This window comes from Carassius gibelio, chromosome B22 (genome assembly GCF_023724105.1).
Source record: "Carassius gibelio isolate Cgi1373 ecotype wild population from Czech Republic chromosome B22, carGib1.2-hapl.c, whole genome shotgun sequence".
In the NCBI taxonomy this organism is placed as follows: Eukaryota; Metazoa; Chordata; class Actinopteri; order Cypriniformes; family Cyprinidae; genus Carassius; species Carassius gibelio.
The window spans coordinates 33,465,201-33,537,289 of record NC_068417.1 but is presented as its reverse complement, the minus strand read 5'-3'; the positions used below and the strand labels follow the sequence as shown (position 1 = coordinate 33,537,289).

Sequence of the window (72,089 nt, the reverse complement as noted above, 5' to 3'; positions counted from 1 at the left end):
AGCGCATTTAGTCAAAAATGGACCAATGTATTAAAGGCTACCCAATCCGACATTGATTTCCAGATGGAATCAAATGAGTCATTGTAAAGAAACAAACGACAATTGGTAGCTAATGAAGGGCTGGATGAAACAGCCTTTAATCAAGCATATGTTACTCCTATAATTTGAACATTAAACCATGCTCTACATATACAGTCAGATGACTGTTTAATTGCACACGTGCACATGCCCAGAGGAAGAATATTAAAGGTGGAATGATTAATTGCTCTAGCTAACGCATTTAAGCGTTATCTTTATATTTCACATCTGGCTGGGTATTAAAATCTTATCGACAGCCAGGTGTAAACACCATCAAATCCCCACAGATATCCACAGGCCTAGACGCATTGGAGTTCAGCGTAGAGTAATTGTTGCTTGGCATTCGGAAATGTCAAAAGGATCGCATTTACAAATTCGGTCAGGTACCGAGAGATTGCATTTTTATCAACATACAAATGAACAGCCTGTGATATTTTCATGCAACGTTCAGCTTCAGCCTAGAATACTAAACCAGACGTGCTGGGGAGTTTCTGCTTAATCAATGAAGCCGCTCTGTCATGAATGATAAGATAAAAGAGACGAATCGCAATAGAATGCAAGAGTCCAAGAGATGAATGATAGATTTGCAGATAACCGCCACCTGAATGCTACTTAGCACGATGCGAAAAACTATTGTTTATTGTTATGAATACATATTTTATCTGGTGGTGAAAACATATTTTTGAAAACACATTTACAGAGCAGCTGCTAAAAAAAAAAAAAAAAAAACGAAGCCATGATTTTCAAAGCACAATTTAAAAACAATCAAACAAAACTACTTCTGAAAATATTTCAGTATTTTGAAACTTAAATAAATCACAAACAAAATTATTAAAATATATACATAAGAATTAAATTAAAATTTTAAATAAATGCTTGAAATATTATGTTAAATAAATGATTACACAAATAAAGAAGCATTTTATAAATAGAGCAGTAGCTTGAAGCTGAACAGAAGTTGTCTCGACATTTATTGTTTATTCTGGTGAAGTCGTTTTAAAAAGTACAAGTTTGAAGCACAGCATGTTTACATTTACAGAATATTTTGAAATAAAATAATTACAAATGAAATGCAGTTGAATTACGTAAACTGTAATAATTTATAAAATAATTCAAATAAATAAATCAACTTTTTGTCAGTGTTTAAAACACTGCAGTTTTAATTTAAATCTTCATATTTATAAACAGTTTAATAAAAGAAAATAAAACTAGCCTTGTATCGTGACACAGCCTGACATGGTCCTGAGGTCAAGCTGTTCTACAAGTCAGATTTACTGTTGCACAAGTACTTTGATTTTGTTGGGAAAGTGTGGCAACAATTATTCTACAATCAGAATCTAATTAAAGTTGATAACACTTAATGCACAAACACAGTCTGACATATGAACATTTCAATTGGACTGAGAGCGTTTCTGCTTTAAACTAATTATCTTGGTGTGGGTTATACTTAAAGAGCATTTCTCTTTGCCATATCCCCTCATTACAAGCCCAGGTGGGCGTCATAAACAAAGTGAATTGGATAATTGTGCAACCCTCGGGCCGAGATGACATAAAAGTGAATTGTGCACACACTGCGCTGTATACATAAGCTTTATAACCCTTCAACCAGTGAGCCACAACATTTTTGAGGTTGCAGCCACTTAGCATCTTTCACTCCACAAACGACTTGTTGATAGCAGTTAAACAGACCCAAATACAAAAATCTGATATTGTCACTTTTATTGACTGTAAATACCTGGTCCACACTGTTGAAGACCACACAAAATAAAATGATCCATTCTGAAGCCATATACCTTCATTGTCAAGTTTTTTCTCCAGTCCAGGCCTCACTGTACTCAAGTTATTCCTGTGGAACAAGGAGGTTGAGGAAAAAGTGCAATTCGACTGCCGCCAGATGTCAAGACACAAAAAACGGAGTCTGTCAAAGAAGCAGAAGGACTGGCAGCTCCCTGATGCCCACCGCTACGGCAATCACGCTCTCCTCAGACAGATCCTCCCAAACCAGCTGCAGGAAACACAAACACACAGAGAAATCTACCTTTCCTTGCATGGATGGTCCCGTCGGAAAAAACCTTCCCTTCAAATTAGCTGGCTGGGCGAGGGAATGAGGAGTGACTGACGACCCTTCACGCGGGCCGAAGAGAGGTAATGACTTTGAGTCTTCCAGAGGAACGTGTGAGTGTGAGAAAGAGCTTATAGGTGCGAGAGAAGGAATGTGTGAGTGAGAACCTGAGAAAGGATGAGAAAGTGTGGAAAGAAGAGGAAGGGAGATGACAATGGCTGTCAGCACTGAATACGTGTCAAGGCTCTTATGGCTCTTTCACCCCGCAATATCTGCCAACTTCCTGTCATAAACATGTATGAATCTTTCAGCCTTTCATATGCATCTTGTTTTAAGCCTCATAAAGCATTTAAAGAATTATGTTTAAAACAAGAATAACAAACTGCAAATGTGATCAGAAACATAAACAAGAATTGATAGATTTTTTTTTTTTTATTTCTTTCCCAAAATATAATACTGTTTAAGCATTTTATTTACAGTGTACTTTTTTTTTTTTTTTTGCACTGCTAATAAAAATGGTTGTCAGATATTATAAGAATGACACATTTGCCATGTGCCATTTGGGGTAAAAACACTAAAATGGAAAATAACAATAATAATTTGATTTATAAAATTAATTTATCTTGATTTTAGGATGTTTAGGTTTTTCATCAGGACAATGATGTTTTTATTTTTTTTTATTTCAATTTTTTTATATATATTGGGTTACATACACTGTGCACTGAAAATAAAAATTTGACCAAATTGTTAAAAAATTTTACTTTTAAATTATACAGCTGGCTTTTTTGCAACCAACCAAAAAAAAACTTGCCATTGCAAAAAGTAATTATAAAAAATAAATAAATAAATGCAATATGAAAAATATAAGTCAGTTGCTAAACCATATCCATTTATAATAATAATAATAATAATAATAATAATAATAATAATAATAATAATAATAATAAATGATAGTTGCTGATTTACACCTGGTTAAAAAAATAATTAATAATAATAATAATAATAATAATAATTATTATTATTATTATTATTATTATTATTATTATTATTATTTATAAAAAGGAAAATAAGACTTTATTTGTATGTCTTTCTAATGAAAAATAGTTGCTAAATTGTTTTCAAATGCTGCTTGTTTACATGGCTTATGAAACAGGTAAAAAAATATGTTCTAAATTCAGAAACATACAAGATATTTTAATATTTTCTTTAAGTTTTTATTTATTTATTTTTTCAGGAGAAACAAAAAAAAACATTTTTATTTAGAATTTACTTTTTTTATGTTTTTTTTTTTTTAATTAATGAAGAATGTTGTTAAAATTGTTTCAAACTTTATGAAGTGGTGGACTTGTGTGGCAAAACTACATTTCCCACAATTCTCAGTGGCAGCTTGAAATTGCTAAAATAAACAGATTACATTTTAATTACACAACATAATGCATGCTAAAAAGCTATCAGGTAGAAAAACTGATGAAATTGTGAAAGGAATATAACTTTTCCCAATGCATTCAGCCAACATTACTGGAATGCACATACATTTCGGAACATCCCATAAGAACTGGATTGCAGCAACATGCAGCAGAATGATTTTATTGTGTTCTGCAGTCCATGTGTCCAATTAAATCAGCGTTTGTTTGATAGTGAAACCACTTGTGATTGCAGTCCCATAATCCATCTGGCAGACCATCCCACAACACACCGCAAATCAGATACACGTGCATCGATCACTGACAAACAAACATCCCATCATGCCTTACCTGAAGAAAAAAAAGAAAAACATTACAGAAATAGCTCCCAAATGATTATACTGCAAATCACTCTGTAATGGCTCATGTTTTCATCAGCGAAAGAGCAAAATTAGCTAGGCTTGGAGGATTTCATTAGAAAAACAAAATGTCAAGCCATCCATTATCAGTGGTAATTCAAGCACGTATCATTCAGAAGGCTTGCTACAAGAATGGGGAAAATGTAAGATTTCAGGCACCCCATTTCACATGAATTGAATCAATAGCTCGGATAATAAAGTCGTAAAAGATGATGTGAAATTAGAGTTTTTCTTTTATTGTACTGTAGAGAGGATGTGGAAGTTGATCATTCTTGTATGGCGACAAGAATGAGAGAAAACAATTCATCACTGCTGACAATTAGATATTTAATCATACGTAACGCTACAAACAACTTGCAGATGCGCACAGCATTTACAATTATACGCATTTCGAGAAATTTATTTTTGACAGTCAGATAAAGTGTGTTCAATTTCTAATTGACCATGTGGAGTATGGGGCCATTTGTATGCTGAAGAAATTAATGTAATGTTAATGTATAAACTGAGTGAATCTCAAGAAATAAGTCAAGAAAATATCTGTCTATTTCACTAGTTTGACTAGTTTTGATTTTCACTAACTTAACATGCTATTCTACAAAAAAAAAACACATTAGGAAAAAAAAAAGTTTGCAATGGAACGTATATATTCTCATTTTTGTTGCATTACAATTTTCTATAATTCAATATTGATGAAAGTAAAGAACATTTTCCCTCAGATTCTCAGTACTGCTGTGTGTGTGTGTATATGTGTGTGTGTGTATATGTGTGTACATATGTACATACATATGTACATAAATATATTCATATTGACATCTTGACTAATGATTAATGTTAATTTTAATGTTAAACACAAGTTCAGTTTGGAGTGCTACAAGGTTCAGTACTAGGACCTTTGCTTGTTGCCCTGTTTATGCTTTCTTTGGTAGACTTTATCAGTAAACTTTCAGTTAGCTTTTTATATAAATATATTTATTTTATATATATTTAAGGACAACAGCCAGCTTACTATAGTGTGTGCTTTCATGCCACTGGATTTGCCAATTTAAATTCACTTTTGTGTGATCATATGCTTAGCGTGTTTATTTTGCCAACAGCACACATTTAGTGGATGATGAGCAACATCAGATGTTAACATATACGGTTACGCTGATTATTTCTGTCATTTTCTTTCATTCCACTTTGTCATATCCCACTTATGCTAATTTCTGTCTCAATCGCCACTACACGAAATCCCCCAAAACTCTATATTTATACTAAAGAGCTCATTAGATAGGAAATGACATTTAGAGGGCTTTATGAGAGAGTGACAAGAGGACGCAAGGATTTATGTGACCTGGTAATGAAAAAGATTGCTGAAGTGTCATCCAGTCCGCTACAGCAATGATCCAATAATATGCGTCAAGCAGTCCCAGCAAGAAAGCTGGCATTAACAGCAATGATCACAATTAAAGGGACATTGTGCATGTATCAGGCCTTCATTCATTCTCCCCACCACTGGCAAGATTTACGTTATTGTTTCAACCAGCAAGAGAGGTTTTCTATGAAATCCACATTAAAGACGGAAGCTGGATTTGCTAAACTATTTTGATTAGTGGGACAATGACAGAAAATCGATTGACTAAATACTAATTGACTAATGACTAATAATTTCTTAAAGCAATTGCTTTTAACTTGACCATGTGTCTCAGAAGATTAAGGCCAATTGCTGATAAATTGTACAGCCAATTTCCGTAATAATAATAATAATAATAATAATAATAATAATAATAATAATAATAATAATAATAATAATAATAATAATAAACTAGGTCGAATGACACATTTATTTGAATGACAATTGATTTATAAAATAACCATTTATTAATTTTATATATATCTATCTATCTATATATATATATATATATATATATATATATATATATATATATATATATATATTCTGATTCATTAATTAATTGCCAAAATAAAAGTATTAGAATGTTTTAAAAATATTCTTAAAAAAACATAAATAAACACATTTATGAATTTAGATATATTTATTTTCATTTTCTTTTGTTTTAAATCACAATTCACAATTCAAAACTTTTTTTTCCATTGAAAAAAAATAAACATCAAATGGGTTTGGAGCAACTTGAGGGTCAAGTGGTAAATAATGAGGAAAACTATCCCTTTAATGTTATAATAATCCCATTACAGTATCTGAATAAAATTTCTTGGATACAAGCAGATTTCAATCACTCGCCATGCATACATGGACATACACGCTAGTAACAAAACGGGGCACTTTGCCCCAAACCTCAATTTGCTTCTCAAGATTAAAAAATGAAGGCTAGCATGAAGCAAATGTGCATCTGTGGTCACATAACAATCCCTTATGGCTAACTAATGGGCCTGAAATAACGGCTTCCACTCAACAAGTACAAAGTAATGAGTTCTAGCTAGCTGGCCAACAAGAGAGGATGGGAGGGAGGGAGCTCGAGAGAGGCCAAATCTCATCATGCATAATAGATTGTGCCAACAGCCTGCGTGGAGCTCTTGAGGCCCAGTGCTTCATCATTCCTGGAACGGCGCAACGAGAGGGGACACCTGGGTTACTGAGGACGAATCTGAATGTGCTCGCAAGAGCGGGAGTGGAGAAGAACATACTCATCTGATGTCCTCTGCTCTTTTATCTTCAAGTCCATCCAAGCTGACCATCTTTTTTCTGGTATAACAACATCTGATCTGCGTTAAAAATAGTGTTCTTAAAGGGATAGTTCACTGCAAAACAAGGTTTTGTTAGAGTTTACTCTCCTTACCTACCTTATGAAACACAAAAGGAGTTAGTTAGTAGAATGCCAGAGCTTCTGTTTTCCATACAGTACACTGACACCATATGTGAACAATTCTTTAGGTCACGGTGTCAAGTTGCATGAAATGCATGATCAAAAAAAAAAAAAAAAAAAAAGTTCTGTTACTCCCAAACCTCATTTGTGGGTAAATTTATAGCATGCAACAATCAATCAAAGGTGTCTTCGCCTGGAAAATAGAGGTGTGAAGTCAGAAACATCCTACATCCAATATTTTCTACTTTAATACGCGATGTAGCTTTTTTTAGCACTATTCAGAATTCAGAATTATTTCTGGGTGTATCACCATATGGAGTATTTTTCGCAAGTATTTTATGAATTGGCGACTTTGTATGAATTTGTATGATTTGATTCTAAGAAAGGAATGAAAATGTATCCAAAAACTTCACCCTCAATGGACTGTAAAAAGATGGTACAAAAATGTAAATGAGATTGTCAACAATTTGCCAAAACGTAAAATACTTTTGCCAAATTGCCACGAGAGAACTTTAAGTTAAATGAGTCAAAAAGTGAATAAATGTGCGTACAATTTGAAACCTTTAGGATGCTTATTAGAGAATATGTTTATAAATTGTGTTATTCTCCTCACACAAAGCTATATTATGGCTTTAGAATATGGTGGCCAAATGATTAGAGCTACTTTTATGGTGGTTTTTGGAGATTGGCAGCATTTATGTTTTTAGAAAATATAATTTAAGACATTCTCTAATAAGTCCCTCTACAGAATACATGGCCTCATACAAAAATAAAAAAAATAAAAGTCAGGTGTCCTCCGGCTTTGTAAGGCTGTTGTTTTAAGATTTGTAATCTGAGATATGGCATCAATGGAGGTTTCTCCTCAGATGCTGAGAAATTGCTTGTCATTCTTAATTCTCAAAACAAAAAGAAAGAAAAGGGGGTTAGTTCACCCAAAAATGAAAAAAAAAAAAACATCTGTCATTAATAACTCACCCTCATGTCGTTCTAAGCCTGTAAGACATTAATTCATCTTCGGAACACAAATTAAGATATGTTTGATGAATTCAGAGAGCTCTCAGACCCTCCATAGACAGCAATGTAATTACCACAATCAAGGTCCAGAAACATAGCAGGAGATCGGTATAAAATAATCCATGTGACATACCGTAATTTTATGAAGCTACAATAATATTTTTGTATGCAAAGAAATCAGACACAGAATAGAATATGTGTGTGTTCGGTGAATACTCTCCAAAATGGTACCAGGTTGATGCAGAGGAGACAAATTGTTCAATAAAGCCATTATTTTTGTTTTCTTTGCATACAAAAATATTCTCATAGCTTCGTAAAATTACGGTTTAACCCTTGATGTCATATGGATTCTTTTACTGATCTCTTTGCTGTTTTTAGACCTACATTGCTGTCTATCAAGGGTATGAGAGCTCTCAGAAATCATATAAAATATCTTATGGTCTTATGGGTTTAGAACGACATGAAGGTGAGTAATTAATGACAAAATGTTCATTTTTTTCGGTGAACTATGCCTTTAAGTAACAGTGGGAAAGAAAAGTTTAAAGCATTTCCCACTGATTAAAGAAGGCAGTCATCTTTCAGAATTCACATATCAAAGAGATAAATGGAAGAGCCTGTTAACTCTACTGGCGTTCCCCGCTCATATGGTGAAGTCCCGAACAGAGAATGTGTTCTGCAAGCAAACAGCCTTGACTTGAAGCAGCTCATGTGGGTTTAAATCACACGTCTGCTCTAAATTGACAACAGACTTGGGTAATTTCTGTCTACGTGGTCCTTGAGATAAGCTCTCCATCACAGTGCATGTCTGATTAGAATTTGCATAGATTTACTTCATGAATATTTCTAACTCATAATGATTTGTCCCTTTAGGTCTAGCAGTACTGTTTTTTTTTACCAGTGAATATAAAAAATGAAATGGGCAAAAAATTCAAAATTGCGTTTATGCAAGCTGACAACTAATAACAATACTGTAGTATACATTAATGCTAATGAGACAGTTTCATATTCAGAATAATAATTATGATATTTACATGACAATATTAAAGTAGTTCACAGAATATCATGGTATTACCATGATACTAGTACAAAAACAGTAACATTACAGTTTGTTCAAAAACATGACGATATCATAGGAGTTTCAATGGTACTTCACAAAGTTCATTATGGTACTCCAAAAAGACTTGGGGATAACATTTACTTCTATATATATTATTGAAATAAATGATTTTGCATGGTACATCAACAAATACCATGACATTACCACAACCCTTAACAAAATACTGCAGTGGCAATACATATGACAATTCAAATATATAAGGATATCATAAAAGTTAGAAAAAAAAAAATGTTTACTAACTGATTAAAACATCCATATACTATATTTTTAAAATGGAACTTCATGTAAAAAAAAAAAAAAAAAAAAAAAAAAATTACTGTATGTTCAAAATGCATGGTATTGTCATGCACTTTTGGTATTTATTATGGTAATTGATTTTGAATGGTACATAAAAAATATATAATGATAGTACCATGGTACTTAAAAAAATGTAGTATGTCTTGGTTATGTATGGTAATCCTTGTTCCATGAAGGAGGGAATGGAGATGTCATGTAGGATGACCAACGAATTGGGATCTCGCTTAGATAGACCAACCTACTTTGAGTGCAATCTAAATGAGCCAATGTACATTGATATATGATTATTGCATCCAGCTGCCTCTGACCAAAGAGTGAGTATAAGTAGACAGAAGGTGCAGTGCATATTCAGGTTTTTGCTGAGGAGCCCTCAGTGGTGGTATAGGAGCTGTGGCAATGGGGAGTGACGTCTCCGTTCCCTCGTTCAGGATATACCATACGCAACTGAGACATTTCCTTTTAGTCGGTCACTTTCAACGTCATTTCGGATGACCAACAAATTGGGATCCCTACCAACAGGCCACAGATACTGCCCCTTCCAGTGTCCTATGAAGTGAAGTGACATACAGCCAAGTATGGTGACCCATACTCAGAATTTGTGCTCTGCTTTTAACCCATCCAAAGTGCACATACACCGTGAACAAACACCCGGAGCAGTGGGCAGCGATTTATGCTGCTGCCCCTGGGGAGCAGTTGGGGGTTCTGTGCCTTGCTCAAGGGCACCTTAGTCATGGTATTGAGGGTAGGGAGAGCACTGTGGGAGCCTCCTGCACCCCTACTATGGCACTACCCTCTGAGTAAAACTGGGATAACACTGGGAAAACATACCCATTCAATTAGTGCCTGGTACTGAATGCTCCGCCACATCTGGCTGCAGAGGCGATGGAGGAGCTAATCAGGGTCTACTTTATGGACCCAACCTGAAGCTGGTTCCTCTCAGTGCTTCTACTTGTTTGAGGTGAAAACACAGGAGGATCCACACGAAATGCTATAGAACCTAACGAACATGACAGGGGTCATCCAGCCCACAGCTCCACAGTGAGGTGCCACAAGCCAGTGCCCAGGATGATGCAACACTCCTAGTAGAGTGACCTCGCAACCTGAGTGGGCAGGGCACACCCTGTGACTGAAAAGCCACGGTGATGACATCCACTATCCAGTGGGCCATCCTCAGCTTAGAGATGGCATTCCCCTTATGCTGGCCTCTGTGACAGATAAAGAGCTGGTCTGAAGACCGTAAGCCTTGTGTCCAGTCTACATAGCATCTCAATGCTCAAATGGGACAGAGCAAAGCTAGGGCTGGGTCTGCCTCCTCCGGGGCCAGCGCTTGCTGGCTCACCATCTTATCCCTGAAGGGAGTAGTGGGAACCATGGGTACATAATAAGGCCTCAGAATTACCTGAGAGTTAGCCCGAACTCCAGGCATGAATCATTGACCAAAAATGCTTGCAGGTCCCCTACCCTCTTGATGGAGGCCAATGCAAGCAGGAGCAGTATTTTCATTGACAGAAACTTCAGCTAGACTGTCTGCAAAGGCTCAAATGTGACCTGCTGTAGTGCTCTGAGCACTAGAGTCAGGTCCCAAGAGGGTATAGAGGGGGCCGTGGATGATTTAGCCTTCTTGCCCACCTAAGGAATCTGATCTGTTCTATTCGCCGCGGGAGTGTTACTTGTTCATTCTTGTGAGTGTTTACATACCTCCTCAAGCACACTTGAGCTCAGCTTTACAGATACTCGCTTATCAGATCAACGAGGCAGAACAACAACACCTGGACTCTGTTTCAACTATTCTTGGGGACTAAAGCCCCCCATTACCCCCACTCACCATCATAGACAGAACTGTGGTGGTGGTGGTGGAGTTACTCAGATTCCTGAGAACCACCATCTCTCAAGACATGAAGTGGGACAATCACATTGACACTGCAAAGCCCATCGATCGTGACCCCCCCAACCGGTGGTAGAGACCTGGCCTAGGGCCACTCCTGCCTGGAGAACCCAAAGGTCTGACCATGGGGTGAAGATCTCGTGGCAGGCCGGTGTAACTTGGACCCGGTGAGTGCCACGTTGCCACGCCTACCTCGGGACTCGGCCATAGAGCCAGTGCTGAAGTGGTGTCATATGAAGCAGCTCCAGTGGTGTGACTGCCGCTGCAGCTGCCATATGCCCCAGGAGCCTCTGAAACTGTTTCAGTGGGACCGCCATCCTGCTTTTGAATGTATTAAAACAGTTCAACACTAACTGAGAATGCCTGCATGATGTGAGCAGTCTGTTAGACCGAGTCCAGCTCCAAACCGAAAAAAGAGATCCTCCACATCAGGGGGAGTTTGTTCTTTTCCCAGTTGACCCAAAAGCCCCACTGGCTGAGGTGTGAAAGTACCAAGCCCCTGTGTGCACATAACTGATCCTGAGACTGGGCTAGTACGAGCCAGTCGAATGCTAATAATCTGTTCTCTCAGAGGAACAAGGGGTGCCTCCACAACTTACGTAAAGACAATATTGCACATATAGTGGTTTTAAATGTTACAGTAAAAATACATTATGATACTATGTGTCCAAAAATATGCTGCTTCATCTGATTCTTTTCTGTAAAATAAATGTTTAATGTGTTCAGAAAAGTTATCATAGTTTAGTGACACTGACACAAATTATAAACCAAGTATGAAAACCCACCAACTCTTAATGAATGGTTTCCTTCTGAAGCATCGGCCATCATTTGAACCTTCTGTAATAGTTGCATATGAGTCCTTCAGTTGTCCTCATTGTGAAAATATGGATCTCAAAATCATACAGTCACTGGAAAACCAAAGAATGTGCGGGAGCTGGGGGATTTTTCTGAAGAACAATGGGCAATTGAACTGCTCAGAACCAATGCAGGACTCATGAACAACTATATCAAAACAGAAAAACAGCCATGGATCATAAAGGAAATGACAGACAGAATTAAGATTCTTTATTAATTAAGGTATGCAAACTTTTGAAAAGGGTCATTTTTATAAATTCAGTTATTGTTTTTTTAGTTGTGGAGTATATATGAACATCTTTTATGTGTAATAGCTTATTCAGGACAGTAAAAAAAAAAAAAAAAAAAAAAAAATACATGCAATTTTCATGAGCTCTCTTATTTTGTTAAAATTATTAATATATTTGCATGTTCTGTAAGAAGTATGTAAACTTATTAGCACAACTGTATATACATGTAAAAGATCATCAATGACTTTCCATGCATTAAAGGATGTTGAGGCCAAGAACCAACTGATTATCGGGAGAGCGAGGGAGAGAGAGAGAGAGAGAGAGAGAGAGAGAGAGAGAATGACAGTTGCGTGTGCTTTACCCGTGTCTCTCTACAAACAATTAATTACTTCAAAAACAGTGATTTTTACGACCTAGCTGTTGAGAAATATCATGTAGCGATCTATTATGTAGGCTATATTATTACTAAAAATCACTGTGAAGCGTTGTGTGTGTATATATATATGATGTTATGGCATGGATATTATGGCAATGAATAGTTATACATAGCACATCGATGAATACCATGGTATTACCATGATACTTAAACAAAACTCATGGTAATGGTTCAGTTAATCCAAAATTATAATACCATTATACTAAATGATACTAAAGTTTTTACAAGGTACTTCTAATATATATATATATATATATATATATATATATATATAAACATGGTAAACATGTCAAAATCATGGTTTTACATATCCATATACAGTGGCACATCAACAAAGTTCTATAATCCAGTCAAAATACCATGGTATTGTCATAGGACTTTAAGAGCATGGGTGGTGAATAGCATTCTACCTCAGCAATTTATTAATGAAGGCTTGTACGTCCAACATTTCGACAATCAAATAAATTGTTCCAATCAGTGGAACCATTAATACATTTTATTCAGCTGTACTCGTCATTTTTATTTTTTTTCACAGCAAAGTAAAACTTTTCCTCTTCTCCTACATGATATATACAGTATTGGTGGTACACTCAGTGCAGATGTCGAACTGAGACCCAACGGAACTCCAGTGCAGATTTCAGCACGTTGTGAGCAGATCTTGGGAATAAATCCTGGCTGCATTGACACGTGGAGTCCTAGATGCTGCGTTTGATTTTCACAGCCACATGCTTTTTGATGCTACATCAACGCATATGGATTTATGAATTGCCACTGTCTACCATGTGGCGCCTGGATATACTCAAATGAAGAAGACAGAACAATGGGAGGATTCTTAAATTCTTGTCTGGTTTTAAAATGGGAAGATTCTCACTTCAGAAAACAATCATGGATTTTCGGGCTAAAAACTTATATATATATTTTTTTTTTTAACCAATGATCGATTCAAGAAGTGGTCATAGATGGCAATACAATGATAAAAAAAAAAAAACTGGAGAAATTTTTGTATTATTTTGGCATAATGTTTTGGTAACTGGTAAAGCTTGCAGGCTATTTTCACCACAAAATACAATTTATAAAATTAACAAGTAAACTAACTATATTGTTCATTAAAAAAGGAAGTCTATTTCAGGACCATTATTTTCACATTAATTTCATGGCAATTATGCAAATATTTTCACAAAATTTTAATTACCATAATGTGGTCCAGATGTTTTCCTTCCAATTATTAATTTAAATGGGAGTAATTTTTTTATAAAAACCTTTTTTTTTCCTTTTCTTTTTTATACATAAATCTGCATAAAGCAGCAGTGCAACTTCTTCCATTAAGATAAAATAATTATGTTTAAGTTTTTCATTACGGTAATGAGAATTAGAGGCAAGAGTGCTTAAATGTCATCCAAATCTTATTGCTAATCAAGGCTTCATTTTCATTAAGTGCAATATATTTAATTTCTTCAGATTTTGGAGTAAAATATAACCCAGACAATGATACATTTTAAGAGACTGGAAGAGCCACAACCAAACTACACACATAATTATATATATATATATATATATATATATATATATATATATATATATATATATATATTAATCCTGAATACCAAAATAACTGTAGTGATGCCCCTAAAGTAATGTGAAGCCCCCAGTTATATCATGTTTAATGTATGCTAATTTTAAACTCGGTAGCACAAAGAAAGAAAGCTTGTGTTTTGTAGGGTATCATTGCAGTATCTGAAAAGCATGAGAGGCTCATCCATCCTAATGCCCATGGTTAAGTAAACACAAGAGCTTGGAGACACAACCATCTGTACGTTTTAACAGGAGGCATCCTCAGAGGCGAATCTTCTTTAATCTTTATATGTAGCCTGTACTTATATTACAATCTGTAAACTGCAACATTGCATCCTATTAGAAACTTCAGAGACATAACGTCGCATTTCAAGGGCAGATGAAAAACCATTGTATACAAGGTGATCTAAACCGTTGAAAGAATTGGGAGAACACTGAATGCTCACAATTTCTGAAAGTATATGTTCTGAATGATTGAGAAAAAAAAAAAATGACTAAGATGAAAAAGGTTAGTTCATGTTTTTTTAAGCCCCACCAATGGTGAAGGACACATTTCTAGGAAAGCTTCAACACAGTGGTATTGATGTGAATCCTGTTTATCTTGAAAATCATACGCATTTGAAATGGGGGCTCGTCCGGGATCTCTAAAGTTTCTCCTACAAGGTTGTGAGAGAAAACAGCTAAATAAAGACATGTTCATCAAACGCTAGACTCACGATGGAAACAGATCTACCATCTTTCATCTTTGCCTTCTCAATTTGTCTGACAAGAGAGACACACTGTCTACTTTGTTCCTTATTCTAAATTAAGACAAAGGGAACATAACAGGTATGGCGTGTGTAATTCATCTAAAAAAACAAAACAAATGAATCTCGTTTGTGATAGACAAGCAGTAAATTAAAAGAAACATTTGGTCTCTCTTCTTGATCTCCAGCTGTCAAGGGGTTTTAAAGGCTGCAATGCCATCGAGGGCGCTTCAGATCCTCAAAAGCAAAAGGGTTTTATGAAGAGTGCTCTACCCAAAAGGTCACTTGCTGGAGGGTTCACATTCTTTGATGGTAATGAGGGGTCTTACAGAGGAGGATCCTTTGACAAAACGCTGTGTGTGTATATATATATTACTGAAAAGGTGCTAACCCCACAATTTCTAGTAAAACAAAAATGAAATCACTGAACATTTATGCTTTTAAAAACTCATCTGAAGTGTATCGCAACAGACTACTACTGTAAATACTGTAAATTTTTTGTTGGTTTTAAATAGGTGCAATTATTTTCTGTATTAATAAACTGTTCATATATCTTAGTTTAAACCAAGATCGTTCTTTAACCTCCGTAGTTATGAATATTATTGTTACAAGACTTTTACATGCAGTATAATATGAATCAACACCTAATGCACGTGGGTGGTCAGATCGCAATCAGTTTGCGCAAAACTCAAGATTATCAAAGAACCCACACACATTCCCGGTGAGAACACTTTTTAATACAAGATTTAAACATACAGTGTTTGGTGGCATAAATTAACCAACGCTGTGTAACATGAAAGAGAATGAATAGTGTTTTTTGTCATTACGTTGGCGTTGTATTCTTTACTAGGTTGCACTTCTTCGCAGCAACTGACCTCTAAGGTGTCTCGCTCAACACATCATTGTCATTGTCATTTCTAACACCTGGACCCAATGCATTGCTTAAATGTTCAATCTTTTGTCAACTCAGCTTGTCTTTGCAATACAGGTTGCACACTTTGTAACATTGTTAAAACTCAGACAAAATGCTTAAAAAAAAGAAAAAAATAATAAAGAAAAGACATACATTTATAAAATTAAAGAAATAAACTCATACACACACATACACACAAAAACTTACTAACGGTTTCCCTCTCTTAAACCATTTTCGTTTTTAAGGATTGGTTATATTCATACAGAAAGTATAATCAAATCGTTTTGTGAAGGCTAAAAATATATGAAAGGCTGAATGATTTGACAAAAAAAAAAAAAAAAATAGCTGCGCAAAAGAATAAAAAAAAACCATTGCAAAATAGATCAAACTCAACATTAGCTCAGGGTTTGTGAAATTAATCAAATAAATTGAATACATACACAGACTAAAATAAATAAAAGGGACGGAGGGGAAACTATCATATTTTTACTTATTCATCATTGCTTTTATTCAAGACTGTACGGAATAAAATGAAAAAGACATCAACTTAAGCAGACATAACGGTAGCAAACGAAAGCCATTTTGTAATCCGCATCTTTGGTTTTTCCACCTAAAATATTTATTTATTCAGTGTTGTGCTAATGAGAACACAGTAGCTTTACACTGTGCCCCCCCACCCCCCCTAAAAAGTGTTTTTGTAAAAACAGAAATTTACGTAAAAGGCAAAATTGTGTATGACAATAAATAGCCACTTTTCTTACCCCATTGGCAAACTGTGATTATTTTTGCTTTAATTTCTAGTATAAATCTACCAGATTCGTCAGATTCAGGGTTAAAACAAATACACAACTTTGCTTCTTTGAAAAAATACTGAAAATGATTTTGCACTCTGTCAATGCCGTACCATGATGAAGTGCACTTTGCAATGTTTTTGTACCTAAATCCTACTGCACCATTTCCATCTTCATCCTTGCTGGTACGCACAAATGAAACATCAATCAAACCTCCATGGATTTTGGTTTGCTGATAAATCTATAAAGGCTAAATGGAAGCATAAAAATACAAGTTATGATCACACTCAAAAATAGATCCATACATAACCTCCTACATGGCAAAACAATTCTGGGGTTGTGAGACTTAAGGAGGTTCTGCGTCACACAGATCTTGCACAATACTTGTACTGACCAGCCGTGACGACGCCACACCTTTATTATTGCAATTGTCACTTTTGAATTCAAAACCTCAAAACAAATGAGCGTAAAATACAAATCAGAAAAATAATAATACTATTTCATAGGACATTTTCCCTGACAACACAGTCCACCATTTCTATTTTGTAAGCTTAAAGCAAACTTAAAGAAAACCACCTAAGAAAAAGACCCATGAGGGAAAGCTATATAATGAATCAATTACCAGGACTAGAGTTTTACAAATTGCAATACACTATATATTTGTTTTAATAAACAATTTGAGGCTGTATCAAAAACTTTGTAAAAAAGTAGATTGTGATTTTATCAATCTTTTTTCCCCCTTTCATTTTTTCTAGTTTTATGATGCTTTTGTAAATGAAACCAGTTCTTCACTCCTCCTATTCCAGGTCTTGCTCAAGGATTTTTTTTTTTCAATAACCATCACTATATATAAAAAATAATCACCCCTCATCTAAAACAAACGGTAAATTTTTTTTTTTTTTTACCATATCTGATTTACACACGTTTAGACTATACATTTATATCCACAGGCAGAATATTATGTACAGAAGACACTTGCTGCGATACCACCAAGGCAAAATATGGCATTCAACTGCAAATATATAATTATGACATGACATTTAATAAACAATACCGCTGTGTAGAGGATGGGTCACCATTATTATAATCTTCAGTCTTTATTTTGAATTATTTCGAGTGGATTCAAGGCATATACTCCATGATCATCACTAAGATATTATATATATATATATATATATATATATATATATATATATATATATATAAACAAAAGAAAGCAAGAAAAACTACAAATCATCTGAAACCCGAGCTTGTTCTGATTAAATCAAGTCTTTGAAATTGAGCAATCCGTCTCAATGACTCTCGGTAGCTTGAATCTCACTTGTGAACCATTATATTGGCGGTTTTGACTTGAGGGTGCTGAACATGGTTCCTGCTGTCTTATGAGAGAATTAACGATGTCAAGACCCCGTCAACCTGTACAACCAATTAAATCACAAGATTTCTTCATGGCCTATGGGAAATATGATTAAGTGAGATCAGTACCGGGCTCCGGCCTGTCAGGTCAAAGGCAGAATCTGCATAGACGACTCACTCATGAGATTACCGCCTCCAAAAGTTTCACATGGCTGGCAAGAACTTTATAGCACAAATCTCAAGTCAGAACACACACTGTGATGGTCACTCACTGATTTAATATGTTTTTAGCATTTCTGAGAGGTGGAAAATAGTGTTTATCTCAGTGTAATACTTAAACTAAAAAAGAAAAAAAGGAAGTAAAATCTATAATAAAAATTAAAGGTGATCGAGCATAACAACTTTCAAATATACAGTGGATTAAACAAATCTTTCATTTTGGCTACCTCTTCTTGTAGTGATTTAACTAGAAATGTGAAGAACAATAAAAACGGTTTAATTGTGTGTTAAAAGGCAAAACCATAATGAATCGACATCTCACGTAACTGTCTGCATGGCTGTCCAAGTCCCTCAAGGCCATTCTTTTATTCCCCTTCCGTTATTGAATTTCTCAATGAAACCTTTTGCACCTGCAGTCAGCTTTATTGTCCACTTATATTATCCAAGATTAACGAATTCAGAAGATAGAAAGAGTGCTGTTAGGCAAGGAGTTTTGATTCTGAGTCAGAAAATCGTGAAACAAAAAAAAGAAAAAAAAAGAAAATTAAAATCAAAACAAAACCAATAATTAGTCAAAAAAGCCCATCGAGACACAAAATGCCAGGACTGGAGGGTACATCCCAACAGTTTAGCAATAACCAGAGTAGTCAGAGGCTGAGGTTGTTTTTGCTGTCCTTTGTAGACTATTCACTTGCCCCACCCTCCCACATCTCCTTAAGAGTTCAGTTTAACAAAATCATCCCATCACATTCAAACCCCAACTTGCAACACCCCCCGCCCCTTCTAAAAATCCCATAATGCAAAGAAACAACGCACTGGTGTGGAACTACAAAAGTTCCCCATCCTCCTGCTCCGGAGGTTTTGGCAAACATTAGGGTGGCACGTAAGGGGGTGGCGATCTGTATGGGGTCATGTTCTTGGGGCGGGATCCTTTCCCCTCCATTGGTGTAGAGAAGGGTGGTGGTGGCTGGTAGGGAGGGGCATTAGGATCCTCATCATGTAGCGGTGTATACTCTCCCAAAAGGTCCTGGTTCAGAGGTGTTGTCTCTGGACTAGCCATGTTGGGATACTCTGGTGGAGGAAGCGGAGGCTTCTCCTCTTGAAGGATAAGGGGCATGCTGGAAGATGGGGGCGGCTTAGAGTCATCAAGCTCATCCGCAAAAATAATGGGCACTCCTTTCTTGATGAAAGTTGCTTGGTCTTCGATGGTCAGCTTGCCCTTGCGCTTCTTGCGATAGCAAATCATGGCAATGATTCCCGCTATCAGCAAAATTGCTGCAACCACCACTGCCGGAATGACGGTGTGAAGATACACATCATCATTGCTCTGTCTTCCAGCACCCACAGCGGGAGTAACAGGAGAGGTGGTCGGATCTGGGATCTCACCTAATGGGACAAACATGTAATTGCGACAGCTTGCTGTGCCTCTGACATTGATATTTAAGGCCTTGAAATCTGGTTCCATAACATGCGTGAACTGTGGTGAGGGTCTACCCTCATTATTAGAGATTCTTCTGCTCAGCTGCTGTATTTGCTCTCTTGGGCAGGGGTTTTGCTGAAGGCTGTTATTGGTCCATTCAACTATGATAGATCCCTTCGTGATGTTTTTCAGTGTAACAGTGCTACTGTTGCGATCACCAAAAGACTGGGCCAATTTCTTGACGAGAAGGATCTTCTTGTGAATGTCATTGGTGACTGAACGTGCATCTCCTTCAAATACAGCAGTAAACAAGACCGGTGACTTAACATTGTTTCCCCATCGATTAACACGGACCTCAAAGGCATCTATTGCATAGAGACCTCCTTTGTCAGTTGCTTGCATGAAATACTCATGTTTTCCTTCATGCCCCTGGTCTGGTAATCCATAGAGCAACTGGCTTGTGCTGTTGAACTGTATCCAAGAATCATCTCCAACCACATCATTGCCCTTGCGCAAGGTGAGTCTCAACTTATCAGTAGTTCCATCCTCTTTGTCGAAAAATGTATCAGGTGGAACCTTCACCTCAAAGTAGGTGCCAACGTAGGCATTCACCTGGTCGATTGGGTTTTGCAGCTGGGGTTTTATATTGCCTTCGATTTGGATAACAGGGGGTGTTGTGCGCCTTGGTGGCTTGGTTGTGGTAGTCTTGGGTTCTCTTGGTATCGGAGTTGTCTTGGGTCTCTTTGTAGGTCTTCTGGTCGGTTTCCTGGTGGTGGGTGTTGCTGGGGTCACAGAGGGCCCAACATACACAGGCCTGGTCATGGTGGGCTGGATGGTAATTGTGCTGGTGGTGTCTATTACTCGTGTTGGCTGAGGGGGGCCTAAGGTTGGAGTGTAAGCAGGGGGATCTTTGTTTCGAATGGTAGGTTTCATAGGAAGTGGCATAGGACCACGGACAGGTGGGGCAGAACTCTCTGAGGTAGGAGCAATAGATGGAGAAGTTGGTGTGGGAACGATACGGGTTGGGGGGTCAGGGTAAGTTGTTGGGGGTGGTAATGATTGCATGGGAGTGGGGGTGTTGTTGAGCTGCCTTCGCACCCTTTTAGGTACATGGGGCTTTTTGTTAGCGATATGCCATCCAACGACCGGATATCCCAACTGTGCAGACATGGTTCCCTCTTTTGCTGGAACCTGAACACTACTGATATCAGGAATGCTGCTTTGATCCAGACTGCAACCAAGTTTCCAGGACAAAAGGGCTCCATTTTCAACCACTTTCTTGGCATTTCCCGGGCCTGCCATGAAAGCAGACATGTCAAACAAACGGTTGTTGACCACAGGCAAAATCTTCATGTGCTGAAGTCCCATGCCAGAGAACTTCTTCATGTTAGCAAGTAGTTCCACCCTCTGCTTCGGGCACATCTTTGTGAGGTCAGCATCCAGAATGACAGTAAGGACAGTAACAGGTTCCTCATTGCCACAGATGAAAGGTTGGACATCATTGCTGGCTGACTGTTGAATTGCAAGCTGAAAAGGGTCAGTATCAGCATGCTCCTCTGGGTGCACCTCAATGGAGAACACATCTGGGCTATGGGAGACTTGGCTCTCATTAGAAACAGAAACAGATATGTAGTGAACACCCTTGTCTGTCTCTAGAGGAAGGCCTTGAAGTGTGCCACTCTCTGCATCCCAGTGCAACCATGCTGGGAGCACATCCTTGCTTGCTTCTGTGATCTGTAAAATAGGAGGAGAAATAACAATTACCACACTTGATTGACTTGAATCTGAAATGTAACAAGACAAATGAGCTTACAGTGATTCCAGATATGCACTGCCAAGTCAAACAACTTAAAACCTGAATGTAAATCCCACTTTATAATATGACTAATATCCAATCACATGAATCAAAGCTGTCTTTGACGCATCATTTGTAGTTTTTGTATTCAGTATTTCCTGGTTGTGAGCAAAGTCAGTATCTTGAAATTCAGTAAGAGGAGTAAAGACTAAAATGAATGAGTGCTCATAGAGTGGCATAGAGCTCCCTGCGGCAGAAGATACTCCACCAGCTGGAGAGATGTTCAACGAGCGCTCAATCAAAAATAACCAATAATGAATCAATGGCATTGAGATGATCCATTAGCAAAAACACGCTTCTTTGCAAATGCAAAAATACATCCTCTGCTTCCAGCCCCTTAATATGATCATTAATAAGTCCTGGTTCATACATTATGTAGACCCAGAGCTCATGGGTTGGGTCATTAAAACTCAAACCAGTGCACCGCAGTCACTAAGGGAGTGAGGGCATCAGCAGCTGGGCTTTTTATTTAAATTGACAGCCTTCAAAAGGTTTAGACACAAAAATGCACCAGCACCACACCCCTCTCTCTGCCTTTCACAATCTTGATTTTGAATGTTCCCATCAACCAGTCAGTACATGTGTGCGAGTTTGATTGTGAACCTATTTGATCACTTAAGAGTCATTAATAATTCAGGTGGGAGTCTAATTATAGGCTAATCTATAGTCTTGTTGATTGATAGTGTGTGTTTGAAACATCAACACAGCTTCACTTCAAAAGGTATGTGGCTTGCACAGAACAGTGGTATTTTAGCAGATGCAAAATAACAATCATTTACACCACTTGAAGCTGTCAAATTTAAATTTGTTTCCACAAAGTCAAACCAATCTGGAATGACATTAGAGAGTATAAAAAAAAGAGAAGAAAATTGGAAACCTTTTATATTTTAGGGTGAATTATTCCTTTAAAACACAGAAATGGGCCACAGCTATCAATTACAGAATGTGTCAAACTACGATCAATTCTGGAATCATCCTTCAATTAGAGAATTGATTCTGCACTGCCACTGAATCTATACTTGCGTTTCGCCTCATTATCTGTAAAAACCACAGCTAATAGATATACAGCATTGGCAAAAATTACCTTACATATTCTGTTTATATTCAAACTGAAACCATCCCTGCAATGAAACATATGGCACAGATGGCATGTGTCTACATTCTGGTGCCTCTTCAGGCCTTGCTTTAGAACAAAACGGAAGGTTAAGGCAAGTCTTCAATGCTGCCTTCTGAAACTAGAGCATCAGTGACAAAACGAACACACACACACACACACACACACACACACACATACACACACACACGTTAACATTCAGGGAACCACATAGTTTCCATAGTGATGATTCATGCAACCCACACTAAAGACAGTATAACTTCTGCCAAAGGCATGTTTCTCTTGACTTAAATGTAGAAAGCAAGTAAAGACAGAAACGAGTGCAGAGAGTACGTCAACAACGAGAATATTTACGAGTTGATTTTTCCTTCCTATTTCAGTTGCTGCGGCAAAGCTGTTGGGATGTTTCCAAATGGCACATGTAGAAAATCACATTCCTTTCCAAAGGTCATGTTAAGCAAAATGAGAGAGCCCACTTGGGTCACCTTTCACTGAATCTTTTTCCATACAAGGAATGGGAATGGCGACTGTCAGTCTTTAACATTCTGCCAAACTTTTAGAGCTGTTGTGCTCTACAGTAGAAAGGGAGTCAAGCAAGTGTGGGGCAACGTAAAAGTGAGCATCTGAATGACAATTTTAATTTTGGATGAACCATCCCTTTAACAACACTTGGGACCTCTGTGATAGGGTTGTAATAGCAAAATCTAAAAGGCCTGATGAGAAGAATAAACTTTTCCCCACTGAAATGAAGGAATTACATGGAAAAATCAAAACTCCCTTCGTTGTGGGTCGAATAAAGCCGCCCATTGTTAGGGCACGCTTACAGAAGAGTCTGCAGGAATAAAAGATCCCATTGTTGGGATATGAAGACAGCTGAAAAGATAAGATTCATAGTTCTGAAGGAGTAGGCTCAGGCATGTCTTTGTGATATTAGAGAGAGAAATGGAGACAAAGGAGGCGGTGGGGAGAATTTGAAGTGGGAGAGCCCTTTAGTTTGGCCAAGCATTTGTTTACAAGAAATGACTAACCCATTTATTTTGGTTAAAAATTCATGCAACTCCACTCATCTCTGTCTCTGAACACATTTGCACATGCTTCATCACACATCACATTTTGAGGAGCGAAGTATTTGCACTTCTAATTTCAAGACAGAATGACAAAAAAGTGATCTAACCCACTCTAACCTAGTGAAAACGGATGGCCATTTCCAGTGGACTGTGGAACATGACCCATTTTTGTGCTGAAAATTACAAATGAAATGTGGGGTGTGTTTAGGTCACTTAAAAGAGGGATTTACAAAGGGGAAGGGATTTTCAGCCGTCTAGCAGAAATCAAAACAGGCTTCAAGTGGCTGATGGCATTCCATTTCTTCAACCTTCATCTGGGTAAATGAAAGTTATCATATGAATGCCGATTCTGCATGCTGACATTTTTCTAGACAGGGAATGAAATGGAAACAGAATAAAAGGCTCACCGGGAGAGCAGCTGTTTGTTTATAATAAAACTTTAAATTGCTATTCGGTGAGGAGGGAATGTCAGCTTTTGATCCTAGCGGCGAAACAAGCATGAACAAAGGAGAAAACTGTTAACGTGTAGAGGGGGGGAAAAATGCAGTGAAGATAAATCTCATGAATGGCAAGGAGTATTCTTTATCTTGGATTGGTATCGAAACACTGACATGTTATGAAAGAGTGAAAATTACAGCTCTTCTGGCCTTGTCATTCATGGCTGACTGGTGGAGATGGGCATATGCAGTAACTCGACATTTGAATTCAACATAGGACCTATTTGATAGGACATCTGCAAAATAAGGAGCCTGAAGAAAGAGGGATAAATTCTAAAAGTGGGGCTTATTTATGGTGTAAATCCACAGAGCTCCATTTCCTGAAACAATCACAAGGAGAACGGTCAAGGACACTTAACTAGTTAACCCCTAACTGCCCTCTAGTGGACATAACAGGCACCGCAGTGTTGTTTCATTCACACAAGCCAAAGGCTGTGTTCTGTTCCCTTTGTTTTCAATCCCACCTAAAATGAGAAATTACAGGACCTCGTTTCTGAAAACGAGAAGGCTGCATAAAGACTGCTGAAAGGCCAGTGGTGCGGCAGAGTAATTCTAGTCTGCTATGACACCGGCACCGCAAAAGCTGGTTGCTATGCAGAGAGCATCATAACAAAAAGGCGAATATGCATCCACGAGACCCAGACGGAGCAATCTTGAGTTACATACGTCTCCCCTTCGACATACAGTGACTCATATTTCCAAAGCCATTTTATTATCAGCTGCAGGAATACAACTTTTCCACTGCCTCACTGCTGAGGCTAATTAGGTTTCAGTGCCAGTCTTTGTGCTGAAAAAGGGAGGGGCTGGAGAGAAGATGAAGGATCCTGCCGTCACGGACGAGTGTGAAGGAGCAGGAGGAGAGGAATTCAGAGAAATGAAAGGATGAGGGAGAGAGAAGCTCGCTGAGTCGTTCAAACAGGATCGACATTAGCATCTGCCTCCATATCTCAAAATGATTGAGCAATTGTCAATTGGCTTTGACATTTAAGACTAGAGCTTTGTGCTGTTTTATTTATGTTCAAAACAGGACAAGGGGATGTTAAGTTCTCTCTTTTTAAGCCTGTCCCCTTGGTTCCTTTTGATAAAATGGAGGCAAGAAATGTAAAAGCATGAAGTAGGTCAGTGACTTCAAAAGGATCTTTTGCACAGTAGGTTATTTATGAATATCTGAGGGTCCGAGCATTTCGTGGAAACCATACAGATGGGTCTGGTGTGAACAAAGGTCTTTGGACTTTACTGACTCAAGATATTACTGAGTGGTATTTTATTAGAATTCAAATAAAATCAAAATTCAACTGAAATATTAAGTGTAAACAAGATTATAGTTTGTGTCGTAAGTTAATGTAAACTTTTATTTTTATTTTTTAAATTCAGGTTTATGCATTTATATTGTAGGAAAATTACCTATGTTATCTATGTATCTTTCTATATACTGAGGCCATATTTACAAATGACAGTATGATCATAATCACCTTTACCACTCTGCTAGGTTTTTTTGTGCAACCAATCCAAGTTTTTAAACACTGCAGTTGACCAATATATCGCCAAGGCCGATATATTGGCCATTATTTGGCATTTTTCCAATATCGGAATCGGCAGTTACGTTTTTCTGTTTGGCTGACGTGTTCGCGGCGGGACTTTTATTTTGACGATGCTGAGAAAGGCAACGCATAAGCACACAGTGCTCACATTCTCCATCTTGTTCGATGTCGTCATTAACATTTCTGTCTAATACAGATATAAGTTTGTCTAATAATCAGATATAATTAATCTATGCAAAAAGTATTATAATGGTTGCTTTTATATTGTAAGTAATTGAAAGACAAAAATAATACTTTCTTGTTTGCAATCAGGATTAAAAAAATGCGCATTTATATAATTTAAACAAATCTTTGAATGGCTAATGACCATTTAATTTCACAAACCTTGCAAACTCAAGTTTTGAGATCTTGTGAAGTGTGCATTTTTATCTGGCATGATCGCGTGTTCTCTGTGTGATGGTCGGTCCATGTGAACTGAATGCTTTAAATTTTAATTTTAAATAAGCTACATATCAGCCATATATAGACCCCCTTGCTTTCCAAGATATCGGCAAAAAAAAAAAAATATCAGTCAACCACTAGATTCAATTCATTTTTTCATGACACCAGAAAATTATTTATCATTTGCAAAGATGATTTTAAATGCTGTTAAGGAACGAGAGGGGAAGTTCACTGTGGGCTATTAGTCTGGACAGGTCTGAATGGCTATGCAAAGGAACAGCTGTAGGCAGCTTTAACTGTTGGGCGGTGGATTCTTTGGCACAGCTGTCAAGACAGATTTTCCGAAAGTGCACAAAGGGGCTTGTGGTTTCAACTTAAAAATGCGCTTGACAGGGCAGAAATGATCCAGTGAATGTAGGATTACAAAGAAACTCTGGGAGAGCCACCCAACATTCTGATGGGACGGAGAAACACAATGAACAGATACGGACAGGGTCACGCTTTTAACAACAGTTGACATGGACGGGGTGGTTAAAAATGTCTCATAAATGGCTGGGTGGTCAACAAAAGATGCCTGGTCAGGGCTGCATTGTGTCTGCACCATTAGTGCACTGCTCGGTTTTCAGAATGAAAGAAATGCAAGCTGACAAGCTGCTAGAAGCACACACCTTGTTGGGCTTTATACAAATAGCCGATTGTAGCATCAGCTACACAAAAGCAGAAAATAAATTCCATGCCCTCACAGAAATTTTGGAAAACAAACAGATTTGTTTATGCTGTTGATCTAAATGTAAAGCACCTCCCATGCGTCAGCCCACAGTTTTCTGAAAGCTCTATGCCATCCAGAATGCGGACCACGTGTTTGCAAGTAGTATTGCGTTATTACAGGGACCAACACATTTTATGGTCCATCAGTCATAAGGAAAGCGTAGAATAAGATTTGAGCAGCGCTTGGGGCAAAGTCACGTATTTTGCACTGACTGAGTACACTGGCTGAGGAGTGTGGTGCTATCTGATAGACCAGGGACGATCCACTGAGCACTAAAGGACAAATATGTTTGCATGCATTTGCAACGCATTTTGAAGGATGCCATGTGCACTGAAGGAACACCCTCTCACCTTTACTGTGCTCCTGGAGTTCTTCGCTTTGATGGGCACCAACATTTGGAACACCCGGCCCACCACCGCTGAGGAGTCTGGGAAGCCAACGGGCTGCGACACCGCAGCTACTGCCGCTTCCACCTCATGTAGGTCTGACAGCACCGCCGAGTGCATAGATGCCTCCAACTGCCCTACATCACCTAGAACTTCCATTGGGTTCTGATCCCAGGAAGCCCGCACTTCTGTTACTGTCAGCACCATTGCGATCAGCAGCACCAGAAAAGTCCTGTCCCTCTGCCCCATCATGGGGCATCCCCCATCCCGGAACTTTCTCAGTTTATTGCGCATGTCTGCTTTTATTTTTTCTTGCTCGCACAAAAGAGGACGTCCAGTTGAGGGGGCAGCATGCACCCCACTGAGTCTGAAAGAACTGATCCTCTTTTCAAAAGCTCAATCCTCTCCTTTTGTTCCCGTTGCCGGCCCCTTTTCCCTCTTTTTGTGGAAGTTCCCTCAGTAGTTCTGAAATCCCATAGTTAAGGGGCTGCCTCTGAGACCTGCACTGAGAAAGAGAAAGAGAGGAATTAATTAACAAGCATTTCAATAGCAAAAGACTACTCTGATTTGTCCGACCAATGCACCTTCAGAGTGATCCGTCATGTTGGCACTGTAAAATGGGGAAAAAATAAAGCTGTTGGTATTAGCTTATGTATTTGTTCAGGTTTACCCAACCATCTACAGGGTCATAGTATCGGAAGTGGGTCTTTATACAAGACATGTTAGCTGGGTTTCCATCCAAAATTGCTGATTTAATTTATATGCGAAATTGGAATTTCGCATGAAACATTTGTGAATAAGCACCGATTCGATCCTACGAGTCAAAGATAACTATTTTCACTTCCTGATAAACTGGAACTAAATATCACTAAGACAAGTAGGAGAAGCAACTGAGTATAATAATTTTCATTTTTAATAAATTAGTCACACAATAAATGCAGTCATTGCTTTCCGAGCAGATGCCTGCTGTTTGGAAATGCAGTCATGTAATTAAAAAGGCAATACAGAAAGACTTTGACGACAGACATTGCTCGGGCATTTAAGAATGACCATAACAACATTTCACATGCTGTGCAAAGAGATCAGTCAACCGTTTAGTCAGGTTATGTTGTCCCATAGTGCTAAGTCACATGACTTTTCAGATGTTTCCATCTTCCATTATTTGCATTCAAAAACCGTTTTGCAAGTTATGGTTTATTTTTATTTATTTTTTTATTTACATTTCTGTCACTTGTTTTCAATGGAATAATTAAAAGCGCATGAAAACGATGATGGAAAGATAGATATGTTTGTATTCAAAAATAGTTAGATGCAGCTGACTAAAACAAATCTTGAGATGCATAAAATATATATTTTATACCTAGTAATAGTTTTTAGATATTTAAAACACAATGCTCATGGTATACACACGCACACACACAAAATTTTGCACAACATGCAAACTTGTTGGCCTGACTAGTTGTTTGTTACATTACAATTACATTAGTCAATTAGGTCAAAACCCAATTCAAATACCATCCAAGGTATCAAATAAGTTACGTATCATTAAGTTGCCGTAAATCACTTTAGGTTAATGGTATAAGCCAGATCTTCGGTCTCTGCCAGCACTGATGTTTCGCAGTGCTTGCTTACCCACATGCACGCATACACAGGTGGATCAAGACTAATCTGATTACCATTCACAGCTCTCTCTCCTTTTTCTCCTCTCACACTGTGCCTTTCATTCGCTCCCTGCCTCATTCGTCACCGAACATGTCCCTGAAAAAAAAACACCCTGCACTAGAAGAGTAACCCGCTCCATGAGCGTTGAAAGAAATGGACGGAGACAGGGGGTCAGTCCATAGCGACCAACTGGTTCAAACACTTCAGAGGAATGCACACCATCTGAATTGTCTCTTGGGGGGAGAGCTCTACACTCTAGAAGTTTGTTATTCATGCAGGTCTTTCATTCAGAAAGGAAGACGAAAAAGCCTGCAGTGAAAAGAGGGATGGGTTTAGTGCAGGCTGGGCCGCAGATTTTATGCATTTGAAGAGGGAGCTGCTCTGCACAATGCAGCTCATTTCCCCTGAGAACTGCTCTTAAGCCCTTGTATCCAACCTATGAACGAGAGAAGCGGATACGAGACGGGTGAGGCGGTCTCTCACGCTCCCTGTGTTCGGTAGGAAGGGAGCTTCTTCAGAAGACTCCCAAACAGCAACACTGTAGGTCCAATTCACCTTGCTATCTTTCGGAGATTCATTCTGAAAGCCAGTAGGGAAGTTACTCCTATAACAAAGTCCAAATAATCAACAATCATTTTCAAAGTCAGGTTTATTTGCGGTCTCAGCCAGACGCCGACAAAACACAGTCTGAGAATGTTTAGATTATCCTTTGGTGTCTTTCTAAGACATATGGTGGAAGGAAAAACAAAACAAAAACACGAATACTACCGAGAGCAATAATATTGTGATACTGTGATAGAACATAAGGTGTGTTTGCAGGTTAAGAGTAGGAATTTCAGAGAAATGTTTAACAAAACATTAGATTTACTCAAACTGTGTGCGAGCCAAGGCTCATCAACTCCCGACAAACTGCTGGGAAGCTTCCGCCATAGGTTTTTAAATAAAAATAAATTCAAATCAGATTCCTTCAGTTCGATAAGCTATTCATTTCAAGTCACCACCGAATGAATCATTGGGATTTAGTGTCCGACTAATCTTGCGAAGGCTCTAAAGTTTCGAGTCATTTGGAACGGGTCACTGAAGTCCAGAGTCTCTTACATTTTTGTTTCCAATAGGAGCTTAGTGGAGAATTTATAATAACTGCTGATGTACCTCACAGGCCAACAAATAAATCTGCTAGAAATGTGTTATTCAGATTTTTCAGTGAAGACAGTACCATTTTCGATTTTCACACAGCAAAACAAGTCTTTGAAATGTCACCATAAACAATAGCTACTTCAGTTTTTTTATTTCCCCTAATTTCCTAATACTTGTGGTTTTAAAGTGAAATTTGTGCATGTTGCTCCAAAGACATGTTTCCTGATAAAAAAGTGAACAACCTGCCTCTTGAACTCAGTTTACTTTCTGGCAAGTCCTGTTATTGTTCAACCCCTCCCCTTCAATCAATCCTCAGTCAATTCCTGACAGACAAGTCTTGTTGGATAGTTAGAAAAGTCATGCAAGTACAAACAAGATTTGAACACTTTTTATGTTCACATATAAAGATTACAGAACTGTTGTTCATGAATATGTTACTACTGAGACACCTGCACCCACGACTTCCTTCTGCAAGGCTCTATCACAAAAACACTCACTCTTTAAACATTCAACACCTCAGACATCAGATTATCATGCTGTTTTGTAATACCTGCCAAACACGTGCTTTAAACACCGCCAGTGCTCTAGTTTTAAACTTGTTAAGTCAATCTTTTTTGACACGCACTGTAGACTTAAGACGAGAACTCCACCTCCTGCTGAAAACCATGTCACCCTTTTTTAAGGTTTTTTTTTAATCTGTAGAATGCCTGAAGTCTTATCACACATCATTGACGCTGACAGGTATGACTGGAGGTACAGTCAGTAGCATGACCCTTTTCAGCTTTCTGCACTTTTCCACTACAGTCCCACCATTGAGCATTCACAAAGAGCCTGATGGAATTGGCAGGTACATGAAAGAACTTAAACCTCATCTCCGGTTACGGATAAAGACGCCCATTCATTTCTCAGGAATGGCGGGCTGCTTTCAAAAAGGTGGAAAAAGGGGACCTATCACAGCATTCCTCCCTTGATCAGCCCGGCATAAGAATCTGCATTGGTCACAAGAACCCTGCCGCCAGTCTCACCGGCAGTAGACTCGGACTCTTTCAGTAGTCAAACTTGACCCAAGAAGCCTTTGAAATGGACCTTTCTGCTCTAAAGACAAAATGGAAATCATTTCATGTGTGGGAAAAAAAAGAGAATCCTGAAGGCTAGTCTCCACATGCCAGCACAACTACAGAGGGCCATTGTGTTGGAGGCCTGAAACAGTCCAGTGGACGCTCCGGGAGATTAGGATTTGACAGGGATGTATGTAGGTTGGGGGAGAGGGTAAGCAGTAATAGGTTTGCCGACAGTGCAGTTGGCAAAGGGGAAGAGCGCCCTTTGCCCTGGTACCATGGTGACACCCCTTGTCCATCACCCCCCAGGGCCCGTGCTATTGGACAAGCTTATAAAAGGCATTGAGTCACGCATTCCAGCTGGAGCAAGTCACCGATGTTTACTCACAGCCTCTAACTTTGAAGAAAAAAAAAAGAGAGCCAAGGTGGCTAAGTCCAAAGTGATTAAGTCCAATAACAAAAAGAATCCCCACCTTAATTTAGTTGTTTAATATGCCAAAAGAGTTGACAAAATGTATTTCCCATTAAATCACAATGCATAGTTGATGATCCTTAGGAAAAATATTTCACTCATCTGTAACTGGAAGGACTAGTCTTGTGCACTTACCTCAGAGCAAATACTGTTGATGCCATAAAAACACATTTACCAAAGCTCACAGCTGTAATATAAATGCGCCGCAAGAGAGATCTGAAGAATATGATATAAATAAACATCAGCAACTGAAAACCCAGTAACCCGATGTACGCAAGGTGATGTCAAGTTTATTTTTAAGGATCCTGAAACTAGAGCCTGGCAAAATACAAATTTTTTGCAATATTCTGCTATTAAAATGCTTCAAGCTGAGAACTGAGAATATGACCACAGGCAAGGTGATCTCAAACAGGAATTTTATTCTAGCTAAACAAACTTGATTTTTTTTAAACAAGCAGGGAGAGTAAACTGCCTTGGAGCTTCTTGTTTGTGCAAAAATGCAGTTATGCAACATTATAGGAAGGAACGGAGCAGAACATGAGGAGAAAGGTGTATACCAGGCACACTCTTTTTCTTTATTACCTTCCGATTTGAGACCAAAGTATTCATGAATTATTAAACAGAGAGAGATCCCACATTTCATTAGAAGTCATCGGCAACTGCTCACTTTGGTCATTTCATATTGCATGTCTGTATTTTCCTCACTGGTGTTGGCAAGGCACTTGACGCCAAGACTTTAAATAGCTACCAACCCAAAGTACTGCCAAAACAGTAAAACCCTGCGATGCTCTCACTGTCATAGTATTAGTTCAGAGAGTCCCTCAGTGGTAGTCTGAAGTCCTTCCCATTATAGTGAGGTATGCACCATCAGCAGGGTCAAGGGTTAGAACCACACTCCTCATTTGGTGAGTGTGTAACGGAGAGCGGGCCTCTCCCCGAAGAGACTGACAGTGGTGATTAATGACTCCGATACGGTGCCATCAATAGCACGCTGTACGCGTGAGCAGTCAGCCTGGATGTCCGCTGCCCCTGGAAAACCTCCAGGAGCCAATCAGAACGGTCGCTTTTGCCTAAGCCCCGGTCAGCTCAAAGCTGACCTTCTCCACTTCACACTGTACTCCTTCCCCACCCTCCTCTGACATAGCTGAGCCTTCTATTAATGGCAACTGCAGGGCATGAGCAAAATAAGATAGAGGCTGGCTAAAGAAGTCATTCACGACTGGAAAACCAAGCCGACCCTGGCAACAGGATGAAAGTCACCAATGCAGGCCAGACTCTGGCAAGTTTACTTGACAGTGAAATATATAAATAGAAAGAATTCATCCTCTCATTTTACTGAGACCAAAATAATTAATGTTTCCATTTGAAACAATAGTCTAGGTTTTCATGGCTTTAAAACAAGTCAAATAACAGCAGTCACTGTCATTAGAGCATAATGATGTTTCAAATATTTTATAGGGATTTGCAACTACAAAAGGAGAATTATTTTATTGTTTTTGCACTGATAGGTATTATTTATAATATTTTAGAGAGCGAAGCATATATAGATTTAAAGAAGCAATATTTACTCAAATAAAAAAAATGTTAAAAATTTTTAGCCTAAAACCTTAGAGACGAAATCACACTATTAACTAGTTGTTTATTAGCATGCATATTGGCTGTTTATTGGCCTTAGTCTGTATGACCATATTTAGAATACTTAATCTTATCTCATAGCTAAATTTAATCTAACTCAAACTATTAAAGGGATAAGCTAGTTCACCAAAAATGAGAATTTGGTCGTTCCAAACCTATGTCCTTTGTTCATCTTCAGAACACAAATGAAGATATTTTTAATGAAATCTGAGAGCTTTCTGACTCTTCAGGGCTCCAGACTAACATTTGATAGCAGTGGCACCAGAGCAACTAAATTCTACAGATGGTGGCGCCAGTAGCAGATTTGGTAACACTGGGGGTGGTGTTTTGGAGTATTAAAATATACATCATTTAATCATAAAATATTATTTTGCATTAATAAGGTGTCGTTTCTAGTAAAATTACATGTTCATTTCTTGTTTATGTTCCTTTTCTTCATGGTTTATACAGATTTGACAGTAAAGCACCAAGCTTTAGTTAAGATACATACAAAAATGTACTTTTAACAAAGCAGTAAAAAAAAAAAAAAAAAAAAAAAAAAAAATATATATATATATATATATATATATATATATATATATATATATTCCCCTCTTAATAAATGAACCATTATTCTTCTAGTATATGGACCTGACCAACTTCAGTGATTATATTTTGTTACTTTTAATGGGATGAACATTCAAACTGGATCATCTTACTGATTTAAAGTGCTGGAAATAGTTGTGTGAAATGCTTAAGTCATTGAAAAGTGCTTGAAATTTTCTCTTAAAAGGTTGTAAAAACCTTGAAATGAATAATGTAATGCAATTAGCGTTACCGTTTCTGGTTTCCTGATGTGTGTCAACACTGTTTATAACAGATTCATGTGCAGAAATTGAATGATTCTCAGTACATCTCACAGCAACCTTATCATTGTGCAGCGAATTCAAATGCTTCTCACTGGATCTCACAGCACGTTCACATCTGTGCAGTAACAGTGTCACAAAATCAGATGTTCTGAGCCCAGACAAGATTGTTTGTGTATCTATCCAAGCTGATAAATAGCTGAAACGTAGCGCGGTTTAGCTTCGCTTTTGTTTCGTTTGCGGTTTGATGTTTCTCAAATGCAACAGAAATGGCAGAGCCTGTGAATTGGACAACGCGTTGGTCACGCCAGTGCGCATGCTCACAAAAATTTGGTGCACCAACAGAACAAATGGTTGCAGTCTGGAGCCTGGAGATTTCATCAAATATATCTTATATTGTGTTTAGAAGATTGTGAATGAAGGTCTCATGGATTTGGAATGACGTGAGGGTGAGTGATTAACCCAATCACATAATTTTCATTTTTGGGCAAACTAGCCCTTTAATAAGCAGCAAATTAGGAGTTTGAGGCAAAACTCATGGTTAATAGTTAGGCTACTTTATTGAGAGTTGGTACCCAAACTAAAGTGTGAACAAACTATTTAGAAAAAATAAGTATTCATTGTATGATTTCATCATTTCTCCAATTCATTTCTGGGTCTGAAAAACTACAATGTTAAAATTCCATGACAGTTCAAGGTCTGATCCTTTGACAGTAGAGAAATTATTTGAAGAAAAGGAGCACTGGCCCAGGAAGCGTCACTGACCCATAACCTGTCTTTTCTGACTTTAGCGTCATAGCCTGAAGTGTTTGGAGCATGTGCGCTAACCGTTACACCATGACTCTGACAATAACTTCTTTTATCACTGAATATGTTACTTTGGTAAGAAAGCATCAGTAGAGGAAAGCAAAATTAGTAAATTTAAGTTGTGGAAAGACAGCAGTACGAAATCAAACAGAAGTACAGCAAACTCCTCTGAAATTTCCATTAGATGGTGGTTTACATCAAAGCACATTGCATAGTTAAAATTCACAACTTCTATTAACATTATGTCATATTGCGTTTTTCTTCTATGTCCTTGTGACTCACTATCCCCTGAAATTGAATTTGCTCTCTGACGCAGAGTAAACTCCAGTGTGCAAGCACGCCAAGAACAGCGACCATGTTATGTCCCTTAACAATTCAATTCATGAGATGCATGAGTGAATCTGGGTGAGCCTTTGTGGACCACAACAGGAAAGAACGGCATGAGGTAAATCCATATTAAAACAACAGAGTGAAACAAAACATATAAAAGCCACCAGCAGGCATACTGCAGCTAGGGGCTGAAACCATCACACCCAGGGTCCTTTTTAAAAGAAAGTGCCCTGGCAAACACACAGGTCCAAACATGCCTGTAGAGCAAACATGAACTGAAGGACCTGTCAGCATCCCGATACTTGAGAATGGGGTGTGGAGAACATATTGACCCCACATGCATGCCTACAACAATGGGAGTCTTTAGCCCCTCCGGCTTATTACAGTGACGCCATCTCGAGTTCCAACGCCCACCTGTAGGCCACTGCAAAATTTGTTTTTAAAAACAGGATAAATAGATTATTTCACAATAATAAACACCCCTGCTTTCCCATATCACGTTAATAAGCAATGAATGTATTAGAGGCATTGGAAACAAAGCTACCGGATAACAGCTACAAGCAGGAATGACGTAATGTGATTTTTCTGCTTGGAAATTAGCGTTTGATGCTGCTGTGCTTTAAGATATGAAAAAAGCTAGGGAAGTGGTGCTGTACACCTCTCCGATGCGTTTTTAATTTGATGACAAGCTAAAATGAATTGTGAGAAACAATTTAGGGAATTGTGCAGCTTTCCCAAACGAGAAGGAACGCATGTTCACTTTGATTAAAACTCGGTAAAGTCAGACGTCAGCTCTTTCTCTCAAGATGGCAGTATGGCTTGTGAAGAGTCTGACTGTGCTCAGTTTTAGAGCTTCCTTGGTTGCCTGTAATTATGTGACGGCAACAAAAAGATTACGAGATTATGAGAAAAAGCTCATACTAGTTAAATCCTCCGATTTTGTAGGTAGCATGATAATGCTTGTTAGCATAAAACGCTACTTACAAACCAGGTTTAAAAACGCCTTGCCTAGTTTAAGACACTATTAATAAATGAGAAGGCACTGCACTTCAAGTTGCGATTAACAGCAATAGCCTACATCCAAGCTATAGAGTGCAATCTCAGAATGTTAATAGTCAGTCAGTTTGATTGATTATATTACCTAAATGACTGTCCTGGGGCAATCCAGGCAGTCATTTCAGAGCAGAACTTCACACATTCCTTAAATCTTCTTAAATTCTGCTTAAATTATCCAATATGGCTGCAACTTAAAATCAGTCTTTGAATTTGGTAAATAAATGACACCGGTTTCTTCAAATAAAAGTCACATAGGTCAAGAGGGGCCTCTGTAAAAACACCTTTGTAATCTCGTCTGATGGGCTTTGATCATCTGAAACAACCATCTTGAGAGAATAACCACTTTTCTCACAAAAAAAAAGAGAAAAAAGGGTAAACCGTGCAGGGCCCATGAAGGCTGCTTCTCTGGCAGGTGCTTTTTAGGGGCGGATCAGATTCTTTTCAAAGACCACCAGTAAAACCACAATCTTGGAGCAGATAGACAATTGAGGCCAGTTGGTAGAGGATACCAGGGACAGCTGGCAACCCCCAGGCTCTTAACATGTACCAGGACACCATCATGACCCCAAAAAACACCCCAGAGATACACCCCAACTGCTAGAGGAGCAGCACTCACAGTTCCTGGCAGAATTTGTGGTTGCAGGGATTGATTTCATGTCCCAATCTTGGAGGGATAAAACGGTAGATGATATATACATCTCTCACCATGAACCTATGTTTGTGAACCATTTTACTAATATTCTTCAGTGATTTGACATCCTTGGAAACAACTATCTATAAGGCATAGTGTGGGCCTTGGTTTTATCTGTTGGGATTTGATTAAGATTGCAAAGTAGTAAACAATATCCTGAACTTTTCACTTTTAAAAGTTTCTGTGATTTTTGGAATCTTTCAGAAAATTTGAGGAAAATTTTGGACTGTTTTTGGATATGCGCCACTCCATCGCAAACCTACATTTGATTGGATTACGAGATTGGATTTGCTTTTTGTATTTATTCACTTTTTAAAGCCATGCCAGATTCAAAGCTATTTTCCTGGCAATCTCTGAATAAATTATGTATACATTTAACCAAAGTTTATAAAAGACATTTTAGATGTACATTAGATGAAAATTCTAAAATACAATTTTTAATAAATCCGACACCTATGAATAAACCTTTGTCCATTTACTTTAAAAACTGCGGAGGACTTAAGTGTCTTTGCTGACATATTTCAAAAGGAATAGGCTACTTTTTCGGTGGAAGATTAAAGATTACAACTATTCTTTCCATTTATTTCTATTCTTTTGTGCACAAATGAATTATTCATAGTAAGACCAGTAATGTGTGAAATTAAAAAGGGTCAATTTTTTTTTTTATGCTGTCTGTAAGTCAAACTGAAAAGTGGGTTCCCCTAGAGGAACCTCTTTTGGAATATTTATATACAGTGCATAAACACATAGCATATTGTCTCTGGCCACCCAGACAAAAGGTTATTGTTTCTAAGCGGTTACTTTTTTTGTGGGGGTTTTTTTTTTTTTTGTAAATCGCCAAGGCGCCTGTAAACAACAAACGCACATACAGAAAAATACTTTTTACAAGGTCAAATCAAGAGTGTGCAAGACACCACTAAAATAAGAAAAAAAAGAGACTTGGCCAACAACATAAATAATAAATAATAAAACATCTCGGTGACTTATCAACCACAACGTAGGAGAACCAAATCACTTGCCCTAATGGCACACCCAAAACAAACACATATCCTGCCCTATGAATTCATCAGCACTAAAAAAATCTCATTCAGGTTTCAGAATATCACGGTTGAAACCGTAAGATGGCCAGATGGCCCTCCTTCACACACACTTGCCCTAACGCCGCTTGGCAGCAAAGGGAGGGAGTGAATCTGCAATATCTGTGAATGAGCTACAAGGTCTCGAGGTGCTGGGCTGGAGCAGTGCGATGCTGGGACTGTCACATTCGGTACACAGCTACGGATGGCCGGGGAGGGCAGGAGGGATGGCAGACGTGAGGAATACGAGAAGTGGGGGTGCTGGAGTTTGCTAATTTGCAGAAATGAAGGACAAGCCGCAAGGGGCCAACAATGGCATTCAGTGCCTATACAAAAATCAGCATTTCTGTTCTCTTGTGTCTACAAACCCATTGCACAAGAGCATGCTTAACCATACAACTAAACTGTGCATATTTTTCTTGCATAAGATGCAACCAAAAGTGAGCTCTTCAAAGAAGATCGATGTTTGTTCAAAACAAACAACGGTATGGTGACATGTGAGTTGCATGTTTTCATTTGCTGCAACTTTGATGGCAAGAATTGATCAAAGCCATCGTTTTCCCAAACAGTAAACGGACTCAGTGTGGTGTGAACGGTAAGTAGTGCCCTTAACCCAAAACAGGGGCAACAGATGGCCTGAGAGACATAACCACCGACTTGTTTAACAGAAACACAACTGTTAAGTCTGTCCTAGATCAATGGTCTGTGTCAATAAAAACCCAACAATCCAACTGTGTATTTAACGTAGATGCGGAGATACATTTGGGTTCGGGATAGACAATAACACAACCTCTCAAGGATATCTGTTTGTTATGAAACCAGGAAGGCAGGAACTGTACCCCGCGGACACAGACACAAAACAGTGCAAATCACTGATAACACTGTGCCGAGATATCTGTGATACTTCAGAAGCCTACACCAGTCGAAGAGCTCATAGCTTTTTGTTCAGGAAAACATTTCCTGAAATACAAGTCACATAAATCAAACACACTGAGATATTAGAAAAACAACCAAGAAGCCAAATGTGAGCGCAAACTAAAAATAATCACATTCACAGACTCTTTTTGGATGACAACCCCAGGTGATCCTATTCGTTTTGTAGTATGCTTAAAGAGAGCTGCAATTTTGACCTGAAAGAGGCTAAGAATTTGCAGAAAATAACTTCTATACTGTACCAAAAGACCTTTCTTCTTCACAGTGATGGCAGCAGGGCACCACTATACCTCTTCACACAAGTTTCTTTTTCATGAAAGTTTCTGCAATGAATTCAGCCCAATCCTCTTACAGACTCATTCATTCACTGTGTTGCTAATTTCAGTCCTGGGTGTGATTTAGAGTTTTATAAACTTTAATTTTTATACGTAACATTAAAATTTGAGACTGTTCTGTTGTAAATTGTGCATATTATCAGACTAAATGAAAATTGAGAAGTATAAATTATCAGACTAGCATAGGATTTGTCTTTTTTTTTTTTTTTTTTTTTATTAATGTGCGATTCAGTTAGAAGTTTTACTTAGACTTCACTGAAAATAGGCCTAAATCAGTACTGCCCTGAATTCATACCATTGCTTCCCAGCAAAAGTATTTCTAGGAAGGGATGAGACGTTATTTTATATTAACATCTAGAAACAATTTATTTATAATTATTATTCATGCAGCTGTAATAATTTAATATTAACTGAGAGCATACATGGAATAGCCTATTTGTACTTAGAATCATTTAAAATGCACTAGTGGTGATTACACAGTGGAGGTGATACAGCCTACACATTTTCTTGTATATTCAAACATTATTTTACCTAAAATATCTACTCTTTACCTAGTGTTGACAGAAAATTTTAAAAAATAAAATTAGTATTAATTAGTTAAACCTACCATAATGTGAAGAAAACTTGTTTCATGAAAAACATAAATAGCTTTTTTCTGTCATATCTTGAAATAAAATTGACAATTTTAGTATCATCTTTATGTGGGCAGTGAAAATGTTGGCAGGGAAAGTTATATCTAAAAGAATAAATAAATAAATAAAATCAACTACTGATCTTATCAAGCAAGCAAAGAGGAAAAAGAAGATAGAAGAACGCTCCTTTTTGTTGAACCCTGTAAACAAACAAACAAATTCTAAAGACTACAGCCAATGTAAGCGGTTAGTTGGTGGAAAAACTTAACATGACTGATGTTTGGAAACCTGAAAACCTTGAACTAGATACTTACCTAAATAAATAAATATAAAAATCAATGATGTGCATGAGAAAAAAAAAATCTTTATCTTCTTTATATGGGGCTACAGAACATCATTTTAGTTCCACCTTTCTTTCCTAGCCTGCATTTCTATGCCGTTCCTACCACCCACTTACTGCATTTCATTCATAAACAAGATAATACTACCGTCTTTCTCTTTGCGGACATGCATTCCTGAAGCGGTCTCACCTTACCAAGGTGACTACCTTCCCACACACACACGAAAATCTGAACAATGTGGAAACACCCTTCTCCATTGCAGGCTATCTATTTGACTAAATGAATGCTACTGGAATCGCAATCTGCTGGGGTTTTAGTTTACACTATGGAAGGGAGCACTTACATGCACTAACGTAAAATAACTCAAGTACCTGGTGGTCTCACATAATGAGGAAAATGTCTGGCTCCTCAGACACCAGGACGTGTGAAGACACGTAGTGGTGTGGACTTGTAAGAAATAACATGCTCGCGTCCTCAGGTTCCACAGCGGATCTGATGTATTTACTTGGTCAGCACTACAAGTTACGAACCAGTTGGTAGGTTAGTCTGTTTGTCAGCGTCAAACACACCTGGTCTGGCCCATTTCCCCCACCTCCATGTGCCTCTTTAAAGCACACATTATCAGAGGCTAAGATCTCGAAACCAAAGCCAGCGTGAAAAGCGCATTCTAGTCAGCGTGATCTTTGCTGTCCGAGTTGTTTAATGATTTAAGGACTGCTGGGTTAGATGAGGCCTAACTAATTATTAGTGTGGGCACATATGTGCTAGATCCAACCTAAAAATGAAATTCTTGGAGTTAAGTATAATAATGAGCAATAATAGTGATTCTTGTTTTAACAAACATCCCTAATGAGTTATAAAATGCAGTTATTTTAAACGGGTCGTTTCTGGGATTTACTGTAAAATCCACTAGGTACTCTGTACGATTCCTTCAAGCAAAATATCCCACAAGTTGACAAGTCGTGCAGCATGAGGACACCCCCGTCCTCTACACCAGTGCCATTCAAAGAAAATTAAATTGACGGATTTAAGATTCACAAGGAGTGGACGGAGCGCAGCCCGGCACATGCCCTGAATATTAAACTCTAATCAGACCCCCTGCTTATTGCCCACACTGATTTCAATTGGTGGTGGAAACGGCGTAGCTGAACACAGACTCGGGAAAGATATCAGGAGAAATGTTCTTAGAATTGTCCGCTTTATGGTGTCGCATTCTCCTAGGATTTATTATAGACATGGGGGTAAAAGGAGAAGATTAAGGAAACCTCTCTAAATGTGAGAAGAAAGAGCAAATGGCCTAGACCAAGGACGTACGAATGTTACAACCTGTGATCAATAACAAGCATAAAACCATAGAGGAATATTCCAGAGTGGGCTCTGCTGAAAGAGTGTTAAGATTGTATGACGGTGGTGAAGGGTGCTATTTTTGCACGTCTTAAAGACTACCCACTGAAAATGGTGGGCTAAGAGTTTACACAATTTTTAACAACCCCCAACCCGTCCACAACAATACTTAAAGGGATAGATCACCCAGAAATGACAATTGTGGAGAGTCCGAAAAATTTTCAGATATCATAAAAAATATCTGTGTGTTCCAGAGATGAACAAAGGTCTTATCGGTTTGGAATGACACAATGGTGAATAATTAGTGACAAATTTAATTTCTGGGTGAACTATCCCTTTAAATCCTTTTCTTGTTATTTGTCAATTTCCGGATAAGAATGTTTAATATTTTTTACTCAATTTCCATTTCCAAATATTTTTGAAAAATAAAAATATAATAATATAATAATAATAACATTTTTAAAAAAATACAAATATATATATATATATATATATATATATATATATATATATATATATATATATATATATATATATATATATAATATTCATAATATTCATTCATACACATACATACATACATATATATATATATATATATACATAGCATCAAGTATAAAAATGCCCACAAAGTTTTAAAATGTTAATACTTTCCATGACTTCTCAAGGTCTAGATATCAAACTTTTATAATCCTTGTTCTTCAATGGTATAGAATAGTTGTTATGGAGGGGTGATGCAAACAAGAAACATCTTCATTTTGTAATCTAATTTTAAATGTTTTTAAGTCACCCTGAGGCACTCAGGGTATCTATAGAAAAAGCAGACCTTCAGTCCATATAACAGTGAACACCAGAAGCAAGAACATGCTTGACATACTTAAACTGACGCCTAGATTTATGTTTCAACCTAAATTTGCTTTCCACTGCAATAAGTAGCTGAAGATGGAAAGAAAACATCCGGGCCAAATCATAAAAGGTTAATATATCATTGTTTAAACAGCACACTGTAAATCACTAACTCCAAGTAGATGTTTTTTAAAAAGCCTAAGGCGTTCATGTGCAGGTGGCCAGAGAACAACTGGCACTCTAGTCCAAACCAAGCTCACTCTTTACGGTTTACCGGGCTAATCTGTTAACAAACGGTGACTGATTTCTTCCCATCTTGGCGTAGTTCTGGAGGTAGTAGCAGCTCTAGGCTCACTCAAGACAACTCCACAATTACCCTCCTAAAGCATTCTCGCAAAGATCACGACAGACAGAGTCGCACTTCGGTAAACAGCAGGCAATTTGTGTGGGAGTCAAAGATCAACTCAAAGCGGCGGCTCAGGAGGGGTAAACAGAGAGCCTCCCTTCATCCAAAAGGCTGCTGGACACAAATTGGTGCTTGCAAACATTAAACAGGCCCAATGTTTAATTTTCCTCTCAAATCCTTAAACGCAACCCCCAACTGTTATCGATCGGCCAGACACAACATCAGGCATGGTAATATGTAAACAACATCTTTAAAAATCAATATTATTGCATTTGTAAGCAGGTAATTTAAGTGTGTCTGTGAGAGGTGGCCTTTATCTGCCCAGTTTCTCCCATCCAGTGCTGACAACATGTCTGAGTCTCCAGGCCATCGCGTTAACATCCTATGCTACATTAAACTCGCATTTCTACAGCGTGCTGAGCTAGTGAATCATGCCGTCTTCTCTGTAAGACAGATCTTCCCTCCTGTTTTCCCTCTGCTGAGACCACAGGCCAGGACACCTCCATTGAGCCCATAGAAATCCACCTGAAAAACACCGTAGCGAGAGCTCGGCATGTCGAGCGCCGATGAAAAGCTGCTATTTTTTAATCGCCGCTTTGTGTTCGAGGTGCATGGAGGAAAAGGTTGCACGATGTACTTAAAGCTGTTTTCCCTTCAAAATGTCAAAGTGCAGCTTTGGTCTTAAGGCCTCTGACAGCGCGGAAAGTCTTGACCCGAGTTGTGCAGCAGCGTTACAGCTACACGAAACAACATGTTGGGTCGTTTTTATTTTTTCTTCCTAACACTGTACTATTTTTGCTTTATCTCTCCAATCTCTCCAAAAAAAAAAAGTGTTAAGAACTGCTAACAATTACAAATTATACAGCTGAACCTTGCCAATTAAAACTTTAAACGCAGAGCTTGTAGACGTGAAAACCATTTATATAAAAGGAAATATGTTTTCTTGGCATGCAAATTATTTTACTCTTTAAACATACAGTATTGCTGACATGAGACTTTAAGGGATAGAACCATTGGTTCGCACTTTACAACATAACATACGCAGATAAATTAGGGTAGCTGACATAGACATGAAAAAAATGGTAGAAACTTCATTGAAATCATCTCTATTGTGGTTATGCTCAACATGAAGCAAAATGAATATTATGCTTCATATGTTTTTAAATGGTGCCACTTTACAAATACAACATGAGGGTAAGTAAATAACAATTGTAATTTTTGGATGAACTACTACAAATATGCAAGATATTTAATGTAAAAAGTCTAAATTGAACACAAACGGATATAAAAAATTTAATAAAAAATAAAAAAACATTAAAAAACAATGGTTTAGTAACATCAGCTGAAAAATATAATGTGCACAGCTAAATCGTTGACTATAAAGCCAAGAGCATGTAAAAAGGGTCACGTCTGATTTCCTGTCAATGCTAAACCTCAATTGGTCAATTCTGGCATTATGGCACACTAGGAGATTGCAAACTAAGCTCAGGCCACATGGGTAAAGCAACGTGGCAGAACATTAACTCATTAAGCAAACGCACGTCTCCTTGGCGGGAATGCATGTTATTGCATACTGAAGTGCACAGTATTCGACAGAAATACTCTTCGCTTGGTGCCAGTCAGTAACGCGGATATTTCTCGGTTATCTTCTTCTCAGCTCCACACCTTTGCTGATGATGCAAGTCTTATCACAGTACCGATAGTACGCAGCCTTGCATTAGAGCCGTTTCCCACTGCCTTTAAAGCCCCTCCCTCTGAACAGAGCCCCAGGGTTATTTACAAGCAGTGCTACAGAAATCTAGGTTAGGCTGCAATTGAAGTGTGAACTATAGCACACTGCAGCAGACAGTGCCTCCAAAGACTGAAGCAGCTTACTGGAAAATAAACAAGAGATCTGCATGTGTATGAATGCGCGAAAAAAGACATGCTCGTGGTAAGAGCAGCCAGTCACCAACTCGGGCTGCGGCATCCGCTCAAATCCAATCAGCCTGCAAGATTACGTGTCTGATTACGAAAGCACGGAAGTTATGAGAGGTCCGGTGCATGACTCTACACAAGCTGGGAATTTTCTCCTGGGCGCACCTTTTGTGTGCCATAATCCAAGTTTAAGTCTTTATTTGTGCGGAGAGATCTGTGCAAAACCCAAAGAGGCACTTTGCAGACTCGACCGTGCAATCATCTACAATAAACTTTTTGGCACCTGCATTCCGGGGTGGGGGGTGGAGCATCTCATACTTTGTCTATTTTTAAAACCCGACAACAACGGAGTCACGTGTGCTGGAAGTAAATCAATACCGTCACCCTCTGCTAATGTTTTCTCAGCACTCCTTCAGAAGGACTGCACCGTAAAAGGACGTTTTGCAAGGTACACCAGGAATAAATATCTCGGTGGACTGGTTAGCTCAAACAAATTAAGGCATAAATGAACATGCAATTACAGAGCCAAGAGAGTTCTGCTCAGGGGCAAGTGAATCAATAACACTTGACAAGTGCAACAGTACAACAGGCCAGAACATCTTCTGCAAGACGATCAGCCCAAAGGGTATTGCAATACCTGCAATCGCAATTAAATTAAGGGCACCTGAGAAAAAAATTGGACTAAATGAGTCTCCCACCTCAGAATTTCAACAGAGATCCTGGTCTGAGCTAGTAACAATATGAAACTCGCAGAAGACGTGAAACACAACACGTTAGAGAACTTACACAAGAAATAAAAAAGGGCAGGAAGGAAACTTATACCTGTCCTCTAATTTTAGCCCCCTTTACTCACTGGATTTTCCCTTGGGACGAAATGAGGGGGTTGCAGAAAATAGACTCAACTACATGCCAAGACAGAGATATGGCCTTATTCCAGAACAACTTTAAACCTTGTTCATATGAGACATTCGGTGACTAAACGTCCAACCGACTCAACACTGAGAAAGTGATGTGGGTGTTTTTTTGTATTTAAAATCTGTCTTTGACAGACTGAACATGACTAAAAACTGGACGTACAGTTATGCTCAGCTTTGGGTTAAATAGGAATTATTATTATTTTTATTTTTTTTAGTTAGAAGATCTTCAATATTGGTTTTACTGTCTCCTTAATGCTAAAGTAACTTACATATTGTTTTGACTGCATAAATGGTGCACATCTTACACATCATCCATTAGTTTGCAGATGCATAACATTTTAAACGCAACTCTTTGCTACCATCGTTGACATTACGAACATGTAAGCCAAAACGAATCAAAAACGACTTAGAATAAATATCATGGCATATCATTATTAAGAACATTCATAAATCATGTCATGTTTCTATGTTGGAAACTAATGATTGTTCGGTCGTTAGTAAAACTCATTTAAAATACATTTAAGTATCAGTACTTGCGTCCAAGACTATTTTAGTTTTCTTTAGATTAAACAAGGAAACATGCAACCCAAGAGTGTCTGGATACTAAAGATTCAGAATTCTTTTAATTATAATCATCGTAAACAAAATGTATAAACTATGTATTTTATTTTATTTTTTTCCACAATTTCACCACTGCCTTGTATTGGAGTGAGTCTCTCGTGTTTAGTTAAAACCGACAACACATGAAAAGCATTTGCTTCTTTACTGAGGAGCATAAGATGAAAAAGTCAAATACTGAAGGGTAGCGTGGAAACCAAATGCCTGGCAAGCTCATAGAGGTCTTCATGTCCCTTGACAAGTAGGGAAAAAAACCCCTCACACAGCTGAAAGGTTTAAAAACGTCTCCATGGAGAGGCCGACGTGATGGACATGCTAAAAAGCCAAACAAGCCAATAAGATATTATATATATATATATATATATATATATATATATATATATATATATATATATATATATATATATATATATGGTTCATTAGTACTACACACTGAGGTTATAAGGTTGAAGAGACAAAAACTAATTCACAAACCCCATGAGCTACACTTTGATTTAAACCCAAATGTAAACCTCTTTTATCAACATCTTTAAGCTAAAGCGTCAGACAAAACAATACTATATTTATTTACATCGTGCAACGACAACTCAAAGCCAAACCTGAGGTGTAAACACCATGAATGAGACAGTGTATTAAAATAACACAAATCTTCAAAAGCCCAAGCACCAGAATAGGTTATAAACTCAAAAAAAGAATCCAAATTATACGCGGAAATTAAAGTCGGCTGCACTGTATTTGTACATAACGTACAATAACAGATCTAAATCTTTTCCCGCTTGGACTGACGTTATTTGTTATCTGTTGTTGATCGATGACATCTAAAACGACCCGATAATGTCGTTTAAAATAGCAATAAGCGGATATGAATCACCAGATAATGACAACAACGACAATTCTACACCAGAAACGAGTTATCTATATCGCTTTTTCAGCACATAATTTAAAAAGTCAGGTTATCGATTTCAAATGATAAACAACTTGACACATGAATTAATCAATTAATAGTCTGAGACCTCTATTTAGCTAAACCTACAAAAATATTTTTTTACCGATAGACAACTAAACCAAACCTGAGCTCGCTATACGGTTATTTATAAAAAAAAAAAAAAAACGAACAAAAGCGACGTTGATTCGAATCTAATCTGAATTCTGGTTCAAAATATGAGCGTTACAGCTTTCGCTGAAGCCCAGTTCGTGACGCGATGCGTTTTTTTGGAGCGACGCGAAAAACTAAACGAAGCTTATTCGATCCAAATAAAGCATTGTGGTTTATCGCGTCGCGTCGGCGCTCGGGGGGGGTCTTACACCTGTTTGCATTTGGTTTGCTTTAGGAGCGTCAGTCGCTCTGCAGCACAAAAACAGCCAAGCCTAAAAATATCGCTATAATTCAGCCCAACTGTCTCCAGTGTCCTCTACGCGATGTCTTACCTCGGTCGAAGAAGATCGGCGTCACATCGCAGCTATCATCATGTCTGGATGTCACGCTTATAAACGCATCCGAGCGCAAGGATGAGAAGAAATCTCGCCCTTCTAGCTCTCTTCTCTCTCCATCTACACGAATAAATCTGCACACACACACTTTCACTGTCCAGCCTCGAGACCCGGCCAGCCGAGCCCAGAGTCACCTACATCGATTGAACAATTCACTGTGCAACCTCAAGACGCGACCAGACGAGCCCAGATGAACACACACCAATCTGCAATTTTTTACTGTCCAACCCCCCCAAAAAACCTTCAGTCTACATATATATATATATATATATATTATTCAATTGCTCATTTTTTTTTAATCTTTTTAGGCTGTGCTTAATGTGCTTATAAACCCTTTCAAAAATCAGAATATAAAACAAGAAACTTATAAAGAGAAAAACTGTATTGATTTTAAAGGTTTTCAAATGTATGCAACTGCACACATTTTGTATTCATTCATTACTGTTATTTTGTTTTACATATATATTATTACTTTGTATTTTGATGTTGCTCACCTTATTTTTATTTTTTTTGTTTTTCACGTATTCTGAACTGTACAGCTTTTTTCTTTGACTTGAAATAAATGCATATAAGGAGAATATATATATATATATATATATATAAGTTCACAAGAGAGAGAAAGATAGCGGTTTTTTTTTTTTTTTTTTTGTTACATGTACTTCTAAAAACATTTTAGCCTCTCTGAAATTAATTGCCTGCTTCCCATTTCTATATTTTTACTCCTTCCATTTTTAGTTCCTTCCATCTTTAGCATTTTTAAGAAAATAAACAACTAAATTGTTGTTATTATTAGCGGTAGTAGTAGTTCTGGATGCAGCTTCTTTTTTTTTTTTTCTTTTTTTTTTTGTCTTACAACACAATTAAAGTTGTGAGACCTGATTTGTACCGTTAAAAACTGTCACTGTCCAGTTTGAAGACTCGATCCCAGAGTCATTTAACATAAAGATGATTCACGAATCATTTCCCACACCGCAGCAAAAACAAGCTGATTTACCTGTCCACACTGAGATGAACCGACTTGACTCCGAAAGTGATAAAAAAAATCCCTTTCAACGCTTCTCCAGTGGCGAAAAATAAATAAATAGTGCTGTTGAAGCACAGGTGTAGTCGTGGGTCGGCGCTGATTATTGCTGAAGGTCAGCGAGACGCTTTTATTCTCTTGTGTACACACTCGCTCCTCGTCCTTCAGCAGGTTCGTCCGAGAAACGAGCGAGGATTGCCAAACGAGGATGAATTATTCCTGATGAAATCCACGGGACGACTGCGCGGCGCTTGATTACGAGTCCTGCCTGGAGTCTTTAGGACGAAGGAAATCAAATTGGAAAAGAAAGATAAAATGAAAGTACGTGTCGACAGTCAGCAGCGGTCACATGTCGAGGGCTTCTCCAGCCTCGCAGTGTGGGTGTGTATGAGCTGCTCTGCACTTGCTGTCTAATAACTCACTGTCTGAGCTGTGAAGAAGAAGAAGAAGAAGAAGAAGAAGAAGAAGAGCTGCTCCTTCAGATGGAGGAGGAGCAGTGAGTACCTTCACACTCCACCCCTAACACGACTCCACCTCGGCGCTACTGTACACAGACCTGACGAGAGAGAGAGAGAGAGGCAGAGAGAGAGACACACAGAGAGAGAGAGAGGGAGAGGGAGAAGGAGGGAGAGAAAGTGCGAGAGCAATAGCTACATTTAATATAATGTAATGATTTATAATAATAGATAAAAATATGATTATTATTATATACTAAACCAAACCTCTTTGTTATATTAGGCTATATAAAACTGTATTCGCAAACTGTAATTAATAAAATTAGCATAAATGCTTGGCATGCATGTTATTATTGAGGTATTATGTAGATTATAGGAAGGTTTTATATAAGATTTTAATATGTGATATTAACAACAACAAAAATAATTTATAATAATGTTTTGTATGTATAAATTAACGATTATTATGTTAATAATATTATTACTAATTAAACTTTTTTATATTTGATATGATATTATATTATATAAAACTCTATATTTAAAAAATGTGAATAGTAACATTGGCCAATATTACATTATAAAAAGGCTTAGCATTAACATTTTTATTGACACATTTTATTAAACTATAATAATAAGGCTTTATAAAACATAACTTTATAAATGCTTATAAATATAATTTTTATATATGTATTTTTGTTTTAAAAAATATGATTACATATCCAAATTTGTGTACATAATATTAAATATTTATATTTATTAAATAAAACTGATTAATAACATTAGAAACTGTTACATGATAAAAAAATGTTCAACCTGCCTATTATTATTATTATTATTATTATTATTATTATTATTATTATTATTAGCCTATTAGTTATTATCTAATAGAAAAACATTATTATTCATATTATTAATGTTAATATTAGCCATTAGATTATACAAATGCTTAGTGTGTTGTTACATTATTCAATTTCAATATTTAATGTAATAAATGTTATATGTAATACAATATACACTATATACAGTATACATATATATATATATATATATATATATATATATATATATATATATATATAGATAGATAGATAGATAGATAGATAGATATTATATCCTATATCCCACCTATAACGTTTGATATTGTGAGTTTCTATATATTGTTTCCACGCATTCATAACCTCTTCACCCATGTTAAGGCTTAACCTTACATCTTCCCTGACTTTGACACTACATGTCTTACTAGGACGGAGTAAGATAAGGTTTCTCATTCCTCAGAAGGTCTCCAGGCCCCTGTATGTCTCACACAGGTCACATAATCCCCTTAGACACAGAGATGCAGTCGTGCACAGTGTTTGTCTCAGGACCAGCTCGGATGTCATCAGTAGTACAGCAGTAGTTTTATACTGTATCAGCCAGACTTGGAGTTGGACAGCGAATACCCAGATTTGAGGGGAAACGAGGAGACCTTTGGTCCCTGGTGTTTCTCTGTATTTCTGCAGAGGATAAGATTAGCAACATCTCCACAGTTTCTCATTCTGCAATCAATATCCAGCCATTTCTGGATATAAAGGGTGCTCATCTGAGAGACAACCTGGGGTGGCTATCTCAGATCAATAAAGGCCATCTTTAATAAGGGCGAATGTCCCCGCAGTACCTGCGATCACATTTAAAGGAAACAGTCCAGAAACAACCAGACATTTGAGTGATGGGGAAACGCCTGGGAGCTTCCAGAAAGCTTGATTGGAAATATAAAGCTGAGTAGAAAGCAACCATATTGTGGGGTTCATACCTGGATGTGTGGTGCTGAAAACTATACAAAATAACATCTAAGTGCAGAAGAGAAACAAGTATAAAGAGACCAACATTGTCATAATTCAAGTGTTTTAGCCATGCCTTTTTTTGTGTCAAACACAGGCCATTTTTGTACAGAAAACTGAATTTGAATCTAGAATTGCTCCAACTGCAGGTCATTAGTGGTACTGCAGAAAAGCATATTGGATATTCATTTAAACATCTGCTTTTATGTGTACAAAAAAAAAAAAAAAAAATCACACAGAATATATGGTTGTATTCCACAATGTTTAAAAAAATAAATTAATAAACGGCCGATGTGGTTGCCAAAATTTTACCGTAAAACATACTGTAGCAACATTTTAGGTTTTACCTTTTAACTTAAATTTACAGTAAAATATCATAATTTAATGAACTGATAAAAATGTTAATACAGCAACCTGCTGAAGTACTGAAATCAGTTTTGTACCTTTGTAATACACTGATAACCATGCAAAGCAGATGGTGATGAGAAAGTCACATGATGTATCAAAGCCCATGCAACTTAGTACATGTATCACTCCGGGATATTGGTTTGTTATAACTCAGAGGGAGTGTCAGCCACATTAAAAAAGTTAACAGCTTAAGTCATTTGTGGATTAATGCGCATTAGAGACGCGAACCGTTTAAAACGATTCAGTTTGATTTGGTGAACTGAATGAATCGTTCGCGAACCGGATATCCAGACTGCTTTGATTTGAACTCTCTCTCACACAGAAACAGAAGAGAAGACAATGCTGAATAAAGTCGTCGTTTTTGCTATTTTTGGACCAAAATGTATTTTCGATGCTTCAAAAAATGAATGATTAATGACATAATTTTCATTTTTGGGCGAACTAACCCTTTAACATACAGAAGGTGCACAGAGTGCATTTCACACAAACACTAAACACCATCATGGTAATCCATGGAACTGAATAAACGCAATAAACATTATTTTTTCAACATTAGATGCAACACACAACCCCAATGTACATAAGTGATAAGAAAACTTACGAAACATGGACTCAGTTTTATCAACAATTTACACGAGTGAAAACTATCTTTCGGTGTTAAAATAATATTGTGAGGTTTTACTAAAGATGCGCAGTGACGAATTAGCGCTGAAAAGTTGTGGACAGTTATTTTTGCACTAAAAAAACACTCATACAAACACTTTTAGCCTAATGGTATTTATTATGTTTATTTTTAGATAAATATTATTATAATTATTATTACATGTTTACACAATTTTCATAGTATATATTTTATAATATAATATAATATAATATAATATAATATAATATAATATAATTGACATGGGCTGTCTCAAAGCATATATTAAAACTCATGATATAAATGTATATATAAATAAATGTTTTCATACATTATCTTATCATTTATATTTTATATTGTTATTTAATACACATTTTACTAATTTTTACATCATGGGAGCACAGAGTACATTTAGACTACCTTTAATTTATGCTGAATTTAATATTTTATTATAATGAATGAAACACATTTAATTGTGCTGCAGTAATGAGAATCCAAAGAGAATCATCAAAGCAAATGATTACATTTACAAGCAAACTCAAACGTAAATCATCCGGAAACACTACAGTAATACGAAGTGTTGGAGAAAATGGGCTTAATTATCAAAACAATTATGTTTTATGAAAATAATTGTGTGACATCTTTATTCCCATTTATCATCATATCAATATCATTTATATTTATGTTAAATAAAAAAGCAATTATATATATATATAAATCAGTTTTACATCAGATTTGTGATAAACTGAGTGTGAGTGTTTGTAAGGATTGAGTTTGTTCACAGTAGGAAGCACCAGCACTCAGCATTAAGCGTGCTTACCCGGGTTATAGAGCATCATGAATATTTAATACAGAGGTTATGCTTACTTCTCAGGTTGTGTTAAAGTGCGTCGGCTAAAAAATGACATCTACAGGCTTTGATGCATGAGCACTTGCTCATAACGCATGTGTCTGCTTTAGTTTTGCTTCTATAGTTCAGCAAACACCGAGATGCAGACGGGCAAAATGTCTGCGCTGATTTTGCACATGCCTACCTGCGCCGGCCCGTTTAGTTTTCCGCTCCAGAGGCGATTAACCCAGTCACACCAGGACATCTCGGTGAACACGGTGTCTTTCTGATTAATAATTTATTGCCTCCACAAATGGGCTGCATGAGGGAAGCTAGACAGACAGCTGAATGCCCAAAAACTTGGCATCTTTGCTCTGTAGCAACTGTGTGTGTATATATAAAAAGGCAGCTCTGTTGGTCAATTTATTTGTAAAGTGGCCAAAAATGTCTCAATTACTAGGTTAAATGAGTTCAGCAGAGCATACGAGGACATGGCTTTGTTCATCCATGTCTGAAAAATAAAAAACAGCTGCAATATGAATGCTGACATATGCGATGTGGCATGCCCATAATGCATAGTGTCAATCTCTCAGACTAGAACATTGTAGACACACACAAACACACACACAAAAAAACACAGACACACACACATCCAGATTCATAAATGAAATTATCATATCTTTTCGGGTGGCCCGTCCTGACATGCAGTATTTTTCACATTCGGTTGCGAAAATGCAGAGCTTGGCATCAATTATTAACTTGATAAGATAAGTTATGTGAACATAAACATTGTGGCCACAAATATTATGATTTCTTAACCCAGTGATCATATATTAGGGAAAGTTACTTTTAAAAGTGATGCATTACAATATTGTGGTACTCAATGAAAAAAAGTAACTAATTGCATTACTTAGTTACTTTTTATGGTAAGAAATGCATTTTGTTACATTTAAAAAAATGTATAAAAAAAAAAAAAAACTACAAAAAAGCAGCTTCACAAATAAATGAACTGAACAAATAAATAAAATAAATGAACACATTTATTCATTCATTTATTCATTCATCCATTCATTCAATTGTAATTTATTGAAATGATTAATGAAGACTTTGATACTTTGAGCAGTTGACTTGACCTGTGTTCTTCCATTGCAGCTAAAACATTTGATGGAAAATGAGAGACAGAATCACATTATCATCTAAATAGTGTGTCAGAGGGTGAGAAATTACATAAATATTTAATCTATATCATTTTATATATCCTATTAGACCACACCCATCATAGTGTTAGAGAAGCTGCATCCGGTGCGGGCCAAACTGACCCTAATTTGTTTCAATATAATTTCCAAGAAATCACACAATAAAGAAAGAAAAAGAAAGAAAACAAAGAAAAGAAAAAAGCATGTAAAAAGTAAACCCTTTAACATTAATAGTTCTCACACATAACAAATATATATGTAATATATTTACATTACTTTTTTGACCCATATAATATCAATTGTATTAAAAAATGTTGAAGACTTTGTATGCTTGATCATTATTCTAAATGAGCAAAAATAATATCAAGAAGAAAAAGAAAACATAGCTTAACTAGTATTTTTAACAACTCAAAACTGGACAAGGTCAAATTGACCTGCACTATATGCAGGGGTTCACATACCTGGTATCTGCCCCAGACACCTAAGATTGGTGGACCCCAATCTAATATTATCCCCACTATGAGTCGGATACATCCAGCCCCCTACGGACACTATCATTTGGGAATTAAATATCTCTAATGTCCCGCGAACCTGCTGTGCTGCAGTACCAGACACGACTCTGTTACCGAGCAGATAAAATTCCCCACTGAAGCATTGATTAAACTAATAATTATAAGAATTTCCATATTCCTTAAAATACTTACTTACCAGTCTTTTAAAGAATACATTTCATTCTCCATCAAAAATCTCCACCACAGTGGGCCTGTTTAACTTTGACAAAATTACATTCCAATTTTACTTTTTTTTAATCCTATTATTTATATTCAGATAAATAATATAGTTGTGTTGCTTAAGCCATTTCATTAAATTTTGGTAAAGATGTTTAAAACGATGATGCTGGCATCAAGTATGAATCAAAAGTGCATCGGTTGAAATGGTTTGATCTGATCAAACAAGCTGGAGTCTTTATTATAGGAATTAAATAATGACAATAATGATAATTATATTCATTATATCCATTTGTTGACTTGATTCTAAAACATGGGTGAAGTTTTATCTTGTTTCCTTAAAACAAAATCACAAAACGATCACAATTTTAAAACTTTGTTCCACAATTTGATGAATTCGAATTAATGTCAGCAACTAAATAAGAGGAGTATGAAAAAAGTCAAAGAAAAAACAACTAAATAAATAAATATTATTTTAACAATTATTAAACAAACACACACACACACAAACTTAATCAAAGCACAAACTATTTTAAATAGAAAAAAGCTAAGCAAAGTAAGCAAAATAGGAGTGAACTGAACTAAACAAAACACAAATCTAAGTAAAAGAAAACACAACAAATAACATAATAGATTTAAAAGTAAGGTAGGTTTTTTTTTAGATACATTAAGTACACAAACCAAAAATATGACAATATAAAATGTGTGATTACTGCACAATTGGAATGAAATAAATGAGTTAATGCTGACTAACTTTCATTTTAGAAACAATATTGCCAGCATGTCACTTATCCACATTGTTCAGATCAGTGGATCATAAATAAATGTTGTGTAAGTATTTAGCAAGAGAAAAGCAATTGGTCTTCAAGTTACAGTAATTTTAAGTAAACATAACTCATGAAACATTGTCTTTATTATTTTGAAATGTCCTTGAAGATCAATTATTTATAAATAGAAACACTGACGCTAACTTATTTTAAAACATTGCTTTCCTTATAAAATCTTTAGACAAATATGCTTTGATTTAATTTTCTGTTTTCTCAATCTTTAAAAGGTGTTGTAGGCATCAGCAGCCAGGCTCAGAAAATGCATCGAAAAGCATACATTCAAGCAGCTGAGCAAACAACAAGGGAACAATGAGAACTAATCACTCTGATTATGCCCGGGAAGCAGAGACTCATGCACAAAAACACACTTTCACACCCACGTTCCTCACGTCTCTTCGCAACGCAACCCGAGCGCACAAAAGATGACATTTAATGGGAGGGTCACCCTCAGGTAGCTGGAAGGCTCTGATATCATATGACACAGGGCCAAGATAAACATCTGAGAGGACGTGTTGACTCGTATAAGAGACGCTGGTTTGGAAGGAGGCTTTAAAGGGCAGCACCTGTCTCCTTACAAAATTAAAGACTCAGGGGTTTGAGGACATCTTTATTGCTCAGGAAACTCAAAAGGGCTCAGTTACGTTTTGTTTCAAGAGACAGTTTAACTTAAAATGGAAATGTTGTTCCAAATTGGTTTGATCTTTCTTCTGTGCAATGGAAACGCACATGTTGTGTTACCATAGGTGTAATGGTTTTTAATAATGTACAAACTGTATTTTCTATCTCTGCCCCTCATACAGAACATTCTGCTACTTTAGATTTTCAAAAAAGACCATTCTGTTGTATTATCCATACAATGAGGATGAGTAAATAATTCATGTTCATGTGTTCTCTATTTCAGGTCCTTGATAGAACTTTTTCCACTGTAAAGAAAATTTGGTAGCACTTTATTTTACAGTCCTGTTCCTCATGTACATACTATGTACTTATTATAGTAATTACAATAACTATGTAATAACTAGGTACTAACCCTAAACCTACCCCTAAACCTAACCCTAACCCATGTAGTTACCTTGTGTTACCAGAACTTTCTTAGATAAATACACTGTAAGTGCACTATAAGTGCATGTTAGTACACGTACTGTAAAACAAAATGCAACCGAAATTTTTTATGAAAAATAGTGTTTCCATTGATTTTAAGGTTCTTCATGGAACCAAGGAAGACAATAAAGTATGTTTATTTTTAAGAATGAAGTGTCTGTTTCTCAGGAGACAAATCTGAGAATCCAGAGACATAGAAAAAAACAAACGACATATCAAAGAGATCTTATTTGTGATCCTTCTTTTCAATGGGATCTATTTTGTATGGTCCTTCTTAACACTATTAGTTCCCATTGAAATACATCTGTACCTGTACTAGTAAATAACTACCTGGGGGGTAACAGGATCCACCCTTAATTGCGTACCTTCAGAAATGGCGAAGTTGGTAAGAGCCTGATTATCCTACAAGTAACACCCCTCTTCATCTTCTCCTTTTCATTCCCTTGGGGCGTAAGGACGGGTCACTAAAATTTCTGAGTGGGGCAACATGTGGAGCCGAGCCATTGATCTTTTGTCTTGGAGATTCCTACAGAAGCCCTGACCTGACATTGGTATTTTCAGGCAATCTGAGGAATTCCCGCCTTTTGTTGGAAGCATGTATGTCCGCGTCTCACCTTGCTTATCAGTTGTTCTTTCATTAAGAAGCTTGTTTATCCCCAAACATTCCCCTACATTTAGTAGACACCAAGGGAATGCTTGTTTGGCGCCAGGAGATCCCTTCAGAGAAACCTCAGAAACAGCATCCTAAATCCTCCAGGCCATGGAGGCATCCCACAGTCATTTCAATCCCAGACGGTGTTGCAAAATACAGTCACCTCCCTGAGCCACATCTGAAAGGGGTTAGAGTTTTCGTAGCTGCGCATCTCATTATTCAGCCTGGAAATTACTGTCATTGTGCACTGGAGTGGGTTGCAAAAGCAGAGCCCTTAACTCTGTTCTGCATTATATGATGTCACTATCTTTGTAAAGCGGAAAAAAGACACTCATGGGACTCTCTGGGTGTTGGGCGTATTCAATGAGCCATAAAGTAAATAGTAAGTAATTGGCTCTTTTGAATCCTTTATGGGAATTCTTGGCCGTAAATGCATTTTCAAGCAGATTGTGAGCGAGACACTTTGGAGTGGAGGAGTGGTACAGATACCATTCTTTGTATCCAAGCGTATGATCCATCAATTGGAGAGTAAACAAGTGCATCTTGGATCCGTGATTTGCATTTTGTTAAACCAACATTTGCAGCGCTCCTGTCCAATGGCGAGACAAAAATCAGTTACTTTGGATCCCGGCTATCTCACAGTGACATTTCTCTGAAGCCCGGGGCTGTTTGTGCGTATCAAGCTTCTGATCAATTCCCAAGTCATGGTCCCATTCAATAGGAAAGGACTTATTACTTGCCTGAGACCACAATAAAGCCTGGGCTCTAGATGCACCGGAGCGCTACGGATGATGCAAAGTGCTGAAACTGGCTGTCTGGGAATGTCAACTCGGCCCATACTTACAGTCCGTAAACAAGCCCGAGCGTAACGTCTCTGTTTCTATGCTGATGGTTTTCTAGGACAGTAATTACATTAGATTGTGATAATTGAAAAGAATAGGTTGAATTGCATTGCTGTTTCATTGATATTAAATCTAACCCAGCGTTAAGGGTATTTCTTGCTGTACACTTGTACGTTATTATGAATAATAAATACGAATTCAAATCAATTATGCAAAATCACTTACCTTATTATTAAAGATTCCCAAATGCCTGTTCAAGAGCTCCAGGATGTTGACGCCACACCCCTTGTACAATACACGACTCGGTTTGTACTTGAGGGATTGAATTGAATTGAATTTAATTCAATTGAATATATCTGGGATTCATTTGCAATGCAAATCTTGTGGGATAGCAGCACTGCTCTAGGGGTGAGGAAAGGACCAAGAGTGAACATTAGAGGTTAAAACGGTGGAATGTTGCTAGGCAACATGTAATTTGGCTCTGTTATCTCGCATGCATGTCATTACCCAAAATGATGGCTCTACATTCTAATTATATGTTTAATTTGTACATGTGGATGCAGAATCATGTAAGGCCAAAAGTGCATGTTTTATGAATAGGGTCACGGAGGATAATGGCCAGAGACAGTAGAATAATACTGCTGAATAGAAGAGAAAGTAATTTTATTTATTTTAATTGTTTTTTTCAAACATTCATTTTTATTTATTGGCATAAATGCATAAGAAACCATAAAAAACTATTAAACTAAATCTAGAAAGTAATTTTACTGTTGCTAGTATTCTTTTTATGCATAACCAAAAAAAAAAAAAAAATACATATATTATTATTATTTTCACCAAATGCTTACCGCCATTTTTATCCATGTAACCCACATAACCCAAGTATTTGCATTTGGATGGAATGCATCTCTAGTTGATATTGTGCAATATATACTACAGTTATAATAGCAGTACTGTAAATAAATAAATAAATAATAATAGTTACAATTGAATTGAATTAATAAAAACGTTATTGATTTTACAGCTATGCCTTTTAAACTTTTTACAAAAATTACTAAAATCGAAAAACTAGGAAAACAAAAGCATATATGTAAATGTAAAAATTAAAAACTTAATAAAATGACAAAAGCACATACAAAATTACTAAAACAAAAACTGAAAATATAAATAAGAGTTAAGTGAAAATATTTATAAATAGTATACAAATAATACTAACATAAAAGTGATTCTAAGAAATGGTGTGCACTGCTAGTGAAAAAAAAAATTATAAATTGAAAGATTCCAACATGACTTTATTCAAATAGGTGAAAGGTGGAAATCCTTAAGGTAATGAATGCAATTCAGTTTTGACATAGTGAACATCTTCGAAAAACATTCAAATTCATAAATGCTCAACATGTGCTACTGTTGTTGTACTCAATTCCCATTTCAAACATGGCCGGTGAAAAAAGAAGCCGGAGCAACTTAAACAACTGTGTAATTTAGAATTACTGACAAATATAGTATACCGTCTTTAAAAGCACTCACAAAGGCAAATTTCCTTTCTTCCTTCCCATCAGTCATGTGGGTTTAAAAGCAAAGACAGGAACCTATTTCTCAGAAATTAATCCGTTTGCATGACTTGCTTATATGGGCAATTTTCTGGGCAAGATCAAAATGCAAAGATTTCACATTGCGTCCATGTGCATTCTCATGGTTGTGGTAATCCATTGACCAGCTGTTCACCCCCTCCACGGCGCTGAGGCCTAAGTAACTCAGTCACGGCTGCTTAAAACTTATCGAACCATGGAGGAAAGGTCAACCCCCACTGAAACCTCGCCTACCATCCAACCCAATGAATTCCACATACTCCTACAGCCAAGTGGGAGTGAGGCCTTGAACAGACTGCAGACTTTCATACCAGATACAAAGATGCAGAATTCTAAATGAGTACACCTCAAAGTGTTATTTTAGAATCTCCCAGAACTGGGGCCAGTTGCATAAACTTGACAGTGACTTAAGAACTAGTCTGACCAACTAGCAGTTTTCCAGAGGGTAATCAGTCTTATTTTTGAATTCAACTCAGACTAATCTACCTTTTTAATTAACTTAATAAAAATTAAAAGATATATGACCAGAATTAAAGAAAAAAAATAAGCTGACCAACTTTTAAGACTAGTCTTAACCTTTTATGCACCAGCCCCAGATCAATGAAATTTGGACGTTCTGAAGTAGATCAATGGTGATTACTTGAAACCTTCTGCTCTTTGTAATTGCAAAGTGAGAAGAGATTGGCCCTACGCCACCAGGCCGCTTCTGTTCCAGACTGTTATTGGGTGGTCATTGTTATTTAGATGTGCTGACAGGTTTGCACTCCCCCACCCTTTCATGCCACAGTCCCGATTGTGTTGCTTTGACCAAACAGATGCGCCTGAGCAACAGTTAATATATATATTTTTTCACAGAACAATGCTTTCAAGCCTTCCTCGGCTGACCAAGACTCACAAATCTCAGCTTTCTTTTAAATGCCCAGTTGTGAAAAGCGGTAAATTTTCATGTGAATTGGAGTTTGTGCTCAACTCAGTGAGACCAGTAAGTCTATTCTGGTGTTGCTAGGCAGAGTTTTGTTTATATGGGGTTTTGTGAAGAACAAGTGGGACTAATAACACCAAGGTTAGATCCATCTTTGGGCTCTGACGTCCATATATAATTTGCTGCTCACCAAACACTGCTGTATTACTTTGAGCTAGAATAACTCACATGGGGCTTTGAAAACACCTGCAAGAGATACAGAAGAACAATTTAACTAGAGTTCGCTGTCTGTTTTGATTCTTGACAAGGAGAAAACATGGATCCCAGCACATAAATCTTGAATGTAGGGTATGTCAAACTGAGCATGTTACATTCCTGTTATACCCACACATCAGCAATCTGTCCATGGAAATCGTGGAATGTGTAAAACATGAAAACAACCTGTACACACCAATTCAAAAACGAATCAGGATTCTGGTGCTAATCTACAACGTACAGAACAGTTGGGTACTTTCCAAATATCTGCAGAGATTTGCCTCAGAATTAAGTTAATTTTCTTTGGCTTTTCGTTAATTGAACTCAGAGGATTTGATTTAGAATATTTGCTCATACTTACTGGCTTTGGTTAAAATTAAGTATGCAGGTCCAGTGCCAAATTTGACTCTATGCCTAAAGCTGTAATGATCTGGAAGGGAAGTCTGGATTTGCACCGAGAAGCTGGAAGCTAACTGGAGGTACCTTTTTTACTAGTGAGAAACATTAGTCAAGACACCTCTTGTGCTTTTTCACCACTCTCTGGCTTGCAGAAGAAGGCAGAGACTTGGCGCCTAAAGCGGGGACAGCGGCACATATTAATTACCGCTAAAGGAGACATTTGCTCATCTCACGTGGCGTTCCAGTTAAATGACACGGAAGTGGACCTGACCTCTGATCAATCATTGCTCAATCTGTACAGAATTATTGCTTGTAACAGTGGTGGGCCTGGAGAGGTTGACTTGATGAGATAGGCATATGGTACACTCTATCATGCAATATGAATTTAATAAAACAAGTACCGTAAGCAGCTGTTTAAGGGTCTGATCTGTCACGATCACCACTCAGATTAAATTCCCGCCAGTCCTTGAGGGAAATGTCCTTGGTTTTATGCGTTTTCACTCTGGTACACAGTAAGCATTGGTGATTTCTTTCTGAAACAACATTGCGCAGCATTCTAATGGTCCCAGTTCCAAATCCACAGGATTAAACACCCAAGTGTTCCATTTCAAACAACTCATTCGACAGACGTGAGTGTGTTAACAGAAGAAGGTGCTGAGCCGCTGATGCGTACAGGTGACAACTTTCAATGTCAGTAGGACAGACACGCTTATGAATCTGAATGAAAAAGAACTCTGACTCGACAGTAAACCAATGCAACTCCCCCTACTTAATGATTTCTGCTATTCTCTGCTATTTGTGCCATTATTCTCGCTTCTGAGAACATCTGTACTGGAAACAAGGAAATATTTGTCAGCAGCTAGTCCTGAGTGTGCTTTCATGGCAGCATTGTTAAGGTCATCTCCCGAGTCTCATTGTCATCTCTGCTGTAAAATAAGTCTTTGAACTTCCACCATTAAGTAAATTCGAGCCCTTCAGTAGTAATGACACGGTCTCATTATCGAGGCTTCAGTGTGTAGCGCCAGATGCACTGACCCTTGGGGGTGTTTGGTGACAAGGTTGTGGAGATGATGTATATCTCACTGTGTGATCTGCTCTCATTTTCCCACCTTATTACAGACTAGAGTCGTTCAACTTTGCAAAGAATTTCTTGTGGAAAGGAGGACTGTGAACACTCTAACCAAACCGTTCTCAAGGGAATATATTATTTTCTTATGAATCATCTATGTTTATTGACCCTTTCATTTGTTCACCCCTGCCAGTAACACATACTGTTGAGTTTGTTCACTATTTATGTATATTATTTACAGCCTGGTCACATCAGACACAAGTAAAATGCTAGAAAGTGTGAAAATGTTATTTAACCAAGACTACTCTCACCAAGGTCACATATTTGTCATGCTAGGAATGATGGTTGTGACGCATACACACACACACACACACACACACTGGATTCCATGTTTCATGGGGTCATCCCAAAGACAAAATGGTTGTTATGCTGTACAAACTATATTTTCTTTCCCCTTACCCTTAAAACTACCCCTCACACAAAATGTTCAGCATTTTAAGATTTTCTAAAAATTTATTCTGTATGATTTATAAGCTGTTTTCCTCATGAGAATAAAAAAAAAAAAAATGCACTAATTAGTACAATACTTTAATATTTAAATGAATGCAAAAAGTCAGAGGGTTACAATTGGCCACAGCCTCTACTATACCTGAACCATACTCAACATCTCGCAAAAAGAAAAGGTGGACTGTTATGAGCTGTTTTGTTTGACATTTATGGGTTTGAACACTAGGAAATACAGTGTTACACCAATGCATTTTATCTGGGCTGTTTTTCAAGCCATGTAGACATCAAGAGGAATATCAGTTTTTTCCAGTAATCCTGTACCTTGTTTCAGAGAGCAGACCTTTTATTTAGCTTAGTTTAAAGGAACAATTTTGCTTTTGTCTTTTCATATGGGGTTATATCTTCCTCCAAGATGTCAATATGTTGGGAAGTATCTTTGAGCACACTGTGAGCCTATTGTACTTTGTATCTCTGGGTTGGCATTCCCTACGAGCCAATTGATTTTAGCTTCAGCGAACAGCCAATGGAAAAAAAAATTAAAAAAATAAACACAATGTCTGGTGGAACTTTAATGGGCTCCGTGACGATTCATTCAAGACCTCACAAGTGATTTTCACTGAAGTTATGAAATTACTATGGAAAAAGAAAAAAAAAATGCAATAGTTGTCGATTGAAAGTAATGAAACAAAACCTCAAATCTTAATCTACACAAGCGTGTGCATGTACCTTTCACCTGAGCTTTCTCGAAGCGAGAAATCAAAATATGTTTCGATAATGCTAAGGTATAGGTGGGCCATTTCAAGAATGCATGGCTGAGATCCAGCTTACCTCACAGGTGATTTCAGGTTAAGCCCTGCTGAGCCCACCAAAGCAATCTTCATGAAATAACTATAAACCTCCTACTGCTTGATAAGAAGCCCTGGAACACGCATGAGTCCCAAAGCTTTCTTGCTTATTCCAGTCGTGTTAATCTAAAAATCCAAAAAACATGGAATTATTTATTCTCCCAGATTTTAATCTGCCCAATGAGGTGCAATTAGTCTAGAAACAGGTCTGTGGTTGTACGGTTTCCTGCATCTCTTTTAATTGTTTCTCATTATTCTTAGACACCAATATGTTGACATTGATCTGAATATATTTAAAAGGGGCATTTAGTTTTTCTATGTGTACACTAAAACCTTTAAGCATTTTCCAAAAGTTTTTCCATCTATGTATATCTATGCAAATTTTGGAATATTCAATTATGTTAAATTTCTTAATTGAAACACAAAAATGTGTGTAAGATCTTATGTGCATTCAAACTCAACTGTATGGAGCCCCACACAAAAAAGAAATTGTGTGCACAATTCACTAATTCATTCTCTATAATTACCTCCCAATCTCATATGATTGCATTCCGAAACATCATCTGCTTCAGAGCGGTTACAAGTTAACATGACAGCATTTGTCATTTTGTTTTGTTTAAGGCACAAGTAACTTATTATGTAGGAAAAAAAAAAAAGTTTCCCAGGTTTCAAAATTTTCATTTTTATAGTTAATTCTTTGTACCAGTTTCCCAGGAAGCGACAATTTTGTTCTCTTGAACAGATCGGATAGTAACTCAAATATTCACATTTTTATTTATGCAATGTTCTAATTTACTGCTCATTTTATTAGCAAATATCCGGTCACTTGCTGGTACGCCCAGGTCGCACTAAAAATTTCCATTACTGTTAGACAGCAATTGTGAGTCAATGTTCATCCATATTTGCAGAAATGCAGTAGAAAACTGTACAAAGTAACATTTACTGTATCTTTAGCAACATGTTTAGTGAATAGTGGGCATAACAATGCCAGTTCGATCATACACTGTAAAAAAATACTGTGATTTTACAGTAAAAGACTGTAAAACTATACAGTAAAAACCTATTTATTGGTTAACTAAAGTTTTCCTTGTATATACAGTGAAAAACTGGTTTGGACAGTACATTTAATTTTACAGTAGTATACCATTTTTGGAAGGGAAAAAACAGTGAATAACTGTTACATTGACATTCCCAGAATTCCCTGTGTTACATCACATATTGGATGCTTTTTCGTTGAATTAACTATGTTTTGTAAATTGATGTAAATTTAAGTTAAATCTGTAAAACCTAAAATGTTACTACCATATTTTTTACACAAAAATTCTGGCAATCAGAGCTGCCAGTGTTTTTATCGTAAATTTTACAGATTGTAAATATATATGGATACAATATGCGCCACATGATTAAACATACATCATTGCTTTCGAATATTGCTGTTTTCAAATATTCAGGATAAAATTCCACTCAGTGTTAACAAAAAGCCAAAAAGAGAAAAAGATGTGCTTTCAAATGTATCTGGATTAATGTGGATATAGCCTAAGTCGTTAACGTTCTTTTATGTTCTCAATTGATGGGTTGCGACTGAAAATGGCACGCAGATCTGTTGTGTTTGGGTAATGGAGAAAATGAATAAAAAGCAATGACAAAAGATAATAATAAAGCAAGACTTGCTGAGAACCGCTGATCTTGGGCGCAGGTCAGTTCATGGCAGTCCAGTCAAGGACTATTCACAGTGGGAACAATATATAATAACCAATCAAATGTTGCAAGCACTGCAACGGTATCTCATTTTGCTGAATTGTAAGCTATCTTTGCAATAATAAATGGGTTTTCTTGTTAGCAAACATTAAATGGCCTTTGCTGTTGCAATTCAGCAATCACAAAAATGAAATCACAGTCATTTTTTAACTATGTGGAACTATACGTGTCTTTTAGATTCAGATGTCATTCTTAAATGTGCAACAACCGAGCTTTGGCCTGGAGCACATGCTATTAGCTTAGCCATGTGTTACTGTAGCTCCACTCCTCTCTAACACGGTCTATTTATATTCCTCACACAAACACTAACAGTTTTATCCTTAGTTAGTGCTCCTGTCAACTGAAGCTATCTGTACTTTGCCTCACAAAAGACAAATTTAGAGGGAGAAAACAGGTCTCTCTGCGGCCAAAAATACATCATCACATGAAAAAATTACGGCTGATAACGTGAGACATGGGAGTTCAAAGGGGAAAGATTATCAAGCATTTAGACGCAGGGAATGCAAAGAGCCAATTGCGTAGTGTTAATACTGCTAACCAATGATATCGTCCTGAGACTCCCACGACTCCACGCTATCAGGACGACTACATTCGGGGCAATTATCAGCAGTACGGCATGATAAGAAATAAATAAATTAAGAGGAGCTTATTTTCCTCTGCTTCAATTTACCTGACAAATATTAATCAATTTAATTTCAGGTTCAGAAGCATAGTCTTTAGCATACTAATCGTATTACAGATATGACTAGAGACAAAAAAATAAATAAAAATAAAATCTACTATGTCAAAGTTGGAGTATAAGACTGCATTATGTGTGAATGTCCACTACAGTAAATGTACAGTACCTTGTGTAGATTTATGAAGTAGACGGTTGTTCAATAACATGGTAAAAAAAATGTCTAAAACAAATGTCTTTGAAATATTTTCATCGGGGGGCTTTCTCAGCAAATACTAAAATTATTAACTGTTATAAACTTAAATAATTGGCATAATGTGTGTGTGTGTTTGTTTATATATAATATGTCATTTTTACTGTTCAGGTGTTGTATTTCATTGTTTTAATTTTAAAATTAGATAAATTATTTGAATTTGATTTTTTTTTTAGGATTGACTATATTATTAGCTTTTTTTTTCAACTCATGAAACCTCTGCAGTTTTCCATGAACCCCAGTTTGAAAGACCCTGGATTATTGTAACAAACATTTAATACACATAACGATGTTGATAAATGAATGCAATACATTTTAAGGTTAAGTCAAAAGTAATCTAAAAGTAGTCAGAATACATTACTTTATGTATACTCAATAGATTACATTACTAACTACAATTTTCATCATGACATCAATAACAGACTACAAAAACCTACCCTATAAAGACATGCAGTATGATGCAATATGTAATAGGACAGTGATAATGAATGTTTAGTCTGCTAGACACAAAAAAATCTGCAACCCCAGATCCTGCTAAAACTGAAACTTGTCCACGAATAGTCTTTTTCTTCAGGCACAACTGGTTTGCTTTGGGCCCTACCTGTAGGAAGGTCATTGGGATGGAAGGGAGGGAATGAGTGCATACGACCTGAGAGAGCAAGATAAACAAAGGTAGCTTCGCTCCACTTAACTGAGCAAATAGTCAGGATATTACAGCAAAGGGGAGAACTGTCACCCGTGGCTCACTAACCAGCTGTTTGGAATTAGGCACAAATAAAGGGACTAATTGATTTCCATTTTCACACAGAACCTTTTGCAACAAGCTAATTGGTGTAGGATCAACCAGATTGTGATGAATTGTTGCAGCTTAGATGGTCTGGTGAGAAACAAAGGAAAACAAAGAACTTTAAATGAGTGAATCTTACATGTTTCAACACGAATGGCTTGTTGTCAGGCTTTCTTAATTTGAAATGCAATTGTCACATGCTAAAGTGGCATGTACTTCTCTATCTCACTAACGCTTACACACAAACACATTGCTCTACAGCTAAAGCCTGACCTTGGAGTTCCTCAAACTTCACTGTCAGTGTGGCATTCAGAGTCAAACTCAGCTTACCAGCTGCTGTGCACTCTGAATTTTGTACACTGTTAAAGGTGAAGTGTGTCATTTCTAAGCCAATGTCATCATAAAACTTGTTTCCATTGGAAGGACAAATAGATAGTCCCGTCTCCAAATTTTATCTTATGACAGTGGTTATTTAATCACAACCTTGAAACCTGTCTGTCAACTGATATTGCAATGCAAGTCGGCTTGATTTTGGATGAAAAACAAAATATAACAGAATAAAAGGAGAAAACCCACGTGTGAAGAATTCAGACAGTCAATGTCATACATTGTAAAAAAGAAAAGAAAAAGAAAACAAAAGTTTTTACTTACATTTACAGTTAAATACCGTATTTTCATTAACCGATATAATATTTACATTGACAACCTATTTAAGTATGAAATCTGTTTTGTACCTTTGTAACACATTGATAACCACCAAAAGCAGGTGGTGATAAGAAAGTCACATGATGAATCAAAGCCTATCAATAGCAGCCTTTAAATAGTAACATTTATAGAAGGTACACAGGGTCATTCACACAAACAATAAACACCATCACAGTAACACACATGAAACTGAAATGACGCAATAAACATTAATTTAACAACCTTAGGTATAACTTACAACCCTAATGTACAAAACTGATAAGAAAAAAACTAAGAAGAAACGTAGTTATTAAAAAATAAACAAAATTGAAATGTAAGGCAGGGAATTCTGGAAATGTAAATTTACAGTTATTCACTGTAAATTATTTGTTCTTTTTCACTTCCAAAAATAGTATACTACCGTACAAATTACATGTAATGTCCACTGTATATTCACTCTATAAAGGAGGACAATTTACCATTAACCATTTAACAGGTTTATACTGTAGCTTTTTTACAGTCTTTTATTGTTAAATTCACAGTCATTTTTTACAGTGTATGCATGTTTGTGGGGCATTCTGTCATGATTCTGCCCTTGTGTCCTTGATTTTTCCTAGTCTTGAGGCAGGATCATGGCAGACCCGTGTTTTGTGTACAAGCACATGGCCTTGTCTTTGGGCCATGTGCTTGTGTTGTCTCGTTCCCTTGCCCCGCCCCCCTTGTTATCCTTGTCTTGTTGTGATTGCCTTATCTGTGCCACCTGTTGTCTCTTGATTGTTCCCCCCTATTTAGATCTCCTAGTGTGCTCTGTCTTGCGTCGGTTCATTGTGTTCATTATTCGTGATTGTACCTCGTCTGAGATTATTCCTCTAAGAAGTCTTTTGTCTTGCAGTGAGTGTTTGTTAGTAGTTGGTGTTCAGAGTCTTTGTTTGCCTTGTTTATTGAGTTTTGTAGAATTATTTAGTGTCTACCCTAGCCCTTGTTTTCCCCCTCGTGGGTTTTTGTTTTCCCTTTTTGTATAATAAATCCTGTGTTGAGTTACTTCCTGTCTGCACCTGAGTTCCTCCCTTACCAAAACCCTGACACATTCTTATAAACTTTTTAATATTTAATATATGCAGTCAGAAAATGTACTTCTCTGAATTCTCAAAACGTACTTATGCTATTTCTACTAGATGAACATTCTTAGAAATGTTCTGCTTTTTGTAACCTATAAATATTATTATAATCACAACGATAAAACTGGACATTTCAATAGTTTAGAAGCATTTCAAAATGATATTCCCACAATGTTTTTATGACCTAAATTTGCTAACTGGGTATTGACCTTGAACAACTTCCTAATGCTAATTATTAAACACTATCATGAGTAAATACCACTACAAGTAACATTATGTCAAATCACATACTGTATGTTTTTGCGGAAAAGTGTGCAGTTGCTTTACAAATACAATAAAATCGTCAAAGAAAAAAAACTAACTCTTTACACCCTGACCTAGCAAGCCTCGGCGTGATGAAAGTCACCTCACATTTGCTAATCTGAATTTTTTTCCTAACTAGAAGTGACAGCAACAACTGACACCCCTTGCACACTGCACGTCGGACCCGGCAAATTGCCGGAACATTGCGGGGTCGCCTTCTGTGTGAAAGCAAACACGTCCTGGGATTGATTCCGGCACTGAACCCGGGTCAGGGACCTAGTAACATTGCCGGGTTCAATCCTGGGATGTGCACTGTGTGAACAAAAGCCAGATCTAATGCCGTGTCATAGTGATGACGCCAATATCACACAACTCTTTTACCGGCTGTTCTTAAAGAAGATCAACGTTCGCGACGAAAACATATGTGCAAACTGTAATGAAGCAGAGATCAGTTAGTTCCTCACTTTCCGCAATGACGCCAAGATCGTTCACTAGCTTCAGTCAAAGTATAACGTGCCTAACGTTTTCGACTCGTACATCACACGTCACGCCCTGATGTCACGTGTCATTACGGGACCTTTACAGGTTGTGTGTGAAAGCGCAAAATCTAGCGACCTGGGAACAATTGCCGGAACACTTTACCTGTGTATTTGCCGGAATCGCAGTGTGAAACGGGCTTAGGTGTGTTCAAACGCAACTGGATTAAGTGTTTCGATTTTAAAATGAAGGCATTATGGAAGGAAATGCTGGATTCTGAGAACCTTCACATTCAAGAAAAATCTGTTGTTTTCTTACAGTTTTACACAACTCCAGGTGCCATGCCTTCAGAAAGAGCATACAAACATAGAAAACCCGACCCACACTGTTCTGAGGAAAAAAAAAACTGCTTGGCTCATGACTTGTTAGGACTTGCTGTTAGACTTACATTAGAAGGTTCCAAGTCATGTCTAGGGACAAAATAAAAGAGATTTTGAGGCAAAAACATTTGGACCAGCAATGAAACTTACTCACAGCACCTTGCAACTGCATTACAACACCCTGGCAACTATCCACTACACCCTGGCATCATGATGTTCAGGCATGGCCAACCACTCATATTTTCTTCACAAATCTAACCACAGTTTAACACTCACAAAAGCAAATGCAGTACCCACAGAACCATTCTAACCAAAACGATCTGAAAAGAGCCTTTGTCCTTTATCTATTGAGTAGGAACAGATTCCCTTTCTTAATTATCTTATCTACTTCTTCTAGCCAAGGAGAAAAAGTAAAAGCAACACTTATTGACATCCTCCAAAAACTATTTTATCTTTCCACTGACAGTCCTTACAGAATCAGTGACTGGCTTCTTGAGTTGGTGATTCAATCGTTACAATAAAGACAGCCAATGACGTAGCCTTGTCGAGTCAATAGACGGTAGTGAGTCATGTCGCGCACACACATTTCACAAGCGGCACACAGAGAAGCTATTCAGAAACGCCACCGTCCAATATTCTCTACCCCAGTGAACCAAAGATACAGTGACAGCATCAAATGTCACCGAATCTAAGAAGGAAATTAAACAGCCTCTGAGGTCTATTTAGGATATTAAACTAAGCCAAGCATGACATCTTCAAGAGAATTTCACTAATGATAGGAAGCGCTTTTGCGAGTTCTAAAGCGCCTACTTAACAATATTGAGCAGCTTTAGTCTTGGAAACAAATCTGAGTGAAGGCTTTTCGAAAAGAGAAGGACTTAAATATTGTATCAAATAAGAGATCTCAGAAATTCTGTGGTAAGCATTTCGACATGATTTGAAAGGAGAAAGTGAAATTGAATTGAAATCCCAGTCTATCAGCTTCTTAAAAATGTTATTTGTTTAATGAATGGCTCAAGGAAAAGTCATTTCCAGTCAACTGAAAATTGGCTCAGCAAACTTTGGAAAATCCAGTGGAAAGTACTTCTTTTAAAGCATGCATTGTCGGTACATCAAACACAACTTACAGACAGTTTACAGACAAGTTTTCAGATGAATTGCCGTACCCTCATTTCTGGAGGTTTTGTAGATGCCAGTCAATCAAATTAGAGCTTGCCACATTAAGAAATTGCTTCCTAGATCTTATTTTTTTAGAAAACCCTGCACAACTTTTTGTCACATTGCCTAAACTTATTAAAAAAACATTGGAGAAAACTGTCTCAAATTTGGCCAAGTCATGGCTGTAATTAAACTAATTTCTCACTTTGTTATTTTAAAGGAATAGTTCAGCCAAAAATGAAAAATTTGCTGAATATTTACTTACCCTCAGGCCATCCAAGATGTAGATCAGTTTGCTACTTAATTACATCACCAGCAATGGATTCTCTGCAGTGAATGGGTGCCATCAGAACAAGAGTCTAAACAGCGGATAAAAACATCACAATAAACCACACCAATCCAGTTAATCAGTTAACATACTGTGAAGTGAAAAAGCTGCATGTCTTCATGCATCATTTAGTTTTCTCCAGTGAAACATCACCTTGCCTGAATCAGAAGAGAAAAATGCACAACTTAAGCACCATTTACAAGCAAAA

The 72,089-nt window shown here is 37.2% G+C and overlaps 1 protein-coding gene across 4 annotated transcripts; it reads right to left on the bottom strand.

Moving 5' to 3' along the window:
• Positions 1-15,654: 15,654 nt before the first annotated feature.
• Positions 15,655-49,366, bottom strand: LOC127987454 (dystroglycan 1). 4 transcript variants are annotated; one of them, XM_052589798.1, is made up of 3 exons: positions 48,852-49,366; positions 27,273-27,813; positions 15,655-21,372 (listed from the first exon to the last, which is right to left on the bottom strand). In XM_052589798.1, exons 2-3 carry the CDS (start codon positions 27,600-27,602, stop codon positions 19,090-19,092), a joined length of 2,613 nt encoding a protein of 870 aa, XP_052445758.1. In that variant the 5' UTR covers positions 27,603-27,813; positions 48,852-49,366; the 3' UTR covers positions 15,655-19,089. The 4 variants fall into 4 exon arrangements, with proteins under 4 accessions (XP_052445758.1, XP_052445759.1, XP_052445757.1 ...); XM_052589799.1 differs by having other exon boundaries at positions 27,273-27,808; XM_052589797.1 differs by lacking the exon at positions 48,852-49,366 and adding an exon at positions 47,795-48,060.
• Between the last annotated feature and the right edge of the window lie 22,723 nt (positions 49,367-72,089).

What these genes read in the sequence shown, in the direction of transcription:
- LOC127987454 (XM_052589798.1), bottom strand. Translation starts at nt 27,602, where the DNA reads ATGCGCAATAAACTGAGAAAGTTCCGGGATGGGGGATGCCCCATGATG. An exon ending in ACTCCAGGAGCACAGTAAAG is followed by an intron (nt 21,373 to 27,272) that starts GTGAGAGGGTGT and finishes CCTATTTTACAG; the next exon opens with ATCACAGAAGCAAGCAAGGA.